Genomic DNA, 72,089 nt, shown 5'->3' on the forward strand with positions numbered 1-72,089 from the left:
TAGTGTGCATTTTATAAAACACGTGAAATTTTAATATATTACAAGACTAACAGAAAGGTTAAGAAAGTAAATAGTAGGTAGTATCACCCTACGTCACAAAGTGGCTGCGGGATATTTACCTCACTTCCTCCCCTGCGACGGCATTTCATCGTCTTACATCATGGGAAGAAGGGGAGGAGTCAAGATGGCGGAGAAGTAGCAGCCTGAGACTACATCAGGTAGCAGGAGATCAGCTCGATAGCTTATCTAAACATTGCAAACACCTACAAATCCAATGGGAGACCGAAGAGAAGAAGAACAGCAACTCTAGAAGCAGAAAATCAACCACTTTCTGAAAGGTAGGACTGGCGGAGAAGTGAATCTAAAACGACGGTAAGATAGACCACGGGGGGGGGGCAGCTCCCAACAAGCGGCAGAGCAACGGAGCACAAAATCAGGACTTTTAAAAGTCTGTTCCACTGAGGGACATTGCTCCAGAGGCTAAACCAGGGTGAAGCCCACGTGGGGTCAGTGTGGCCCAGGTCCTGCAGGTTCATAGAAAGATCGGGGTGTCAGAGTGTCACAGAGCTCGCAGGTATTAGAACGGAGAAGCCAGCTGCAGAGACAGAGCCAAGGACTGAACTCTCAGCTCGGGATTACCTTGAACTGGTCGCGGGCTGGATGAGCTCGGAGCGCGGCTAGGGGCTGGGGATACGGGAGTGATGGGGCGCACTGAGGAGTGGGGCCCCAGGCTCTCGGCTCCTCCGGGCCGGAGACTAGGAGGCCGCCATTTTCATTTCCGTCCTCCGGAATTCTACGGAAAGCGTTCAGGGAACAGAAGCTCCCAAAAGCGAACCTGAGCCGATTACTTAGTCTGGCCGCCGGTAAGGGCGGTGCAATCCCGCCTCGAGCAAAGACACTTGAGAGTCACTACAACAGGCCCCTCCCCCAGAAGATCAGCAAAATATCCAGCCAGGACAAAGTACATCTATCAAGGAAAGTAGGTTCAATTCCTAAGACAGCAGAGCAATTCCAGAGGAGGAGAAAACAAAGCACGGAACTCATGGCTTTCTCCCCATGATTCTTTAGTCTTGCGGCTACTTCAATTTTTTTCTTTTTTCAATTTTTTTTCTTTTTTATTTTTTCTTATTCTGCTAAATTTTTTAAAACTTTTACACTTTTCTTTTTTAACGTTTTTTGATTAGTTTATCTAAATATATATATATTCTTTTTTATAATTTTTCTTTATTTGTTTTATTTTTTAAACTTTTTTTCTTTTTTTTTTCAGAACCTGTTATTATCCCCTTTCTCCCCCCCACAATTATGGGTCTCTTCTGATTTGGTTACAGCGCATTTTTCTGGGGTCTTTGCCACCCTTTTAGTAGTTTATTTGCTCCTTCATATCCTCTTATCTGGACAAAATGACAAGGCGGAAAAAATCACCACAAACAAAAGAACAAGAGACAGTACCAAAGGCTAGGGACCTAATCAACACAGACATTGGTAATATGTCAGATCAAGAGCTCAGAATGACGATTCTGAACATCCTAGCCAGGCTCAAAAAAGGCATGGAAGATATTAGAGAAACCCTCTCTGGAGATATTAAAGCCCTTTCTGGAGAAATTAAAGAACTAAAATCTAACCAAGTTGAAATCAAAAAAGCTATTAATGAGGTGCAATCAAAAATGGAGGCTCTCACTGCTAGGATCAATGAGGCAGAAGAAAGAATTAGTGATATAGAAGACCAAATGACAGAGAATAAAGAAGCCGAACAAAAGAGGGACAAACAGCTACTGGACCATGAGGGGAGAATTCAAGAGATAAGTGACACGATAAGACGAAACAACATTAGAATAATTGGGATTCCAGAAGAAGAAGAAACAGAGAGGGGAGCAGAAGGTCTATTGGAGAGAATCATTGGAGAGAATTTCCCTAATATGGCAAAGGGAACAAGCATCAAAATCCAGGAGATGCAGAGAACCCCCTCAAAGTCAACAAGAATAGGTCGACACCCCGTCACCTAGTAGGAAAATTGACAAGTCTTAGTGACAAAGAGAAAATCCTGAAAGCAGCCCGAGAAAAGAAGTCTGTAACATACAATGGTAAAAATATTAGATTGGCAGCAGACTTATCCACAGAGACCTGGCAGGCCATGAAAAGCTGGCATGATATATTCAGAGCACTAAATGAGAAAAACATGCAGCCAAGAATACTCTATCCAGCTAGAATATCATTGAAAATAGAAGCAGAGATAAAAAGCTTCCAGGACAAACAAAAAGTGAAAGAATTTGCAAACACCAAACCAGCTCTACAGAAAATATTGAAAGGGGTCCTCTAAGCAAAGAGAGAGCCTAAAAGTAGTAGATCAGAAAGGTACAGAGACAATATACAGTAACAGTCACCTTACAGGCTAATAATGGCACTAAATTCATATCTCTCAATAGTTACCCTGAATGTTAATGGGCTAAATGCCCCAATCAAAAGACACAGGGTATCAGAATGGATAAAAAAACAAAACCCATCAGTATGTTGCCTACAAGAAACTCATTTTAGACGCGAAGACACCTCCAGATTTAAAGTGAGGGGGTGGAAAACAATTTACCATGCTAATGGGCATCAGAAGAAAGCTGGGGTGGCAATCCTTCTATCAGATCAATTAGATTTTAAGCCAAAGACTATAATAAGAGATGAGGAAGGACACTATATCCTACTCAAAGGGTCTGTCCAACAAGAAGATCTAACCATTTTAAATATCTATGCCCCTAACGTGGGAGCAGCCAACTATATCAACCAATTAATAACAAAATCAAAGAAACACATCAATAATAATACAATAATAGTAGGGGACTTGAACACTCCCCTCACTGAAATGGACAGATCATCCAAGCCAAAGATCAACAAGGAAATAAAGGCCTTAAATGACACACTGGACCAGATGGACATCACAGATATATCCAGAACATTTCATCCCAAAGCAACAGAATACACACGCTTCTCTAGTGCACATGGAACCTTCTCCAGAATAGATCACATCCTGGGTTACAAATCAGGTCTCAACCGGTATCAAAAGATTGGGATCATTCCCTGCATATTTTCAGACCACAATGCTCTGAAGCTAGAACTCAATCACGAGACGAAAGCTGGAAAGAACCCAAATACATGGAGACTAAACAGCATCCTTCTAAAGAATGAATGGGTTAACTGGGAAATTAAAGAAGAATTGAAAAAATTCATGGAAAGAAATGATAATGAAAACACAACGGTTCAAAATCTGTGGGACACAGCAAAGGCAGTCCTGAGAGGAAAATATATAGCGGTACAAGCCTTTCTCAAGAAACAAGAAAGGTCTCAAGTACACAACCTAACCCTACACATAACGGAGCTGGAGAAAGAACAAGAAAGAAACCCTAAACCCAGCAGGAGAAGAGAAATCGTAAAGATCAGAGCAGAAATCAATGAAATAGAAACCAAAAAAACAATAGAAAAAATCAATGAAACTAGGAGCTGGTTCTTTGAAAGAATCAATAAGATTGATAAACCCCTGGCCAGACTCATCAAAAAGAAAAGAGAAAGGACCCAAATCAATAAAACATGAATGAAAGAGGAGAGATAAAAACTAACACCAAAGAAATACAGATAATTATAAGAACATACTATGAGCAACTCTATGACAACAAATTTGACAATCTGGAAGAAATGGATGCATTCCTAGAGACATATAAACTACCACAACTGAACCAGGAAGTAATAGAAAACCTGAACAGGCCCATAACCAGTAAGGAAATTGAAACAGTCATCAAAAATCTCTAAACAGGTTTTGTGCAAAAAGAATGAATACTGTTACGCTGAAAAAATAAATAAAATGGGAAAAAAAAATCTCTAAAGAAACAAAAGCGCAGGGCCAGACGGCTTCCCAGGGGAATTTTACCAAACTTTTAAGAAGAACTAATTCCTAGTCTCCTGAAACTGTTCCAAAAAATAGAAATGGAAGGAAAACTTCCAAACTCATTTTATGAGGCCAGCATCACCTTGATCCCAAAACCAGACAAGGATCCCACAAAAAAGAGAACTACAGACCAATATCCTTGATGAACACAGACTCAAAAATTCTCGCCAAAATACTAGCCAATAGGATTCAACAGTACATTAAAAGGATTATTCACCACGATCAAGTGGGATTTATTCCAGGGCTGCAGGGTTGGTTCAACATCCGCAAATCAATCAATGTGATAGAACACATTAATAAAAGAAAGAACAAGAACCATATGATACTCTCCATAGATGCTGAAAAAGCATTTGACAAAGTACAGCATCCCTTCGTGATCAAAACTCTTCAAAGTGTAGGGATAGAGGGCACATACCTCAATATTATCAAAGCCATCTATGAAAAACCAACCGCAAATATCATTCTCAATGGAGAAAAACTGAAACCTTTTCCGCTAAGGTCAGGAACATGGCAGGGATGTCCATTATCACCACTGCTATTCAACATAGTACTAGAAGTCCTAGCCTCAGCAATCAGACAACAAAAAGAAATTAAAGGCATCCAAATTGGTAAAGAAGAAGTCAAACTATCACTCTTCGCAGATGATATGATACTATATGTGGAAAACCCAAAAGACTCCACTCCAAAACTGCTAGAACTTGTACAGGAATTCAGTAAAGTGTCAGGATATAAAATCATTGCACAGAAATCAGATGCATTTCTTTACACCAACTACAAGACAGAAGAAAGAGAAATTAAGGAGTCAATCCCATTTACAATTGTACCCAAAACTATAAGATACCTAGGAATAAACCTAAGCAAAGAGGCTAAGAATCTATACAGAGAAAATTATAAAGTACTCATGAAAGAAATTGAGGAAGACACAAAGAAATGGAAAAATGTTCCATGCTCCTGGATTGGAAGAATAAATATTGTGAAAATGTCCATGCTACCTAAGCAATCTACACATTTAATGCAATCCCTATCAAAATACCATCCATTTTTTTCAAAGAAATGGAACAAATAATCCTACAATTTATATGGAACCAGAAAAGACCTCGAATAGCCAAAGGAATATTGAAAAAGAAAGCCAAAGTTGGTGGCATCACAATTCCGGACTTCAAGCCCTATTACAAAGCCGTCATCATCACGACAGCATGGTACTGGCACAAAAACAGACACATAGATCAGTGGAACAGAATAAAGAGCCCAGAAATCGACCCTCAACTCTATGGTCAACTAATCTTCGACAAAGCAGGAAAGAATGTCCAATGGAAAAAATGACAGCCTCTTCAATAAATGGTGCTGGGAAAATTGGACAGCCACATGCAGAAAAATGAAATTGGACCACTTCCTTACACCACACACGAAAATAGACTCCAAATGGATGAAGGACCTCTATGTGAGAAAGGAATCCATTAAAAATCCTTGAGGAGAATGCAGGCAGCAACCTCTTCGACCTCAGCCATAGCAACATCTTCCTAGGAACAACGGCAAAGGCAAGGGAAGCAAGGGCAAAAATGAACTCTTGGGATTTCATCATGATCAAAAGCTTTTGCACAGCAAAGGAAAGAGTTAACAAAACCAAAAGACAACTGACAGAATGGGAGAAGATATTTGCAAACGACATATCAGATAAAGGGCTAGTGTCCAAAATCTATAAGGAACTTAGCAAACTCAACACCCAAAGAACAAATAATTCAATCAAGAAATGGGCAGAAGACATGAACAGATATTTCTGCAAAGAAGACATCCAGATGGCCAAAAGACAAATGAAAAATTGCTCCACGTCACTCGGCATCAGGGAAATACAATCAAAACCACAATGAGATATCACCTCACTCCAGTCAGAATGGCTAAAATTAACAAGTCAGGAAATGACAGATGCTGGCGAGGATGTGGAGAAAGGGGAACCCTCCTACACTGTTGGTGGGAATGCAAGCTGGTGCAACCACTCTGGAAAACAGCATGGAGGTTCCTCAAAATGTTGAAAATAGAGGGGGGCGCCTGGGTGGCTCAGTGGGTTAAGCCGCTGCCTTCAGCTCGGGTCAAGATCTCGGGGTCCTGGGATCGAGTCCCACATCGGGCTCTCTGCTCAGCGGAGAGCCTGCTTCCCTTCCTCTCTCTCTTCCTGCCTCTCTTGTGATTTCTCTCTGTCAAATAAATAAATCTTAAAAAAAAATGTTGAAAATAGAACTACCGTATGGCCCAGCAATTGCACTACTGGGTATTTACCCTAAAGATACAAACATAGTGTCCGAAGGGGCACGTGTACGCGAATGTTTATAGCAGCATTGTCTTCAATAGCCAAACTATGGAAAGAACTTAGATGTCCATCAACAGATGAATGGATAAAGAAGATGTGGTATATATACACAATGGAATACCATGCAGCCATCAAAAGAAATGAAATCTTGCCATTTGCGACGACGTGGATGGAACTTGAGCGTATCATGCTTAGTGAAATAAGTCAATCGGAGAAAGACAACTATCATATGATCTCCCTGATATGAGGACATGGAGAAGCAACTTAGGGGGTTAGGGGGATAGGAGAAGTATAAATGAAACAAGATGGGATTGGGAGGGAGACAAACCATAAATGACTTATAATCTCACAAAACAAACTAGGGGTTGCTGGCAGGAGGTGGGATTGGGAGAGGGGGAGGGGGCTATGGACATTGGGGAGGGTATGTGCTATCATGAGTGCTGTGAAGTGTGTAAACCTGGTGATTCACAGACTTGTACCCCTGGGGATTAAAATACATTATATGTTTATTAAAAAAAAAATTTGGAAGGGGAGGCGAACCATAAGAGACTATGGACTCTGAAAAACAACCTGAGGGTTTTGAAGGGTCAGGGGTGGGAGGTTGGGGGAACACTTGGTGGGTAATAGGGAGGGCATGTTTTGCATGGAGGACTGGGTGTTGTGGAAAAACAATGAATACTGTTACGCTGAAAAAATTAATAAAATGGAAAAAAAGAAAGTAAATAGTAACATATGTATTGCATTTGAAATAGTAATATTTATACACGGAGGTATAGATTAATAGGTTAAAACGTATTTAGAATTCTCTAGGGCTCCCAAAGGTGCCCTGGAGAATATATGAACATGGCAAATATATACAACAAATAAGATAAAAATGAGCATAAAATAAGATATTAAAAACATTTAATTAACCCAAGAGATATTTTCCATACTGGATGCACCAATTTACATTCCCAACTGTGCATGATATTCTCTGTTTTCCACACCCTTGCCAGCACTTATTATTTTTTCTTTAATAATAGCCAATCTGAGAGGTGTGAGGTGATTAAAATTTTCATTATAAGCTTATTTACTTAATATAAAATATTTTATAGTTCAGTTCACATTTTGTGCTTATTTCTCTATCTGTAAAATCCGCAACTTCTGTTTTTTTACTACTTTATTTATATTATTTCCCTCGTAATACTATCAATTTTATATATTTCATACCTGAAATTTTATGTGCATAAAAAATTAGAATTTATTTACTTGTCTCCCTGCTCTTCTTATCCACATTTAAGTTCACTCCTCAAACTCTATAATTATAATAATTAAAATTACTATTTTGTTTCTTATTAAATTCTGATACTCAAATTGCTACAGATGACAGATATATTATGAGGCTTTTGTGATTAGCCAATTTCTAGCACTGCAGGACTGGATTAATTTAAGAGCAGAACATTCTGATGTCAGCTTCTGAGGTACAAAGTAGTGTGTGTGTGTGTTTGTGTGTATGTGTGTGTGTAGTTGGGGGAAATTTTTGAACTCTTTTCATGGTGTTCCAGTCCATTTATGCTAAGCTTAAACACTGTGCAGTAAAATGAGAGTTCAGAAGAATTTTTTTCTACTACTGTTATACTTAATACATTTTATTCCAAAAGACATATTTTATTCTATATTTATACTGAAGCACAGTGTTAACATATTTGATATTCTTTATTCATGAAAACTTCTTGTCTGGAGCCAATCCCATCTACAATACCTTTCTTGTCTCTCAAAATTCTATACTATTTTTCTCTTCTTTTCTCACAGAGAGATGGAAAAGTCCCTGCTTGGCTAGTGTTTGACATGTGTTGATCAATGAATTTAGAGTTATATTCAAAGTTTTATTTTAAATTCCTGAAAAATAACAATATTTGTTGAAATTTGATATTATTTATTTCCTCTAGCCAGATAAGTTTATCTTTAGAATACACTTAAGTTTTTGTATATGTGGATATTTTTTCACACATGCAATTTTTACACACACATATAGATATATGTACATACATGTCATAAATTTTTTCACTGCTCATTTTCCCCTCTGACCAAATAATCAAATAGAGATCTATGGGATATTCTCCTCTAACAAGTCTTTCTCAATCAGCAAGATACAAACTCCAATTCTTTGGGATCTCATTTCTACTGAGAACTTTTTCATGATTAAAAAAAAAAGTTCTTCCTCAAGTTAATAAGGATTACCTGCAAACACCTATGTCTAAAATCATACTCAATAATATGAAATTTGATGTGTTCCAACTAAGATTAAAAAATGGCAAGAGTGGCCAGTCTCAAAATTGCTGGAAATGAGGAAGGAAGGAAGGAAGGGAAGAAGGAAGGAAGGAAGGAAGGAAGGAAGGAAGGATCTACAATCCCTAGGTTTATGATACCAGTTCTCTGGGAGCAGAACCATCAGACCCCAAGTTAGGGTTAGGGCTTAGGAGCATGACAGTTCTGATCTGCTGGATGTTTGGCAAATTTCCAGGACACTGAGTTGTGGGCATGGGTTAAGGAGAGTGTCATGCTCAAGGTTTGTGTCCAGAGTACCCCTGAAAGTGTGGGTTGGTTCAGATCATCTAAAATAGGCATTAAGATTTCTCCTGCTCTGAATCCTTTCTGGAGTTCTATATGGCATGGTTTCCTTAGGTCTTTTTTTTTATTTTATTTTTTTATTTGTTTATTTACAGCATAACAGTATTCATTGTTTTGGCATCACACCCAGTGCTCCATGCGGTACGTGCCCTCCCTATTACCCACCACCTGGTTCCTCAACCTCCCACACCCCCGCACCTTCAAAACCCTCTGGTTGTTTTTCAGAGTCCATAGTCTCTCATGGTTCATCTCCCCTTCCAGTTTCCCTCAACTCCCTCTCCTCTCCATCTCCCCATGTCCTCCATGTTATTTGTTATGCTCCACAAATAAGTGAGACCATATGATACTTGACTCTCTCTGCTTGACTTATTTCGCTCAGCATAATTTCTTCCAGTCCCGTCCATGTTGCTACAAAAGTTGGGTATTCATCCTTTCTGATGGAGACATGATACTCCATTGTGTATATGTACCACATCTACCTTATCCATTCATCCATTGAAGGGCATCTTGGTTCTTTCCACAGTTTGGCGACCGTAGCCATTGCTGCAATAAACATTGGGGTAGAGATGGCCCTTCTTTTCACTACATCTGTATCTTTGGGGTAAATACCCAGCAGTGAAATTGCAGGGTCATAGGGAAGCTCTATTCTTAATTTCTTGAGGAATCTCCACACTGTTCTCCAAAGTGGCTGCACTAACTTGCATTCCCACCAACAGTGTAAGAGGGTTCCCCTTTCTCCACATCCTCTCCAACACACGTTGTTTCCTGTCTTGCTAATTTTGGCCATTCTAACTGGTGTCTGGTTGTATCTCAATGTGGTTTTAATTTGAATCTCCCTGATGGCTAGTGATGATGAACATTTTTTCATGTGTCTGATAGCCATTTGTGTGTCTTCGTTGGAGAAGTGTCTGTTCATATTTTCTGGAGCAAATAATCCTAAAATTTGTATGGAATCAGAAGAGACCCTGAATTGCTAAGGAAATATTGAAAAACAAAAACAAAACTGGCGGCATCACGTTACCCGATTTCAAGCTTTACTAGAATGCTGTGATCACTAAGACAGCTGGCATAAAAACAGACACATAGACCAGGGGAACAGAGTGGAGAGCCCAGATATGGATCCTCAACTCTATGGTGAAATAATCTTCAACGAAACAGGAAAAAATATACAATGGAAAAAAGACAGTCTCTTCAATAAATTGTGCTGGGAAAACTGGACAGCGATATGTAGAAGAATGAAACTCGACCATTCTCTTACACCATACACCAAGATAAACTCGAAATGGATAAAAGACCTCAACATGAGACAGGAATCTATCAGAATCCTAGAGGAGAACATAGGCCGTAACCTCTTCGATATCAGCCACAGCAACTTCTTTCAAGATATGTCTCCAAAGGCCAAGGAAACAAAAGCGAAAATGAACTTTTGGGACTTCATGAAGATCAAAAGCTTCTGCACAGCAAAGGAAACAGTCAACAAAACAAAAAGGCAACCAATGGAATGGGAGAAGATATTTGCAAATGGCAGTACACACAAAAGGTTGATATCCAGGATCTATAAAGAACTTCTCAAACTCAACACACACAAAACAGATAATCATATGAAAAAAATGGGCAGAAGATATGAACAGACACTTCTCCTTAAGTCTTTCAGGGTGAGTCCTCTGGTATTGCTGAGGTATGCCCAATCCACTGAGATCTGGAGCCTGTCCTCTGGAAATGGACCTCTCAAACTTCCCCCAGCATTATGGTTAGGGACAAGGAGCATGGAAAGTCAGATCTGGTTGCTCTGTGGTGATATTCAAAGGGTCAGTTTGAGGGAGTAGGTTAGAGTCATTATTGGGCTCAGGATTTGTGTTCATGGGGCATTCAATTGTGTTAGTTGGCTGGGATGGTACCAGGGGGGCATTGAAATTTCTCCTTCTATGTATCCATTCTGGAGTCCCAAAAGCATGGTTTCCATCTGGATTGCAGTCTTAGTTTAGTCCTCTATTATTGCTACAATTGCTTTAGTGTCTTCAGTGTCTTTTCTACTAATGTTACTATTGCTTCAGTGCCAGCAGTTTCTGAGGCCATACCTGTGGAAATGGTCCACTCAGAGCCCAAACTAGGGTTAGGGTTAGGGCCTAGGAACATGGCAGTTCTTATCTGCTGGCTGTGCGGTGATGGTCTAGAAAGGGTGACTTTAGGAATTTGGGTTAGGGTGAATGCAATGCTTAGATTTTGTTTCCAGTGGGGTCCACAAATGTGTCAGTTGCCTGGAATTGTGGTGACTTTTCCAGAGGGATGGATTGAAGGTGGAGAGTAGGCCTATGATTAGGCTCAGGGATTGTGTCTTGACTGATGCCTAATGAGTGAGTTGGTTAATTTCTGCATAGGTGGGTGTTCAGATTTCTCCTGATATGAATCCATTCTGGAGTACCAAACGGCACAGTTTTCATCTGTATTGCAATCTGAGTCCTCTGGTATTGCTCAGGTGTCCCTGCTCCCTGGGCCTTTGGAGCAGGTCTCTAGGAATGGACCTCTCAGAAACCAACCTAGGATTTGGGATAGAGCAAAGGAGGATGGCAAGTCCAATTTGTCATCTGTGTGGTGACATTTTTCAGAGGGCTGAGTTGAGAGTGTGAGTTAGGGTCAATGCCATGCTGAGGGTTTGTGTCCAGGGAGCTCACAAATATCTTGACTGGTTGTAAAACATTGAGTTGAGCATTCAGATTTCTCCTTCTCTAAATCCTATCTGGAGTCCCATATGGCACAGGACTCTGTTGCAGGCTGAGTTCTCTGCTATTTCTGAGGTGTTCCCAAACCACTGAACTTTGAAGCCAGGCCTCTGGGAATGGACTTCTCAAAACCCACCCTAGAGTTAGGGTTAGGGACTAGAAGTATGGCAGGTCTGATCTGGTGTGTTGTGATGAGCCATGAGGCCTGAGTTGAGGGCAAAAGTTAGGGTGATTTGGGGGCTAAGGGTTTGTTTCACGGGGTCTTTGAATGTGTCGGTTGGCTGGGATCACCTCAGGTGGGCATTGAGATTTCTTCTCTGAATCCCCATTCTGGAGTCCCAAATGACACCATTTCCTTCTATATTTTAGCCTGCATCTTCTAGTATTGCTTTGGTGTCAAGAATATGTTGGGGCTTTGTACCAGGCCTATGGGCGTGATCTACTCAAATCCAAACCCAGGGGTGAGATTAGGGCCTAGGAACATGGGAGATCTCATGTGACAGGTGTGTGGTGACAATCTGAAAATGTTGAGTTCAGGACGTGGGTTAGGGTGAATGTGATGCTTAGGATTTGTTTCTAGCAAGCTCCCTAAAGCATTAGTTGGCTGGATTGGGTCAAGAGAGCATCATATTTCTTCTGCTCTGAATCTTATCTGGAGTCTTAAATGGCACACTTTCGTTTTGAGTGGCAGGCTGAGTCCTCTGGTATAGCTCAAGTGTCCCCAGTCCCCGGGGATTTGGAGCCAGGCTTCTGGGATAGGAACCATCAGAAACCAAATAACAGTAGGTGTTTGGAGCTAGGGCGATGTCAGGTCCAATATGCAGGCTGTGTGAAGACATTTTCAGAGGGCTGAGTTGAGGTCATGCATTAGAGTTAGGGACGCTCATGATTTGTGTTAAGGGGGCATCCTAATATGTGTGTTGGATGCTCAGGTGGACATTCAGATTTTCCTTTGTCAGAATCCTCTCTGGAGTCCCTTAAAGCAAGGTTTCCTTTGGTGTTGCAGGCTGAGTCCTCTGGTATTGTGGAGGCATTCCCAACCCATTGAACATTAGAGCAAGGCCTTTGGCAACGGAATCTCAAAACCCACCCTAGGGTTATGGCCAAGAAGCATGATAGGTCTGATATAGTAGCTTGCTGTGATGTTCCAAAAGGACTAAGTTGAGTGAGTCAGTTAGAGACATTATGAGGCTCAGGGTTTGAATCCAAGGGGCCTTCGAAAATACTGGTATGCTGGATTGCCACTGGGGGGTGGTGCATAGAGATTTCTCCTTCTATGTATCTGTTCTGGAGTACCAAAAGGCATGGTTTCCATCTGTATTGCTGCCTTAGTGCTCTAGTATTGCTCCAGAATAAACAATCTGTGGGCAAATGGATCCTGTACATGGGCCATTGGAGCTGGGCCTCTGGGAATGGACCCCTAAGAAATCAATCTAGGATTAGGGTTAAGGCTTAAGAGTATGGCATGTCCCATCTTCTTCTTGCATGGTGAACGTCCCAGAGCCCTGAGTTGAGGATGTGGGTTAGGGTGAGTGACATGCTCAGGCTTTGCATCCACAGTGCCCCCGAAAATGAGGTTTGATTCTGATTGTTTAAAAGAGGTTTTCAGATTTCTCCTTCTCTGAATCTTTTCTGGCATCCCACAGGGCATGGTTCCCTTCTGTGTTGCAGGCTGAGTCATCTTGTGTTGCAGAGGAGTCCCCAGTCTATTCAGTACTGGAGGCAGGCCTCTGGGAATGGACCTCCACAAAGCCAGTTTAGGGTCAGAGTTAGGGGCTAGGAGCCTGGCAGGTCCAATCTTGTAGCTATGCGGTGACTTTCCCGAGGGCTGAGTCGAGGGAGTGGGCTAGGCTGATTTTCCAGCTCAGGGTCTGTACACTGGGACTTTGAACATGTTGGTTGGCTAGGATCCACTCAACTGGGCATTCAAGCTTCTCTTGGACCAAATCCTTCATGAAGTCTCATTCGGCACAGTTTCCTTCTGTGTTGCAGGCTGAGTCATACGCAGTATTGCTCAGATGTCTCCAATCCCTGGGGCTTTGGAGCCAGGCCTCTGGGAACAGACCCCTCAGAATGCACCCTAGGGTTAGGGTTAGGACTTAGGAGCATGGCAGGCTTGATCTTCTTGTGGTGTGACAAAATTCCTGGACCCCTCGTTTGAGGACCTGAACTAGTCTAAGTATCAACCTCCGGGTTTGTGCCCAGTGAATCACAGAAAGTGGGATGGTTGGAGTCGACTCAAATAGGCATTCAGATTTCTCCTTTTCTGAGTCCCTCAGAGTGGGAGAAACCTGTATGCCACCCTGAGGACACCAGAACTTTCGGCGCCACCCCTGGCCACAAACCCAGAGGCTGACAAGCGGCCTGACCCCCACCATTCACTCAGACCCCCAGCAATCCCACCTCCAAGCCAGCAGATCAGGCCTGTCATGACCTTAGGCCCTAACCATAACCCTAGGATGCATTTTTAGGCTTCCATCCTCAAGGCCTGGCCTCCAAGCCCTTAAGATTGGAAACACCTGTGCCACACCCCAGACCTCTGCCTTTCACCCAGGAGGAAACCATACCATTTAGAGTGCACAGAACCCTCAGAGTGGGAGAAATCCTCATGCGCCCCCCCCCCCTGAGGACACCCTCACCATGCCTGGCCCCCTGGCCACAAACCTGTAGCCTAACATGCTGCCTTAACCCCCCACCCTAAATTCAGCCAAGGAGCCTGCCTCAGTGCCGGCAGATAGGGCCTACCATGCTCCTAGGATGTGTTTTCAAGCTTCTGTCCCCAGAGACCTGTCCCCCAAAGCCTTCAGATTGAGAAACCCTGAGCCACACCCCAGGATTCCAACTGCCATCCAGAAGAAACCATGCCATTTGGAGCTGCACAGAACCTTTAGAGTGGGAGAAACGTGCATGTCCCCTGAGGTGACCCCTACCTGTGGCAGCCCCCCCAGCCACACACCCAGAGCCTGACACACTGCATGATCCCCACCCTAAATTCAGCCCCCTGGGGACCCTGCCTCAGTGCCAGCAAATCAATCCTGCCATGCTTCTAGGCCCTAACCCTAAACATAGTTGGGGTTTTCAGGGGTCCACTCCCAGAGGCCTGTCTCCAAAGTCCCAGAAATTGGAGACATCTGAGCAATTCCAGAGGAATCAACCTGCAACACAGGAGGAAACTGCCAAATGGGATTTCATAAAGGATTCAGTTGGGAGAATTCTGAATGTCGATGAGCTGATCCTAGCTGACCAACATGTACAAAGGCCCCATGTACAGACACTGAGCCCAAAAATCAGCCTAGCCCACTCCCTCGACTCAGCCCTCGGGAACGTCACTGCACAGCCACAAGACTGAACCTGCCAGGCTCCTAACCCCTAACTCTAACCCTAATCTGGGTTTGTGGAGGTCCATTCCCAGAGGCCTGCCTCCAATACTGAATGGACGGGGGACTCCTCTGCAACACAAGGGGACTCAGCTTCCAACACAGAAGGAAATTGTGCCCTATGGGATGCCTATGGGACTTACACCACACAACATTATGATCAGACCTGCCAAGTTCCTAAGCCCTAAGCCTAACTCTAGGGAGGGATCTGAGGGGTCCATTCCCAGAAGCCTGGCTCCAAAGCCCCAAGGATTGGAGACATCTGAGCAATACCAGAGGACACAGCCTGAACACAGAAGAACACTGTGCCCTATGGGACCCCAGAAAGGATACAGTATAGGGGAATTATGAATTCCTATTTGAGTGGACTCCAACAAACCCCTCTTTCTGGGTGCCACTGGACATAAACCCAGGGGATGGCACTTACCCTAACCCATGTCCTCAACTCAGAGGTCCAGGAAGACCACCACATGACAAGAATATAACACCTATCATGCTCCTTAGCCCTAACCCTAACCCTAGGGTGGGTTCTGAGGCATCCACAGTCTCAAAGTCCTGATCCCAAAGCCCCAAGGCTTGGAGACATCTGAGCAATACCATAGGACACAGCCTGCAAAACAGAAGGAAACTGTGATGAATGAGACTTCATGAAGGAATCAGTCCAGGAGATCCTAGCCAACCAACATGTTCAAAGGCCCCGTGTACACAGACCCTGAGCCCGAAAATCAGCCTAGCCCACTCCCTCAACTCAGCCCTCAGGAAAGTCACTGCACAGCCACCAGATTGGACCTGCTAGGCTCCTAGGCCCTAACTCTAACCCTAGGCTGGGTTTGGAGAGGTTCATTCCCAGAGCCTGCCTCAAATACTGAATAGACTGGGGACTCCTCTGCAACACAAGATGACTCAGCCTGCAACACAGAAGGAAACCATGCCCTATGGGATGCCAGAAAGGATTCAGAACAGGAGAAATCTGAAAGCCTTTTAGACAATCAGAACCAAACCTCATTTTCAGGGGCACTGTGGATGCAAAGCCTGAGCATGTCACTCACCCTAACCCACATCCTCAACTCAGGGCTCTGGGACATTCACCATGCAACAAGGAGAAGGGAACTGCCATGCTCCTAAGCCTTAACTCTAACCCTAGGTTGGGTTCTTAGGGGTCCATTCACAGAGGCGTGCCTCCAAAGAACCCAGAAATCAGAGACATCTGAACAATCCCAGACTACTCAGCCTGCAACACAGAAGGAATGCTTGCTGTATCGGACTCTAGAGAATATTCTGAGTAGGAGAAAACACAGTGCCCACCTGAGTTCCTCCCAGCCAATACACCCATTCAGGGGATCCCTTGGACCTAATTCCTGAGATTGATAGTCTCTCAAATGCATGCCCTCACCTCAGTCCTCCAGGATGGTCTTTATACACCTGGCCTATAGGATCTGACTTGATCCTTTGCCCTAACCCTAACCCTCTGTTGGGTTCTATCTTTGCCAATCTCAGAAGCCTAGCTCCAAAGACTTAGGGACTGGGGACCCCTCAGCAACACCAGAGGACACAGCCTGCCACTCCAAGAGGTAATTTGCCATCTAGGACATCAGGTCGAATGCAGAACAGAAATCTCCATGCCTACCCTAGCTGATCCCAGTCAACCACCACATTCAGGGCCCTGCTGGGAACCAACCCTTATTACCACTTTAACCCTAACTCACATCCCGAGCTCAGTATTTCAAGAGGGTCACCAAAAAATTGACACATCAGACCTTCCCTTCTCCTGGGCTCTGATACTAACTTGTGCCTGGGTTCTGAGTGGACCATTTTCACAGGCCTGGCTCCAATCCCACAGAGAATGTTGAAAACAAAGCAATCCTAGACAACTAAGTCTTCAATAGGGATGGAAACAGTGCCGTTGGGGACCGAAGAATGGATATGGAGAAGGAGAAATCTCTATGCCTCTCAAAGGCTTCCCCAGTGAACCAACATATTTGAAGTCCCTGTGGACTCAAACTCCGAGCCTAACAATGTCTCTAACCCACTCCCTCAACTCACCCTTCTGAAAAGGTCACTGCAAGGCCACCAGATGGGACCTGCCATGCTTCTAGCCCCTAACACTAAACATAGGGTGGGTTCTGAAGGGTACATTCCCAGTGGACTGGATTCAAATCCTAGGGATTGTAGATGTCTGATCAACACCAGAGGACTCAGCCTGCAACTCAGAAGTACACCGTGCAGTGTGGGAATCCAGACAGGATTCAATGTCTAGGGCCATGGCAGGCCTGATCTGCCGGTGCAGAGGTGGGCTTCCCAGGAGGTTGAGTTCCGGGCGGGTGTAAGGCAGCACATCAGGCTCTGGGTTGCTCCTAGTCCCTAAACCTAACCCTAGTTGGGTGTTCTGCATTCTGTCCGCAGCAGCTTGGCCTCCAAGCCTTCCACATTGTGACCCATTCACTTACTCGCATGATTCTGACTCTCTCACCACGGAGGACACGGTGCTTTTAGGAGTTGTGCAGAATCCTCAGAACATGTAAAACCTCATGCTCCCCTGAGGACACCCCCACTTTATCTGCCCATGGGGAGAATGAACCAGGGTTCTGACGATGCTGAAGACATATGCCCTCAACTCAGGGATCTGGAGCAGTCAATTCAACACTGGCAGATAATATTTTCATACCCCTAGTCCCAATCCTTATCCTAGTTTGGGTGTTCAGACCCAAACAGTGGCTCCCAATTCCTCCAGATAAAGGAACCTGAGATTCACCCCAAGACTCTGCCTCTCACCCCAGAGGAAACCATGGCATTTGGTGCTATCTAAAACCCTCAGAGTGAGAGAAACCAGCATGCTCCCCTGAGGCCATTCCCACCATCTCATCCCCCCAGGCCAAAGACCCGGGTCTGGCGAACCTCCTGATTCCCACCCTCAACTTAACCATTGGGCTAGCCCATATCTGCGATGGCAGATCAGACCTGACTTGTCCTTAAGCATTAACCCTAACCCTACGCTTAACTCTAACCCTAACCCTAGGTTGGGTTTTCAGGCTTCCATACCCAGAGGCATGGCCCACAAGCCTTCCATATTGGGGACCCCTGATTCAAAACCCAGGACTCCAGTGGCCACCCACAAGGAAAACATACCATTTGGCTCTGTGCAGAACCTTCATGGCAAGAGAAACTGCATACCACCAGACTCCAATCCCACATTTGCCTGATCCTCTGGCAAAAATCCCAGAGCCTGCCACGAGTCTGAACTTGGCCCTCTGGGGAGCCTGAACTTGGCCCTCTGGGGAGCCTGACTCCCTACCGGCACATATGGCCTGCCGTGCTCTTAGTACCTAACAATAACCCTTGGATGGGCGTTCAGATGTCCAACCCCAGAGGACTGCCCCAATTCCTCCAGATAATGAAAGCATGATACTCACACCAGGACTCCAACCCTCACTCTGGAGGAAACTGTGACATTTGGTGCTACCTAAAACCCTTAGATCAGGAGAAACAAGCATGCTCCCCTCAGGCCAGACTCACCAATGGTGACCCTCCAAGGCAAAAATGCAGGGTCTGGCATGCCTCCTGAATCACGCCTTCAACTCAGCCATTGGGCGAGCCCATATCTTCACTGGCAGATCAGACCTGCCTTGTACAGATGCCCTAAGCCAAACCATAACCCTAACCCTATCCCCAGTTTATTTGTTCAGTCTTCCATCCTCAGAGGTCTGGCCCCAAACCCTCCAGATTGGGGACCTCTGAGATGCACCCTAGAATTGCACCTGTTCCCAGGAGAAAACTATGCCATTTAGACATGTGCTGAACCCTTAGAGTGGAAGAAGCCTGCATGATCCCCTCAGGCGAGCCCCACCAACGGTGATGCTCCAGGCCAAAAACTGGAGCGAGACGGGCCTCCTGACAAATGCACACCACTCAGCCTTTGTGGAAGCCCACTAATGCACTGGCACTCAGGCCTGCCTTATCCCTTGGCCCTGACCCTAACTGTATGTTGTGTTTTCAGGCTCGGTTCCAACAGGACAGGACCCTAAGCCCTCAAAATTGGGGAAGCCTGAGCCTCATCAAGAACTCCGGCTGCCACAAGGACACACCATGCTGTTTGGAGCTACACATGGAATGCAACTCTGAGTCCAACTCCACAAGCGCAGCCGCCTGGCCAGAAACCCATAGTCTAATATGCCATCTGTCCAGCAACCTCAGTTCTGCCCCTTAGACAGCCCATCTCAGTGCTGGCAGGTTGGGTCTGCAGTGCCCCTAGGCCCTAACCCTAACCATAGGTTGGGTTTTCAGCCTTCTGTCCTCAGAGCCCTGGCCTCCAAGCCCTCCGGACTGGGACATGTTTGCTATACACAGGATTCTGCCTCTCATCCTGGAGGACAGCGTGCGGTTTGGAGTTGTGCAGAACCGTCAGATTAGGGAAAACCTGCATGCTCCCTTGAGGCCACTCCCACTTTAGGTGCCACCAGGACCACGAACCAGGAGTCTGACAATCCTGCAGACACACACCCTCAACTCAGCCATTGGGAGACGGCACCTCAACACCAGACAGTTGGGGCTGTCATGCCCCTAGACTCTCAACCTAACCTATGCTGGGTTTTCAGGCTCTGTTCCCAGAGGCCTAACCCCTATGTCCTTCAGATTGGGGACTGCTGATTTGCAACAAATGACTCCAGCTTCCACCCACGAGAAAACTGCAATTTGGCCTGTGCTGAACCTTCATGGCAGGAGAAACCTGCATGCCACCTGTCACAACTCCACATTGGCAGACCTCTGGTCTCAATCTCAGAGTCTGATATGCCACCTGAACAATGCAATCCACGTGACCCTCTGGGGATACTGCCTCCTCACTGTCCCATCAGGCCTGCCATACTCCTAGGACCTAATCCTAACACTACGTTGGGTATTTTGGCTTCTGACTCCAGAAGCCTGGCCCCCAATTCTTCTATAATGGAAACATGAGACTCAACCCAGGACTCCGACTATCACCTAGGAGGAAACCACAGTGTTTGGTGCTGTCTAAAACCCTCAGAGCAGGTGAAACAAGCATGATCTCCTGAGGCCATCCCCACCATCATAATCTCTCCAGACGTAAAACCCAAGGACTGAGGAGCCTCCTGACCACCGCCCTCAACTCAGCCATTAGGCAAGCCCATATCTGCGCTGGCAGATCAGACCCGCCTTGTCCACATAACTCTAACCCAAACCCCAATTAGGGTGTGCAGGCTTCCCTCCTCAGAATTCCTGGCCCCCGAGGCCTCCAGTTTGGGGACCCTTGACTGCATCCATGGATTTAACCTGCCACCAGGAGGAACCATGCCATTTAGACCTGCACTGAATGCTCAAAGTAGGAGAAAACAGCATGACCCCCTGAGTCCAGCCCCACCATCGGCGACCTACAAAGCAAAAAACCCAGGGCCTGATGTGCCTACTGATGAATGCACTCCACTCAGCCATCATGGGAGCCCACCTCTGAACTGGAATATTGGGCCTCCTTGTCCCTTGTCCCTGAACCGAACCCTAGGTTGTGTTTTCAGGCTCTGTCCCCACAGGTCTGATCCAAAACAGTCCAGAATGGGAAGCCTGAGCCTTACCACAGAAATCAGATTGCCACAAGGGTAGGCACCATGCTGTTTGGAGCTATGAAGAACCCTCAGAGAGAGAAAGAAAACCACATGCAACCCTTAGGCCACCTCCAGAGTGGGCAGCCCCCTGGTGAGAAACTGGGAGTCTAATACACCATCTGTCCACTGACCTCAACTCTGCCCCTTAGGCAGCCCATCTCAGTGCTGGCAGATTGGGCCTGCAGTACCCCTAGGCCCCTAACCATAGGTTGGGTTTTCAGCCTTCTGTCCCCAGAGGCCTGGCCTCCAAGCCCTTCAGAATTGGGACCCATCGGATTCTGCCTTTCACCCTGGAGGACAGCGTGTGGTTTGGAGTTGTACAGAACCATCAGATTGGAGAAAACCTGCATGCCCCCCTGAGGCCATTCCCACTTTAGGTGCCACCAGGACCACGAACCAGGGGTCTGAAGATCCTGCAGACACATGCTCTGAACTCAGCAATTGGCAGATGGCACCTCAGCGCTGGCAGATTGTGGTTATCATGTCCCTAGACTCTAATCCTAACCCTACGTTGGGTTTTCAGGCTTTTGCCCCCAGGGGCCTGTCCCCTAAGCCCTTCAGATTGGGGATAGTTGATTCACAACCGATAACTCCGGCTGCCATCCATGAAGAAATCATGCAATTTGGCCCTGTGCTGAGACATCATGGTGGGAGAAATTTGCATGCCATCTGTCACAACCCCAATTTGGCGGACCAGCTGGAATCAATCCCGGAGCCTGATGTACCACCTGAACAATATAAACCACTCGGCCCTCTGGGGATCCTGCCTCCACATGGGCCCTTCAGGCCTGCCATGCTCCTAGGATCTAACCCTATCCCTAACGTGGGTGTTCAAGCTTCTGACCCCAGAGGCCTGGCCCCCAATTCCTGTGGATTAAGGAAACATGAGACTCACCCCAGGACTCTGCCTATCACTCAGGAGGAAACCATGGCATTTGGTGCTGTCTAAAACCCTCAGAGCGGGAGAAACAAGGATGCTCCCCTGAGGACATTCCCACCATCTTCTCCCCTCCAGGTCAAAAACCCAGGGCCTGACGAGCTTCTTGACTCCTGCTCTCAACTCTGCCTTTGGGGAGACCTGCCTCGTCCCTAAGCCTTAAACCTAGCCATAACCCATTTTGGGTGTTCAGGTGTCTGTCCACAGAAGCCTGGTCCCCATGCCCTCCAGATTGGGGACCCGTGAGCTGCATTCCAGAATTGTACCTGTTCCCAGGGAGAAACCATGCCACTTAGACCTGCATTGAACCCTCAGAATGGGAGAAACCTGCATGACCTATTGAGGGCAGCCCCAACACGGGCAACCCTCCAAACCAAAAACCTGTGGCCTGACCTGCCTCCTTACCAACACACTCCACTCAGCCATTGCGGGAGCCCACCTACATGCAGGCAGATAAGGCCTGCCTTGTCCCTTGGAGTGACTATAACCCTAGGTTGTGTTTTCAGGCTCGGTCCCCACAGCTCTGGTCCCCAAGCCCTCAAGATTGGGGAAGACTGAGCCTCACCCCAGGGCTTGGCCTGCCACAAGGGTAGGCACTATGCTGTTGGAGCTATTCAGAACCCTCAGAGTGAGAGAAAACCGCATGCACCCCTGAGGCCACCCCCACAGTGGGCAGACCCCTGGCCAGATATCTGGAGTCTAATACGCCATCTGTCCATGGCCCTCAACTCAGCCCTTTAGACAGCCCAACTCAGCACCAGCATATTGGGCCTGCAATGCCCCTAGGTCCTAATACTAACCCTAGGTTTGTTTTTCAGCCTTCTGTCCCCAGACTTCTGGTCTTCAAGCCATTCAGACATGGGACCCTTTTGCCTCCCCACAGATTCTGCCTCCCACCAGGAAGAAACTGTGTCATTTGGAGTCAGGCAGAACCCTCAGAGAAGGAATAACCTGCATGTTCCCTTGAGTCCACCCCTACATTAGGCACCCCCAGGACCATGAACCAGTGGCCTGATGATCCTGCAGACACATACTGTCAACTAGGCCATTGGGAGAGGCCATCTAGTGCCGGAAGATCAGGGCATGCATGCCCCTAGGCCCTAACCCTAACCCTAGGTTTTGTTTTTCAGGCTCTTGTCCCCAGAGACCTAACTCTGAAGACCTCCAGGTCTTCTTGAAGACCTTCCAGGACCCCTGATTCACAACCCACAACTCCGGCTGCCACCCCAGAGGAAGCCGTGCCATTTGGCTCTCTTCAGAACCTTCAGAACAGAAAAAACTGCATGTCCCCTCATGCCACCCCCATATTCGGAGGACCGCTGGCCACAATCTGCGATCCGGACATGGCACCAGAACAATGTCCTCTTCTTGGCCCTCTGGGGATCCAGCCTCAGCCCTGGCAGATCAGGCCTGCCATTCTCCTTGGACCTAACTATAATCCTAGATTGAGAGTTCAGACTTCTAACCCCAGAGGGCTGGACCCCAATTCCTCCTGTTTGGGGAAGCATAAGATCCACTCCAGGACTCTGCCTGTCACCCAAGAGGAAACCATGCCTTTAGCAGCTGTCCAATAACCTCAGCGTGGGAGAAAACTGCATGCTTCCCTGAATCCACCCTCACCATCCTATACTCCAGGCCAAAAACCTGGATCCTAACGTGCCTCCTGTATTCCACCCTTAACCTAGCCATTGGATGAGTCCAATCTGCTCTGGCAGGTCCGACCTTCCTTGTCCTTAGGTCCTAACCCTAACCCTAGGTTGGGTTTACAGGTTTCTGTCCCCAGAGGTCTGACCCCTGAAGCCCTCCTGATTCAGTACCCCTGAGCCACAGCCCAGAACTATGCCTTTTCCCAGGAGAAAACCCTGTCATTTAGATCTGCATAGAATCCTCAGAGCAGGAGAAATCTGCATGCCCCATTGAGGCCATCTATACCATCAGAGACCTTCAAAGCCAAAACCTTGTAGCTTGACATGCCTCCTGACACATACCCACCAGTCAGCCACTGGGGAGCCCACATCTGTCCTGGCAGGTCTGGGTTGCCTTATCTCTAGGCCCTAGTGCTAACTGTAGGTTGGGTTTTCAGGTTTCTTTCCCCAGAGGCCTGGCCCCCAAGTCCTCCTGATTCAGGAACATTGAGCCTCACCAGAGAACTGCGCCTGTTCCCAGGAGGAAACCCTGCCATGTAGATCTGCACAGAACCCTCAGAGCAGGACAAATCTTCATGGAACTTGAGCCAGGTGCACTATTAGAAACCCTCTAAACCAAATACCTGGAGTCTGACATGGATCCTAACCCTCGCTCTCCACTCAACCATTGGGGTACCCCGCATTTGCGCTGGCAGTTCCAGACTGCCTTGTCCCTAGGCCCTAACCCTAACCCTAGGTTGGGTTTAGGATTCCTTTCCAGAGACCTGGCCCCCAATAAATCCTGATTCGGGACCCCTGAGCCACACCCCAGAACTGCACCTGTTCCAGGAGGATACCATGCCATTTAGACCTGCGAAGAGAGCTCAGAGTGGGAGAAACCTCCCTTACACCATCCCCACCTTCGGCAGACCCGCTGGCCAAAATCCCAGAGTCTGACGCACTGCCTGAAAAATGCCCCGATCTTGGCCCTCGAGGGCGCCCACTACAGTGCTAGCAGAATGGGTCTGACATGCTCCAGAGGCCTAAACCTAACCCTAGATTGGGTTTTCAGGCTTCTCTCCGCAGAGGCCTGGTCCCCAAGCCCTCCAGTTTGGGGAAGCCTGGGTCTCACCCCAGGACTCTGTATGCCACAAGGGATGACACTGTGCTGTTTGGAGCTGTACAGAATGCTCAGAGTGGGAGAAACTAGCATGATCCCCTGAGGTCATCCCCAACATCTGCACTACCCCAGGTCCCAAATTCCGGGCCAGACATGCTTCATGAGACCCTCCCTCAACTCATTCATTGACGGTGTCCACTCCAGTATTGGCAGATAAGGCCTGCCATGCCCCTTGGCCGTAAACCTAACTCAGTTTGGGTTTTCATGCTTCTGACCCCAGGATCCTACACACCAAACCTTCCAGATTTGGGAGACCTGAGCCACACCCCAGAACTGTGCCTTTTCCAGGAGGAAATCATGCCATTTAGACCTGCACAGAACCCTCGGAGGGGGAGAAAGCTTTATGAACCCCTGAGGCCACCCCCACAATCATCACCCCTCCAGGCCAAAATCTCAGGGCCTGACATGCCTCCTGACTTCCACCCTCAACTCAGCCATTGGACAAGCTCACATTAGTGCTGGCAGATCAAGCCTACTTTGTCCCTCGGCTCTAACCCTAACCCTAGTTTGGGTTTTCAGGCTTCTGTCCCCAGTCGCCTGACCCCCACACCCTCCCGTTTCAGGACCCCTGAGACAAATCCCAGTGCTGGTCCTGTTCCATGGAGGAAACATTTCCATTTAGACCTGTGCAGGACCCTCAGATCAGGAGAAACCTGCATGCCCCACTGAGGCCACCCGCACTATCGCTGACCCACCTGGCCACATATCCAGAGCCTGATGCACTGCTTGCCATGCGCCCTCAGCTCAGCCCACCTGGAGCCCACCTCATTGCCAGTTGATTGGGCCAGCCATGACCCTAGGCCCTAACCCTAACCATAGCTTGGGTTTTCAGGCTTCCATCCCCAGAAGACCGGCTCCCAAAGCCCTCCAGTTTTGGGATAACTAAGTCAACCCCAGGTCTCAGACTTTTGCCTAGGAGGAATCCATGCCTTTGGGAGCTCTGTGGAATCCTCCGAATGGAAGAAATCAGCACGTCTCCCTGATTCCACCTCCATATTCGGTGGCCACGCTAGCACCTTACCCTTAGACAAATGTGCTTCCTGAACACCACCCTCACCTCACCCTCCTGGGAGTCTGCTTCAGTGCTGGCAGATCAGGCCTACCATATTCGTAGTCTCTAACCCTAAACCTGCACTGACTTTTCAGACTTCCATAGAGCACTTATACATATGTTTGAGGAGGTTCCTTTATTCCATCAAAATGTTCCCTGAAATGTGTATTGTACACAGATTTGTGGAATCAGTGTTACCCATATAGCACTTTCCTCACAGTGCTCTTTCTCAGAGTCAAGGTTATCACACATCCCTTATCACTTTCCTAACATTTTCAGACACTGTGGGAAATGCACTATAGTCAAGAGAGCAGATGTTCATTGAATGAAATTTTCTCCACAGTGTCCTGTGACAATAGAACGACATGTAGGGCTATTTCTGCAGGCATCCACATATTATTTGAGCCTGCAAAATGCTTCTAACTTCTAGAAAGAAGATAGTACAAATCTCTTGTCAGATCTGAAAGTGTGAATTCAGTGCATGACACTTTTTTGGGGCTTCTAATACATACATTTGGAGAACATGTTCCACAGGCATCCACACTGTCAGCAGCAGATGAAAATGCTTCTAACTTCAGGAAAGACATTAGTAGAAGGACGGTTCCTTGACCACTTTGAAACTGTAGAAACTCACACTGAAACTGTGGGAACTGACAGTTTTGAAATGGAAAGTACATGGCCCTTCCCTTAGGTGTCTCAAACACACATTTAGAAAACCTTACAATTAGGACACAAGGTGTTAGTTGAAGGTGGAGACCTAAACACTTTCTTTTTTTCTCTGTGCAAACTATATAGAACTTTCCATCAGCTTTCACACACACCTTTGAAAATGCTTCCATCTTCAGGGGAGAAGATGTTACTGTAAGACATTTTCTGCACTGTGTGGTATCTTAGTTATGAGCACATAGCACAGTCCTTTGGCTTTCACACATATATTTGAAAATGCTTCTACGCTCAGGGAACGAGATGGTAGTTGAAAGGTGGTGCCCACAAACTCATTACTCAGAGTCAAGTATAGGGCATCCTCCTTATGTTTTCACTTATACTTTCCTAAAGGCTTCATTCTTCAAGTGGGTTGTTAGTTGGAAGAAGGTTTCACAAAAGCTGTTTTCTTTAGAGTTATATGAGAAAATTTTTCTATCATCATCAAACAAGACATCAGTTGGAAGTTGCATTCTACCCACAGCCTTTTTCTCTCCAAGATCATGGAGAGAAATGGCTCCTTCTTTATGCATGGGAACACACTTTGAAAATGCTTGTGTCTTCCGAAAAGAAAATGTTGGTTGAAAGCAGACTCTCTGTCGTGTTCTTTCATTGTTCTTTCTAAATGTGTGAGTCTTAAGTTAGGATCTCTCGCCCATGTTTCAACATGCACCTATCATCTTAAAACAAGACGTTAGTAGGAAGATGCATTGTACACTGCATTGTTTCTCAGAGTTACATACAGGGCACTTTCTTTATGCTTTCCACGTTTATCTGAAATATACTCTGTCACCATGACATAATCTCTTAGTTGCAAGTTACTCTCTAAACCAACAGGTTTCTCGGAGTTAAGTACAGAGCAGTTTCCTTACACTTTCCCATACACTTTGGAAAGGGATTTTAGTTTTTGATTCAGGTTCTCTACAGTGATTGTAGAATGATTATTGCACTTTCCTCTGCATTCCCACCTACCTTTGGATTGTACTTCTATTGGTGAAGGAGTGTTCTGTCCCAGAGTCAAGGTTATCACCCATCCCTTGTGTTTTTGTACGTAACTTTTAGAACACTTACTGTTTTGTGGGGCACGATGTGAGTCGAAAAACTCTTGTTTCTCAGAATTAAGTATATGACACCCATAGGCATCCACACATAAGTTTGAGGAGGCTGTTTTCCTGCATCAAGACTTTCATTGAAAGTTGCGTTCTACTCAGAGTTCTATGATCAGGGTTACATATGGGGCACTTTCCTCACCTTGAAGAGCTCTATATGTAACCCTGATCATGCAACTCTGAGTAGACATGGTGGGAATCATCCTATTGTCAAGAGAGCAGATGTTGATTGAATGACATTTTGTCCACTTTGAGCTGAAACAATACAATGACGTGTAGGTCTCTTTCTGCAAAGGTGTCTACACCTTATTGGAAAATGTTTCTAACTTCAAGAAAGAAGATAATACAAAGACGGTCTCTCAACAGTTTTGAAGCTGTGAGTTCAGTGTGTGGCACCTTTCTTGGCTTCTAAAATATACATTTGGGAAGCACATTCTTTGGGCATCCACACTGTCAACATCAGTTGAAATGTTTCAAAAGACAGGAAGGAAGTTATAAGGACAGTCTACCATTGAAATTATTGATGCCGAAAATTTTAAAAGGGTAAGTACAACGAAAAAAACCTACCTTCAACTAAAGTTTAAGACACAACGTGTAAGTTGAAGGTGGATCTGGGATTTTGGTGTGGGTGCCCATGGACGGTGTGGAGATCTTTAGTGGGGAAAGGGTTTTCCCACCAGGAGGGTTCTGCACAGGACCAAATGGCACAGTTTCCATGTAGGTGGCACCCAGAGTACTGCGTTGTGAATAAGGAGTCCCCAAACTGGAGGGCTACCAGGCCAGGCCACTAGTGACAGAAGTCTGAAGAACCACCCTAGGGTTAGGGTTAGGCCAACAGGGCATGGCAGGCCCAATCTGCCCACACTGACGGGACAACTTCCTGTGGCTGAGTTGAGGGCTTGTGTCTGCAGGATCATCAGATTACTGCTTCCATGTCCTGGTGGGAGCCTAATGCAGAGGTGGCCCATAGAATGCATGCAGGTTTCTCCCGCTCTGGGGATTTAGGTCATTTCAAAGGGCATGGTTTCATCCAGGGACCAGGTGCAATTGTGGTGTGCAGCTCAGGACTTCCCCAGATGGAGAGTTTGAGAACCAGGACTCTGAGGACGGAAGCCTGAGAACCCAACATGGGCATCGGGTTAGGGTTAGGGTTAGCGTTAGGCTTAGGGTTAGGGTTAGGGCTTGGGTTAGGGTTATGTGATAGGGACAATGCATGTCGTATCTGGCAACACAGATATGGCCTCCATCATGGCCTCAGTTTAGGGCGGGACTCAGGAGGCCCCTCACGTGCTGGGATTGGGGGATGATGGGGCCAAGAGGGCTGGAATGGCCTCAGGAGACCATGCTGTTTCTATGGCTCTGAGGGTAGTAGAAAGCACCCAAAGAAACGGGTTCCTCCTGACTGAAAGGCTGAGTTCTGCCATCAGTCTGAGGCTCCCATCCATGAGAAGGATTGGGTGTCAGGCCTCTGGGGTCCAGAGCCTGAGCACACAACACCTAGTGTTAGGGTTCAGTCCTAGGAGAATGGCAGGCCTGGTCTGCCAGTGCCAAGTCAGGATCTATTGAAGGCTGACTTGAGGGCATTGAGCTGGCGGCCCGTCACTCTGTTATTTTGGTGTGGGTGTTCTCGGACGGTGTGGGTCTCTTGAGGGGGCATGGGATTTCTCCTGCCAGGAGGGTTCTGCACAAGGCCAAATGGCACAGTTTCCACGTGGGTGGCACCCAGAGTCCTGCGTTGTGAATAAGAAGTCCCCAGACTGGAGGGCTACCGGGCCAGTCCACTGGGGATGGAAGTCTGAAGAACCACCCTAGGGTTAGGGTTAGGCCAACAGGGCATGGCAGGCCCGATCTGCCCACACTGACGGGGACTCTTCATATTGCCTTGTTGAGGGCTTGTATCTGCAGGATCGTGAGATAATTGGTTCCAGATCCCGGTGGGCACCTACTCCCGATGTGGCCCATGGGATGCATGCAGGTTTCTCCCATTCTGCGGTTTCAGCACATTTCAAAGGGCATGGTTTCCTCCATTGACCAGGTGCAATTTTGGTTTGCAGCTCAGGAATTCCCCATCTGGAGAGTTTGAGAACAAGACCTCTGAGGATGGAAGCCTGAGCACTCAACATGGGCATCAGGTTAGGGTTATGTTTAGGGTTAGGGTTTTGTTAGGGTTAGTGTTGCGGTTAGGGTTATGGTTAGGGCAATGGTTAGGGCTAGGGTTAAGATTACGTTTTAGGGACAAGGCATGTCGTATCTGTCAACACAAACATGGCCTTCTCCAAAGCCTGAGTTGAGTTATGTACTCAGGACCTCCTCTGGCCCTGGGTTTTGTGGCCGTGGGGGCCAAGAGGGTTGGAATGGCTTCAGTTGAGCATGCTTTATTCTACGGCATTGAGGGTAGTAGAAAGCACCCAAGGAAAAGTGTTCCTCCTGGCTGAGAGGCTGAGTCCTGCCATCTGTCTGATGCTCCCATCCATGGGAAGAATTGGGTGTCAGGCCTCTGTGGTCCAGAGCCAAAACAAGCAACCTAGGGTTAGGGTTTGGTTCTAGGAGAATGGCAGGCCTGCTCCTAGTCAGGCTTCCACGGAGGGCTGCATTGAGGGAATTGGTCTGGCTGCCCGTTAGTCTCCGTGATTTCAGTGTGGGTGTTCTCAGATGGTGTGGGTCTCTTGAGGTGGCATGGGGGTTTCTCCCGCTAAGAGGGTTCTGCACAGGGCAAAATAGCACAGTTTCCACGTGGGTGAAACCCAGAGTCCTGCGTTGTGAATAAGGAGTCCTCAAACGAGGGCTACCAGGCCAGGCCACTGGGACGGAAGTCTGAAGAACCACCCTAGTGTTAGGGTTATGCCGACAGGGCATGGCAGGCCCGATTTGCCCACGCTGATGTGGCCTCTTACTATGGCTGAGTTGAGGGCCTGTGCGTGCAAGACTGTCAGATTACTGGATCCAGGTACTGGTGGGCGACTACTGTGGATGTGGCACATGGAATGCATTTAGGTTTCTCCCACTCTGGGGATTCAGCTCATTTCAAAGGGCATGGTTTCCTCCAGGGATCAGGTACAATAGTGGTGTGCAGCTCAGGACTTCCCCATTTGGAGATTTTGAGAACCAGGCCTCTGAGAATGGAAGCCTGAGCACCCAACATCGGCATCAGGTTAGGGATAGGGTTAGCGTAAAGGTTAGGGTTAGAGTTAGGGCTAGGTTTAGGATTGGTGTTATGTGTTAGGGACAGGCATGTTGGATCTGTCAACACAAATATGGCCTCCTCCAAGGCCTGAGTTGAGTTCTGTACTCAGGACCTCCTCAGGCCCTGGAGTTTGGGGCTGTGGGGGCTAAGTGGGTTGGAATGGCTTCAGTTGAGCTTGCTTTTTTCTACAGAACTGAGGGTAGTAGAAAGCACCCAAAGAAATGGTTTCCTCCTGGCTGAGAGGCTGAGTCCTGCTGTCAGTCTGATGCTCCCATCCTTGGGAAGAATTGGGTGTCAGGCCTCTGGGGTCCAGAGTCTGAACACGCAACCTAGGGTTATGGTTTGGTTCTAGGAGAATTGCAGGCCTGCTATGCCAGTGCCAAGTAAGGCTCTATGGAGGGCCGAGTTGAAGGCATTTGCCTGTAGGCCCATCAGGCTCCGGGATTTTGTGTGCGTGTTCTCGAGTGGTGTGGGGGTCTTGAGTGTGCATGGGTATTTCTCCCGCCAGGAGGGTTCTGCACAGGGCCAACTGGCACAGTTTCCACGTGGGTGGAACACAGAGTCCTGTGTTTTGAATAAGGAGTCCCCAAACTAGAGGGCTAATGGGCTAGGACACTGGGGATGGAAGTCTGAAGATACACCCTCCGGTTAGTGCTAGACTGACAGGGCATGGCAGACCCGATTGGCCCACGCTGACGTGGCCTCCTCCTATGGCTGAGTTTTGGGCTTGTGTCTGCAGGATCGTCAGATTACTTGTTCCAGGTCCTGGTTGGCATCTAACGCGTATGGGGCCCATGGGATGCTTGCAGGTTTCTCCCGCTCTGCGGATTCAGCTCATTTCAAAGGGCATTTTTTTCCTCCAGGGTCCATTGCAATTGTGGGGTGCAGCTCAGGACTTCCCCATCTGTAGAGTTTGAGAATCAGGACTCTGAGGATGGAAGCCTGAGCACCCAACCTGGGCGTCGGGTGAGGGTTAGGGTTAGGGTTAGTGTTAGGTTTAGGGTTATGAGTTAGGTACAAGGCATGTCTCATCTGGCAACACAGATATGGCCTCCACCATGTCCTCAGTTTAGGGCGGGACTCAGCAGGCTCCTCAGGCCCTGGGTTTTGGGGAAGCATGGTCCAAGAGGGCTGGAATGGCCTCAGGGGAGCATGCTGTTTTCTACGGTAGTAGAAAGCACCCAATGAAACGGGTTCCTCCTGGCTGAGAGGCTGAGTCCTGCCGTCAGTCTGATGCTACATTCCGTGCGAGGAATTGGGTATCAGACCTCTGGGGTCCAGAGCCTGCACAGGCAATCGAGGGTAAGGGTTTGGTCCTGGGTGAAGGGCAGGCCTGCAGTCCCAGTGCCAAGTCAGGCTCTTGGATGGGCTGAGTTGAGGGCATTGGTCGGGCGGCCCATCAGTCTTTGGTAATTTGGTGTGGGTGTTCTCAGAAGGTGTGGGGGTCTTGAGCGGGCATGGTTTTTCTCCCTCAAGGAAGGTTCTGCACAGGGCCAAGTTGCACAGTCTCCATGTCGGTGTCACCCAGAGTCCTGTGTTGTGAATAAGGAGTCCTCATACTGGAGGGCTACCTGGCCAGGCCACAGGGGACAGAAGTCTGAAGAACCACCCTAGGTTTAGGGTTAGGCCGACAGGGCATGGTAGGCCCGATCTGCCTGCACTGAACTGCCCTCTTCCTATGGCAGAGTTGAGGGCTTGTATCTGCAGGATGGTCAGATAACTGGTTCCAGATCCTGGTGGACACCTAATGTGGATGTGGCCCATGGGATGCATGCAGGTTTCTCCCCCTCTGTGGATTCAGCTCATTTCAAAGGGGATGGTTTCCTCCAGGGACCAGGTGCAATTGTGTGGTGCAGCTCAGGACTTCCCCATCTGGAGAGTTTGAGAACCAGGCCACTGGGGACAGAAGCATGAGGACCCAACATGGGCATTGGGTTATGGTTAGGGTTAGGGTTAGGGTTTGGTTTAGAGTTAGAGTTAGGTTTAGGGATAGGGCCAGGGTTAGGGTTCTGTGTAGGGACAAGGCGTGTCGGATCTGTCAACACAAATACGGCCTCCCCCAAGGCCCGAGTTGAGATCGGGACTTTGGAGGCTCCTCACGCCCAGAGTTTTGTGGCTATAGGGGCCAAGAGGGTGGGAATGGCCTCAGGGGACCATGTTATATTCTACACCTCTGAGGGTAGTAGATAGCACCCAATGAAATGGGTTCCTCCTGGCTGAGAGGTTGAGACCTGCCATCAGACTGATGCTCCAATCCATGGGAGGAATTGGGTGTCAATCCTCTGGTGTCCAGAGCCTGCACACATTATATAGGGTTATTTTTTGGTCCTGAGAGAATGGCAGGCCTGCTCTGCCAGTGCCAAGTCAGTCACTAGGGAGGGCTGTGTTTAGGGCAGTGGTCTGGCGTCCCGTCAGTCTCCGGTATTTTGGTGTGGGTGTTCTTGGATGGTGTGGGGGTCTTGAGGGGGCATGGGGTTTCTCCCTCCAGGAGGCTTCTGCACAGGGCCAAATAACACAGTTTCCACGTGGGTGGCACCCAGAGTCCTGCGTTTGAATAAGTAGTCCCCCAACTGGAGGGCTACCCTGCCTGGCAACTGGGGATGTAAGTCTTAAGAACCACCCTGGGGTTAGGGTTTGGCCCACAGAGCATGGCAGGCCCGATCTGCCCACTCTGACATGGCCTCTTCCTATGGCCTAGTTGAGGGCTTGTGTCTGCAGGATCGTCAGATGACTGGTTCCCTCCTTACAGATCCTGCTTCACTGCCCTCATGGTGCACAGATCGGCTTGCCATCACCTTGGCCAAACCTATCCCGAGTTTGTGTTTGCAGACCTTTGTCCCCAGAGCCCTGGAATAGAGGCCCTCCAGGATGGGGCCTCTGGAGCCACAATGCAGGACTCTGCCTACCCACCCGAAGGAAACTGCCCGTCACATTTGCACAAACCCTCCAGATTGGGAGACACCTGCAATGGCCCTGAGCCCACCACAAAGTCATTGGCCGCCTTGGAAAAAATGCGTATTTGGACACATGCCAGACACCTACCTCCGGCAGACACCCAGGTCAATGGCCCTGAGTCTGAAGATGGAACCTGACTTACCCCTAGGACCTCAACAGAACCCTAGTTTAGGGTTGAAAGCATCTGTCTCCAGAGGCAAACACTGGAATACCTACATATGATACAACACTTGATCCCTCAGCCTCAAAACAGAACACCTCCTGTCCCTAGAAGGCAAACTGCCTCTTGGGAGCTGCGTCCAATCCTCAGGTGAGGAGAATCCTGCATGGCGCCTGAGCCCCCGCCACATTCTAAGGTCTCCCTGGACACAAGCCAGCATTGTGAGGCATCAGAATAAGGCTCCCTGTCACCTCAGCCCCCTGGGCATTTTGACCCAGAGACACCAGATCAAAAGGCCTTGTTCTGGGGCTGGAAGCATAAGCTGAGCTGTGCTTTCCAGGCATCCATATGGTGACTTCATTTGGGGGGCCCTCGTGCCAACAAAATGGACTCCCCCTGTCCCACAGAAGGAATGCTTGCTATTCGGAGCAGCTCACAAGCCCCAACCTGGGAAGACCTCCATGGCCTCATGAGGTCACGCCCCCATTCGACGGCCATCATGGACACAAAGTCCAGCATGAGCGACCATCTGTCACGTGCCCTGACTCAGGTGCTGGAGATCTCGGGTCAGACACTGCACATTGGAAATGCCATGTCCTTGGCATTGAACTGAACCTGCGCTTGTGCTTTCAGAATTCTCTCCTCACCCTCCTGGGCCACAAGCCCTCCAGATCGTTCATTCGGGACCACAACGCCCTCCAGAAAGAAGAAGGGCCCTCGGGGTCTGCCCAGAATCCCCATGTGATTACAACTTGCACAGTCCTTGACAGCAACCCAATATGCTAGGCCGTCCTGTGCACTAATGCTCTGTCTGACACAGCCTGAGCCCTGACCTCCCATCAGCACCACAGGTATCTGACCCCATATCCTGCAGGTGGGACCTCCTATGGCCAGAGACTGTCATCTCTACCCAACCTGGGAATTCAGGCGTCTGTGCCCAGACCATAGCTCATATCCCGGACTATGGGGGAACCGCAAACATAGAAGAGCACTCATCCTGCCTGAAGAAGGGAAAATCTTGCTGTGGGGATGGGGGTCTAACCCTCAGATGGAGCCAGTTGCATGTCCCATGAGACCACACCCACCCAGGAGGGCTGCCCTGGCCACAAACAGGCATTGTGACCCTCAGCCTGAGCCCGCTTTCAAACCATCCCGCTCACTAACTGGACCAGGGTCCCGCATATCGGGCCTGACATATTTGGGCATAGGCCCAAATCACCACCCTCGGTCTGGTCCCCAGGTGACCGGACCCAGAAGCCCACTCTGGAATCCCTGCTATGGCGGGACCACTGAGACGGATAACAGCACTCTTCCCTTCCCCCTGAAAGACACCAAACCCTTGGGAGCCGGGCAGAATCTTCACAGAGGCAGAATCTCCCATGGCAGCATGAGGCTACCGCTACATTCCATGGCCAACTGAGGCACACCACCAGACAGAAAAGCTTGTGCTCCCGCCTCCCCGTCGCCCTCATTTCAGATCCCGCGGCACTGCCCTTCCAGTCTACAGAAAGGTCCTGCCATCACCTCTCCCCTAACCCTGTTACAAGTTTGAGTTTGCAGGCTTTTGTCCCCAAAGCCCTGGCCGACAGGCCCTCCAAGATGGGGCCTCCTCTGGAGCCACAGTGCAGGACTCTGCCTGCCCACCCAAAGGAAACTCTGCCCATCACATTGGCACAAACCCTCCAAATTGGGAGACACCTGCAATGCCCCTGTTCCCACCCCAAATTCGTTGGCCACCTTGGAAAAAAAAAGTGCATTCGGACACATGCCAGACACCTACCTCAAGGCAGACACCCAGGCCAATGGCCCTGAGTCAGAAGATGGAAAGTAACATACCCCTAGGACCTCAAAGGAACACTAGTGTAGGTTTGCAGGCATCTGTCTCCAGAGGCAAACTCTGGGATACCTACATGTGGACCAACACTTGATCCCTGAGCCACAAAACAGTACACCTCCTGTCCCCAGAAGGCACCATAGCTGTTTTGAGCTGCGTTCAACACTCAGGGGAGGAGAATCCTGCATGGCACCAGAACCCTGCCACATTTTAAGGTTTCCCTGGATACTAAACCAGCATTGTCACTCATCAGAATGAGGCTCCCTGTCACCTCAGCCTACTGGGTACTTGTGCCCAGAGCCACGAGAGTGAAATGGCCTTGTTCCTGGGCTTCCAGGCATCCATGAGGTGAATTTTGCTACCCCGTCTTTCCATATGGGGGACCCTGGTGCCATCAAAACGGAGTCCCCCTGTCCCACAGAAGGAAATCTTGCTGTTCATAGCAGCTCACAAGACCCAGCCCGAGAAAACCTCCATGGCCTCATGAGGCCACCCCTCCATTCGTCCGCCATCATGGACACAATCTCCAGTGTGAGTGACCATATGACACGAGCCCTGACTCAGGTGCTGGATATCTCGAGTCAGACGCTGCACATTGGAAATGCCATGTGCTCGGCACTGAACTGAACTGGCGCTTGTGAGTTCAGAATTCCGTCCTCACCCTCCTGGACTGCAAGCCTCCAGATTGTTCATTCTGGAGCCACAACGAATTCTTCTGCTGTCCCTCCAGAAATAAGAAGGGCCCTAGGGGTCTGCCCAGAATCCCCACGTGAGGATCAACCTGCACAGACATCGACAGTACCCTAATATCCTAGCACGACCTGTGTACTAATGCTATTTTGGACAAGCCTAAGCCCCTACCTCCCATCAGCCTGCCACGTAGCGGGCCCCATATCCTGCAGGTGGGACCTGCCATGACCAGAGACTGCCATTTCTAAACAACCTGGGTATTCAGGCATTTGTGCCCAGACCATAGCTCAAATCCCGGCCTATGAGGGAACCTAAGCATAAAAGAGCACTATTATTTCCCGATGACAGGACAAAATTGCTGTGGGTATGGGGGTCTAACCCTCAGAGTGGGAGTCAGCTGCATGGCCCATGAGACCACGCCCACCCAGGAGGGCTGCCCTGGCCACAAACAGGAATTGTGACCCCCAGCCTGAGCCCGATTCAAATCAGCCCCCTCGCTAGCTGGACCAGAGGCCCACATATCAGGCCTGACATGCCCCCAGACCAAAATCCTCACTCTCGGTTGGGTTCCCCAGGCTCACGGACCCACAGGACGACTCTATAATCCCTGTAATGGCAGGACCCCTGAGATGGAAAACAACACTTTTCCCTTCCCCCCGAAAAACACCTAAACCTTTGTAGCCGTGCAAATTCCCCACAGAGGCAGAATCACCCATGGACCCATGAGGCCATACCTCCATTCCGTGGCAAACCGAAAGACACAACGCAGACAGAAAAACCTGGACTCCTGTCTCCCCGTCGCCCTCATTTCACATCCCGAGGCACTGCATTCACGGTCTGCAGATCGGGCCTGCCATTACCTCGCCCCTCACCCTAACCCAAGTTTGTGTTTGCAGACTTTCATCCCCAAAACCCCGGCCAACAGGCCCTCCAGGATGGCACTTCTGGAGACAAAACGCAGGATTCTGCCGGCCCTCCAGTAGGAAACTCATCCCGTTACACTGGCAAAAACCCTCCAGACTGGGAGACAACTGCAAGGCCCCTGAGCCCACTGAATTTTGTTGGCCGCTCTGGAAAGAAATGCACAGTCTGACACATGCCAGACACCTACCTCCAGGCAGACACCCAGATCAAAGGCCCTGAGTCAGAAGATGGAATATAACATAACCCTAGGACTTCAAAGGAACGCTAGCATAGGTTTGCAGGCATCTGTCTCCAGAGGCAAACTTTGGAATACCTACATGTGGACCAACACATGATACTTGAGCCACAAAACAGTACACATTCTGTCCCCAGAAGGCACCATGCTCGTTCGAGCTGTGTCCAGCCTTCAGGGGAAGAGAATCCTCCATGGCGTCTGAGGCCCCGCCAAATTCTAAGGTCTCCCTGGACGCAAGCCAGCATTGTGACTAATCAGAATGAGGCTCCCTGTCACCTCAACCTCATGGAGACTTGTCCCAGAGCCACCAGATCGAAACGGCCTTGTTCCTGGGCTGGAAGGGTAAGCAGAGCTGGGCTTTCCAGGCATCTATGAGGTGACTTGTGCTACCCCATCTTTCCATATGAGGGACCCTGGTGCCATCAAAACGGACTCCCCTTGTCCCGCAGAAGGAAATCTTGCTGTTCGTAGCAGCTCACAAGCCCCAGCCTGGGAAAACCTCCATGGCCTCATGAGGCCACCCCTCCATTCGTCCGCCATCAAAGACACAAACTCCAGCTTGAGCGACCATCTGACATGAGCCTTGACTCAGGTGCTGGAGATCTCGACTCAGACACTGCACATTGGCAATGCTGTGTGCTCGGCACTGAACTGAACTGGCACTTGTGAGTTCAGAATTCCGTCCTCACACTCCTGGGCTGCAAGCCTCCAGATTTTTCATTCTGGAGCCACAACGCAGTCTTCTGCCTGTCCTCCAGAAATAAAAAGGGCCCTATGGGTCTTCCCAGAATCCCCACGTGAGGATCAATCTGCACGAACCTCAACGGCTCACCAATATCCTAGGTCGCCCTGTGCACTAATGCTCTGTCGGACACAGCATGAGCCCCGACTTCCCATCAGCACACCAGGGAGTGGGCCCCATATCCAGCAGGTGGGACCTGTCGTTTCCAGAGACTGTCATCTCTACCCAACCGGGGTATTCAGGCGTCGGTGCCCAGACCATAACTCAAATCCTGGCCTATGTGGGAACCTCAAGCATAAAAGAGCACTCCTCCTTCCCACGACGGGAAAAGCTTACTGTGGGGATGGAGTCTAACCCTCAGAGTGGGAGCCAGCTGCATGGCCCATGAGAACACGCCCACCCAGGAGGGCTGACCTGGCCATAAACAGGCATTGTGACCCTCAGCCTGAGCAAGCTTTCAAACGAGCCCCCTCGCTAGCTGGACTAGGAGCCCGCAAATCTGCCCTGACATTCCCCTAGGCCCAAATCCTCACCCTCGGTCTTGTTTGCCAGGCACCTGGACCCAGAAGCTGACTCTGGAATCCCTGCTATGGCAGGACCACTGAGACGGAAAACTGCACCCTTCCCCTTCCCTCGAAAGATACTAAACCCTTGGGAGCTGGGAAGAATCCTCAGAGTGGCCTCCATTGGAATCCTCCAATGGCCCCATGAGGCTACTGCTACATTCTGTGGCCAACCGAGACACATAACCCACACAGAAAAGCCTGTGCTCCCGCCTCCCCGTTGCCCTCATTTCAGATCCCATGGCACTGCCCTCACAGTCTGCAGGTCGGGCCTGCCATCACCTTGACCGAACCCTATCCCGAGTTTCGGTTTGCAGACTTTTGTCCTGGAACAACAGGCCCTCCAGGATGGGGCCTCTGGAGCCACAGTGCAGGACTCTGACTGCCCACCCAAAGGAAACTCTGCACATCACATTTGCACAAACCCTCCAGATTGGGAGACAGCTGCATTGCCCCTGAGCCCACCCCAAATTCGTTGGCCGCCTTGGAAAAAACGTACATTTGGACACATACCAGACACTTATTTCCAGGAAGACACCCAGATCAATGACCCTGAGTCAGAAGATGAAACCTGACATACCCCTAGGACCACAATGGAACCCTAGCTTAGGATTGCAGGCATCTGTCGCCAGAGGCAAAATCTGGAATTCCTACATGTGGTCCAACACTTGATCCCTGAGCCACAAAACAGAACACCTCCTGTCGCCAGAAGGCAACATTGCTCTTGCGAGCTGAGTCCAAACCTAAGGGGAGGAGAATCCTGCATGTTGCCTGATCCCCCGCCACATTCTAAGGTCTCCCTGGACACATGCAGCATTGTGACAAATCAGATTGAGGCTATCTGTCAGCTTAACCCCCTGGGAACTTTGCCCCAGAGCCATCAGATCGAAACGGCCTTGTTCCTCGTCTGGAATTGTAAGCAGAGCTGGGCTTTCCAGGCATCCATGCTGGGACTTCTGCTACGATGTCTTTCCATATGGGGGACCCTGGTGCCATCCAAACGGACTCCTCCTATCCTGCAGAAGGAAAGTTTGCTCTTCAGAGCAGCTCACAAGCCCCAGTCTGAGAAAAGCTCAATGGCTTCATGAGGCCACCCCTCCAATCGTCGGCCATCATGGACACAAACTCCAGCATGAGCGACCATCTGACACGTGCCCTGACTCAGGTGCTGGAGATCTCAAGTCAGACGCTGCACGATGGAACTGTCATGTGCTCGGCACTGAAATGAACTGGCGCTTGTGCGTTCAGAATTTCGGCCTCACCATCCTGGGCCACAAGCCCTCCAGATTGTTCATTCTGGAGCCACAACGCAGTCTTCTGCCTGCCCTCCAGATAGAGTAAGCTCCCTAGAGGTCTGTCCAGTATACCCAATGAGGATCAACCTGCACAGACCTCGATGGCACTCCAATATCCTAGGCCACCCTGTGCACTAATGCTCTGTCTGACACATCCTGAGACCCGACCTCCCATCAGCCCCACAGGAAGTGGGCCACATATTCTGCAGGTGGGACCTGCCATGGCCAGAGTCTGTCATATCTACCAAACCTGGGTATTCAGGCATCTGTGCCCAGATCATAGCTCAAATCCTGGCCTATGGGGGGGACCTCAAGCATAAAAGAGCACTCCTCCTTCCACACAATGGGAAAAGCTTGCTGTGGGGATGGGGGTCTAACCCTCACAGTCGGAGCCAGCTGCATGTCATATGAGACCATGCCCACCCAGAAGGGCTGCCCTGGCCACAACCAGGCATTGTGATGCTCAGCCTGAACCCACTTTAAAAGCACCCTCCTCGGTACCTGGACCAGGACCCCACAGATCAGGCCTGACAGGTCCCTAGCCAAAAATCCTCACACTGGGTCTGGTTCTCAGGGTGCCCAGACCCAGAAGCCCACTCTGGAATCCCTGCTATGGCAGGACCACTGAGACAGAAATCAGCACTCTTCCCTTCCCCCCGAAAGATACCACATCCTTGGGAGCCGGACGGAATCCTCACAGAGGCAGAATCTCCCTTCCCCCCATGAGGCTACTGCTACATTTCATGGCCAACTGAGACACACAACCCAGACAGAAAAGCCTGCACTCCCGCTCCCCCATCGCCCTTATTTCAGATCCTGCGGCACTGCCTTCACCGTCTGCAGATTGGGCCTGCCATCACCTCGCCACTTACCCTATCCCACGTTTTTGTTTGCAGACTTTTGTCCCCAAAGCCCTGGCTGACAGGCCCTCCAGGATGGGGCCTCTGGAGCCACCGCGAAGGATTCTGCCTGCCCACCAGAAGGAAACTCTGCACGTCACATTCGCACTAACCCTCCAGATTGAGAAGCACCAGCAATGCCCGTGAGCCCACCCCAAATTCGTTGGCCACCTTGGAAAAATTGCACCTTCGAACACATGCCAGACACCTACCTCCAGGCAGACACACAGGGCAATGGCCCTGAGTCAGAAGATGGTACTTGACATACCCCTAAGACCTCAACGGATCCCTAGGGTAGGTTTGCAGGCATCTACCTCCAGAGGTAAACTCTGGAATACATGCATATGGTCCAACACTTGATCCCAGAGGCACAAAACAGAACAAATCCTGCCCCCAGAAGGAAACCTGGCTCTTGCTAGCTGCATCCAACCCTCAGGGAAGGAGAATCTAGCATGGCGACTGAGTCCCCACCACATTCTAAGGTCTCCATGGACACAGGCCAGCATTGTGATTCATCAGATTGAGGCCCCCTGTCACCTCAGCCCCCTGGACACTTTGCCCCAGAGCCACCAAATCGAAATGGTCTTGTTACTGGGCTCGAAGTGTAAGCGGAACTGGGCTTTCCAGCCATCCATGCGGTGACTTCTGCTACAACGTCTTTGCATATAGTGGACCCTGTTGCAAAAACAAAAACAAAAACAAACAAACAAACAAACAAAAAATGTAGTCCGCCTGTCCCGAAGCGGAAAGCTTGCTGTTCGGAGCAGCTCACAAGCCCCAGCTTCATGATGGCTTCATGAGGCCACCCCTCCATCATCAGCCATCATGGACACAAACTCCAGCGTGAGCGACTATCTGACACGTGCCCTGACTCAGGTGCTGGAGATCTCGAGTCAGATGTTGCACATTGGAACTGTCATGTGCTTGGCCCTGAACGGAACTGGAGCTTGTGCGTTCAGACATCCATCCTCACCCTCCTAGCCTGAAAGCCTCCAGGTTGTTAATTCAGGAGCCAGAACACAGGCTTTTTCCTGCCCTCCAGAAATAAGAAGGGCCCTAGGGGTCTGCCCAGAATCCCCACGTGAGGATCCACCTGCACTGACCTCGAGGGCACATCAATATCCAAGGTCGCCCTGTGCACTAATGCTCTGTGTGACACAGCCTGAGCCCCGACCTCACGTCAGCCCGCCAGGTATCGGGCCCCATATCCACCAAGTGGGACCTGCCATTTCCAAACACTGTCATCTCTACGCAACCTGGGTACTCAGGCGTCTGTGCCCAGACCATTGCTCAAATCCTGGCCTATGTGGGAACCTCAAGCATATAAGAGCACTCCTCCTTCCACACGATGGCAAAAGCTTACTGTGGGGATGGAGTCTAACCCTCAGAGTGGGAGCCAGCTGCATGGCCCATGAGAACACGCCCACCCAGGAGGGCTGACCTGGCCACAAACAGGCATTGTGACCCTCAGCCTGAGCAAGCTTTCAAACGAGCCCCCTCGCTAGCTGGACTAGGAGCCTGCATATTGGGCCTGACATGACCCTAGGCCCAAATCCTCACCCTCGGTCTTGTTTGCCAGGCACCTGGACCCAGAAGCTGACTCTGGAATCCCTGCTATGGCAGGACCACTGAGACAGAAAACTGCACACTTCCCCTTCCCTCGAAAGATACTAAACCCTTGGGAGCTGGGAAGAATCCTCAGAATGGCAGAATCTCCAATGGCCCCATGAGGCTACTGCTACATTCTGTGGCCAACCGAGACACATAACCCACACAGAAAAGCCTGTGCTCCCGCCTCCCCGTTGCCCTCATTTCAGATCCCATGGCACTGCCCTCACAGTCTGCAGGTCGGGCCTGCCATCACCTCGCCCCAACCCTATCCCGAGTTTCTGTTAGCAGACTTTTGTCCCCAAAACTCTGACCAACACGCCCTCCAGTATGGGGCCTCTGGAGCCACAGCACAGGACTCTACCTGCCCACCCAAAGGAAACTCTGCCCGTCACATTTGTACAAACCCTCAAGATTGGGAGACTCCTTCAATGCCCCTGACCCAACCACAAATTCGTTGGCCACTTGGAAAAAATGCACGTTTGGACACATGCCAGACACTTATCTCCAGGCAGACACCCAGGTCAATGGCCTGAGTCAGAAGATGGAATCTGACATACACCTAGGACCTCAACAGAACCCTAGCTTAGGTTTTTAGGTATCTGTCTCCAGAGGTAAACTCTGGAATTCCTACATGCGGTCTAACACTTGATACCGAAGCCACAACACAGAACACCTCCTGTTGCCAGAAGGCAATCTGGCTCTTGGGAGCTGCGCCCAACCCTCAGGAGAGGAGAGTCCTACATGGCGCCTGAGCCCCCGCCATATTCTAAGGTCTCCCTGGAAACAAACCAGCATTGTGACCCATCAGAATGAGGCTCCCTGTCACATCATCCCCCTGGACACTTTGCCCAAGAGCCACCAGATCAAATCGGCCTTGTTCCTGGGCTGGCACGGGCGTTCTAGGCATCCATGCAGTGATTTCTGCTATGATGTCTTTCATACAGGGGACACTGGTGCCATCCAAAAGGACTCCCCCTGTCCCGCAGAAGGAAAGCTTGCTCTTCAGAGCAGCTCACAAGCCCCAGTCTGCGAAGACCTCCATTGCCTCATGAGGCCACCCCTCAATTCGTTGGCCATCATGGACACTCTTAGGGTCCATAATCAAAGGAACAAGACTGACACAAAGCAAAAATTAAGCAAAGCTTTGTTTCATGCCAAGCATCGAAAATCAAACTGACCAGTCGGGGCCATTTCTTACGTAGAGATGACGATGACAAGGATGCTGCTCCTGACGACAAAGAGGTGATGATGACAAGGACGACAACTCCAATAACACAGACTCTGCTCCCCATGACGCCACTCTGACAAATCTGTTCTCCAGATGAGGCTGCTCTGGACGAGGCCACTCAGGATGAGGCTGCTCCAGATGAGGCCGCTATTCGACAAGGCTGCTCCCCAGACGAGGCCACTCTGGACGAGGTCGCACTCCAACGAGGCCACTACCCGGAATGACGCCATGGCTCAGGGCAGTGAGGCGGGAAGCAGCTCTGGGTGGCGAGGCCGCTCGTGGCGGGGCTTGGGGCGGCACTGTGGCTTGGGGTGGCACTGCTCCCGATGACCCTGACGCTATCACTCCTATGACCACCCTAATGGCTCCCAAAGGCTACCCTAACAGCTACTCTAACGGCTCCCAAAGGCTACTTTAACAGCTACTCTAATGGCTATTCTAACTGCTGTTCTTTTTTTTTTTTTTAAGATTTATTTTAACAGAGAGATCACAAGCAGGCAGAGAGGCAGGCAGAGAGAGACGGGGAAGCAGACTCCCTGCTGAGCAGAGAGCCTGACATGGGGCTCGATCCCAGGACCCTGAGACCATGACCTGAGCCGAAGGCAGAGGCTTAACACACTGAGCCACCCAGGCGCCCTTCTAACTGCTATTCTAACTCCTCCTACTTATCCCCCCACCCCCAGCCTCACAGACTAACTTTATAGTGGTGGTTGAGCCCGGCCCACACACAGGTGGCCAATGAGATTTCAACTCACCACAGTTAATATATGTGCACACCATGGATTGGATACGGCTATTTGGCCTGGCCCGCCCCTATATCCGGGGTTTAAAGAAACTTCCTCTGGCTAACCAGGCCCCTACATTGACACAAAGTCCAGCGTGAGCGACCATCTGACACGTGCCCTGACTCAGGTGCTGGAGATCTGGAGTCAGAAGCTGCACATTGGAAATGCCAGGTTCTCGGGACTGAATTGAACCAGTGCTTGTGCATTCAGAATTTCGTCCTCACCCTTCTGGCCTGGAATCCCTCCACATTATTAATTCTGGATCCACAACACAGTCTTCTGCCTGCCCTCCAGAAAGAAGAAGGGCCCTAGGAGTCTGTCAGAATCACCACGTGAGGATCAACCTGCACGGACCTTGACAGCACCCCAATATCCTAGGCTGCCCTGTGCACTAATGCTCTGTCTGACAGAGCCTGAGCCCCGATCTCCTATCAGCCTCCAGGTAGTGGGCACATATCCTGCAGGTGGGACCTGCCATGGCCAGTGCCTCTCATCTCTACCCAACCTGGGTACTCAGGCATCTGTGCCCAGAACATAGCCCAAATCTTGGCCTATGGGCGAACCTCAAGAATAAATGAGTACTCCTCCTTCCCCATGACAGGAAAAGCTTGATGTGGGGATGGGGGTCTAACCCTCAGTGTGGGAGCTAGCTGCAAGGCCCATGAGACCATGCAGAACCAGGAGGGCCCACCTGGCCACAAATAGCCATTTTGACCCTTAGCCTGAGCCCACTTTCAAACCAGCCCCCTTGCTAGCTGGTCCAGGAGCCCGCATATCAGGCCTGAGAGGCGCCTAAGCCCTAATCCTCACCCTCGGTCGGGCTCTCCAGGTTCCGAGACCCAGAAGCCAATTCTGGAATCCCTGCTATGGTGGGACTCCTGATACAGAAAGCAGCACTCTTCCCTTCCCCCCAAAAGACACCTAAACCTTGGGATCTGGGCAGAATCCTCACAGAGGCAGAATCTCCCATGGCCCCATGAGGCTACTGCTACATTCTGTGGCCAGCTGAGACACACAAAAGACTGAAAAGCCTGCACTCCTGCCTCCCCATCGCCCTAATTTCAGATCCCACGGCACTGCCCTCATGGTCCGCAGATCAGGCCTGCCATCACCTCTCCCAGAACCCTATCCCGAGTTTGTATTTGCAGACTTTTTTCCCCAAAGCCCTGGAAAACAGGCCTTCGAGGATGGTGCCTCTGGAGCCACAGCTCAGGACTCTGTCTGCCCACCCAAAGGAAGCTCTGCCCATCACATTTGCACAAAACCTCAAGATTGGGAGACTCCTGCAATGCCCCTGAGCCCACCCTTATTTCATTGGCAGCCTTGGAAAAAAATGCGCATTTGGACACATGCCACACACCTACCTCCAGGCAGACACCCAGGCATCTGAGTCAGAAGATAGAAGTTGACATACCCCTAGGACCTCACTGGAACCCTAGCCTAGTTTTGCAGGCATCTGTTTAAAGAGGCAAACTCTGGAATACAAATATATTGTCCAACTCTTGATCCCTCAGCCACAAAACAGAACACCTCCTGTCCCCAGAAGGCAACCTGGCTCTTGGGAGCTGCATCCAACCCTCAGGGGAGGAGAACCCTGCATGGTGCCAGAACCCCGCCACATTCTAAAGTCTCCCTGGACACAGGCCAGCATTGTGACCCAACAGAATGAGGCTCTCTGTCACCTCAGCCCCCTGGGCACTTTGACCTAGAGCCACCAGATCAAAATGGCCTAGTTCCTGGCTGGAAGGATAAGTGGTGCTGGGCTTTCCAGACATTCATGCGGTGATTTCTGTTACGAAGTCTTTCCATACGGGGGACACTGGTTCCATCAAAACAGACTCCTCCTGTCCCGCAGAAGGAAAGCTTGCTGTTCAGAGCAGCTCACAAGCACCAGCCTGGGAAAACCTCCACGGCCTCATGAGGCCACCCCTTCATTCGTCAGCCATCATGGACACAAACTCCAGCGTGAGTGACCATCTGACACTTTCCCTGACTCATGTGTTGGAGATCTCGTGCCAGACGTTGCAAATTGGAAATGCCATGTGCTTGGCACTAAACTGAACCGGTGCTTGTGCTTTCAGAATTCTGTCCTCACCCGCCTGGGTCACAAACCCTACGTATTTTTCATTCTGGAGCCACAACGCAGTCTTCTGTCTGCCCTCCAGAAAGAAGAAGGGCCCTAGGGGTCTGCCCAGTATACCCACGTGAGGATCAACCTGCATGGACCTTGATGGCACCCCAATATCCTAGGCCCCCCTGTGCACTAATGCTCTGTCTGACACAGCCTGAGCCCCAACCTCCCATCTGCCCCCCAGGCAGCGGGTCCCATATCTTGCCGTTGGGACAGGACATGGACCATGGCTGTCATCTCTACCCAACCTGGGTGTTCAGGCATCTGTTCTCAGACCGTAGCTCAAATCCCGGACTAAGGGAGAACCTCAAGCACAAAAGGGCACTACTCCTTCCCCACAGCAGTAAAAGCTTTCTGTGGATAGTGTTAGGGTCCGTGATCAAAGGAACGAGACTGACACAAAGCAAAAATGAAGCAAAGCTTTATTTTGCGCCATGCATCAGAAATGAAAATGACCAGTAGGTGTCCAAGCCCAATGCATTAGAAATCAAACTGACCAGGAGGTGCCCAAGCCTTGCTGGGGGCCACCACCTCCTTGCCCTGGGGTCCCTCCTGGAGGCTCCCTGCCTCACCCTCACTTACCAAAGGCTGCTCCCCAGGACGTGGCCGCTCCCAGCGAGGCCACTCCCTGGACGAGGCCGCTGCCATCTAGACTCCCAGCAATGCCGCTCCTGACGAGGCCGCGCCGCCGGCTCCTGGGAGGCTGCTCCTGGCAGCGCCACTGCTCAGGGCGGCAAGGCTGCTCGCGGTGGCGCTGCTGCTCAGGGCAGCGAGGCTGCTAGCGGTGACGCTGCTGCTCAGGGCGGCGAGGCCCCTAGCGGTGACGCTGCTGCTCAGGGCGGCGAGGCCTCTCCTGATGAGCCCTCTCCGGATGAGGCCGCTCCCTGGGATGAAGCTGCTGCCAGCTACGACGGGGCTGCTCCTGACAAGGCCGCTCCGGATGAGGCCACTCCCAGGACTTGTAATAGCACCGCTGCTTGGGGCGGCGAGACTGCTCCTGATGGTGCTGCTGCTCGAGGCATCAAGGCCGCTCACAGCAGCGGTGCTGCTAACGAGGCCGCTCCGGATGAGGCCGCTCCCTGGACTTGTTACAGCGCCGCTGCTCAGGGCGGCGAGGCTGCTCGTGGCAGTGCTGCTGCTTGGGTCGGCGAGGCTGCTCCGGATGAGGCCACTCCCCAGGACGAGGCTGCTCAGGGCTGCGAGGCCACTCCCGGGATGAGGATCCCAGCAATGCTGCTCCCACTGCTCCCGATGATGAAAAGGGCGCTGTCACTCTCCACAACCCCAACACTACCACTCCTAATACTACCTTTATGGCTCCCAATGGCTCCCCTAATGGCTATTCTAATGTCTCCTGCTACTGGCTACTCTATGTCCTCCTGCTACATCCCCCCACCCTCCACCCTGCTACCTCACAGACAGATTTTATAGAGGTGGTTGAGGCCGGCCCAAACACAGGTGGCCAATGGGATTGCAACTCACCTCAGTAAATATATGCATGCCCCACTGATTGGCCATCTCCATCTAGCTGGCCTGGCCCGCCCCTACAGGTAGATGGTCGAACCCTCAGAGTGGGAGCAAGCTGCATGGCCATGAGATCACGCCCACCCAGGAGGTCCTCCCTGGCCACAAACAGGCATTGTGACCCTCAGCCTGAGCACTTTTTCAAATAAGCCCCCTTTCAAGCTGGACCAGGAGCCCCCATATCAGGCCTGCCATGCCCATAAGCCCAAATCCTCACCCTCGTTTGGGTTAACCAGGCGCCATGACCCAGAAGCTGTCTCTGGAATCCCTGCTATGCCTGGACCCCTGAGACGGAAAACAACCTCTTCCTTTGCCCCTAAAAGACATCAAACCCTTCGGAGCTGGGCAGGATGTCACAGAGGGAGAATCTCAAATGGGCCCACGAGGCTACCGCTACATTCCATGGCCAACTGAGACACACAACCCAGACAGAAAAGCCTGTGCTCCCGCCTCGCTGTCACCCTAACTTCAGATACTGAGGGACTGCCCTCGGTCCGCAGATCAGGCCTGCAATCATCTCGACCCTACCCCTAACCCGAGTTTGTGTTTGCAGGCTTTGTCCCCAAAGCCCTGGTTTACAGATCCTCCATGATGGGGCCTCTTGAGCCATAGCACAGGACTCTGCCTGCCTTCCCAAAGGAAATTCACCCCATCACAGTTGCACAAACCCTCCAGATTGTGAGAAACTGGCAAGGCCCCTGAGCACACCCCAATTTCGTTGGCCACTGTGGACAAATATGCACAGTCTGACACATGCCAGGCACCTACCTCCAGGCAGACATCCAGGTCAGTGGCCTAGAGTCAGAAGATGGAACCTGACATGCCCCTAGGACCTCAACGGAACACTAGCTTAGGTTTGCAGCCATCTGTCCCCAGAGGCAAGTGCTGGAATACCTACATATGGTCCAATACTTGATCCCTGAGCCACAAAACATAGCACCTCCTGTCCCCAGAAGGCAACCTGGCTCTTGGGACCTGAGTCCAATGGTCAGGGCAGGAGAATCCTGCATGGCACCTGAGCCCCCACCAAATTCTAAGGACTCCCTGGACACAAGCCAGCATTGTGACCCATCAGCATGAGGCACCTGGTCACACATCCCCTTGGGTACTTCGCCCCAGAGCTACCAGATCGAAACTGCCTTGTCCCTGGGCTGAAAAGGTAAGCTGAGATGGGCTTTCCTGGCATCAAGGCGGAGAGCTCTGTTACCAAGTCTTTCCATATGGGGGACACTGGAGATATCAAAACGGATTCCCCCTGTCCCGCAGAAGGAAAGCTTGCTGTTTGGAGCAGCTCGCACGCCCCAGCCTGGGAAAATCTCTATGGCCTCATGAGGCCACGGGCCATTCGTCAGCCATCATGGACACCAACTCCAGCGTGAGCGACCATCTGACATGTGCCCTGACTAAGGTGCTGGAGATCTCGAGTCAGATGCTGCACATTGGAATTTCCATGCATCCGCACTGAACTGAACCAGCTCTTGTGCATTCAGACTTCATTCCTCACCCTCCTGGCCTGCAAACCTTCCAGATGGAGAATTCTGGAGCCAAAACACAGCCTTCTGACCTGCCTTCAAGAAAGAAAAAGGGCCCTATAGGGCTGTCCACAATCCCCATGTGAGGATCAAGCTGCACGGCCCTAGATGGAACCCCAATATCCAGGCCGCACTCTGCACTAATGCTCTATCTGACAGAGCCTGAGCCCCGACCTCCAGTCAGTCCCCCAGGTAGCGGAGGCCATCTCCTTCAGGTGGGACCAGCCAAGGCCCGAGACTTTCACCTCTACCCAACCTGGGTGTTCAGGCATCTGTGCCCAAATGATAGCTCCAATCACGGCCTATGGGGGGAACTCAAGCATAAAAGAGCACTCCTCCTTCCCACAGCAGGAAAAGCTTACTGAGGGGATGGGGTAAAACCCTCAAAGTGGGAGCCAGCTGCATGGCCCATGAAACCACGCCCACCCGTGGTCCACCCTGGGCACAAACAGATATTGTGAACATCATCCTGAGCCTGCTTTAAACAAGCCCCCTCGCCAGCTCGATCAGGAGTCCGCATATCGGTCCTGCCATGCCACTAGGCCCAAGTCCTTCCTCTTGGTCGGGTTCTCCAGGCGCCCGGACCCAGATACCGCCACTGGAATCCCTGCTATGGTGGGACCCCTGAGACGGAAAACAGCTCTCTTCCCTTCATCCAGAAAGACACCAAAACCTTGGGAGCCATGTAAAATCCCCCCAGAGGCAGTATCTCTCATGGACTAAAGAGGCCACCCCTCTATTCCGTGGCCAACCGAGACACAAAACACAGACAGAAAAGCCTGTGCTCTCACCACCCCGTCGCCCTAATTTATCCCAAGTAACTGCCCTCATGGTCTTCAGATCAGGCCTGCCATCACCTCACCCCTCACCCTAACCCGAGTTTGTGTTTGTAGACTTTTGTCACCAATGCCATGGCTGACAGGCCTTCTAGGATGGGGCCTCTGGAGGCACAGCCCAGGACTCTGCCTGGCCTCACGAAGGAAACTTTGACCATCACAGTTGCACAAACCCTCCGCATCGGGAGACACCTACAAGACCCCTGAGCCCACACAATTTTGTTGGCAGTTCTGGACAAAATGTGCAGTCTGACACATGGCAGACACCTACCTCAAGGCAGACATCCAGGTCAATAGCCCTGACTCAGAAGATGGAAACTTACATGCCCCTAGGACCTCAACATATCCATAGCTTAGGTTTGCACGCATCTGTCCCCAGAGGCAGGTTCTGGAATACCTACACATGGTCCAACACCTGGTCCCTGAGCCATAAAACAGAATACCTCCTGTCCCCAGAAGGCAACCTGGCTCTTGGGACCTGTGATCAACCCTCAGGGCAGGAGAATCCTGCATGGCGCCTGAGCCCCCACCACATTCTAAGGTCTCCCAGGACACAACCCAGAATTGTGACCCATCGGCATGAGGCTCCCTGTCACCTCAGTCCCCTGGGCACGTCGCCCCAGAGCCACCAGATCGAAACTGCCTTGTTCCTGGGCTGAAAGGACAAGCTGAGCTGGGCTTTCCAGACATCTATGCAGTGAGATCGGCTACCATGTCTTTCCATATGGGCGACCCTGGAGCCATTAAAACAGACTCCCCCTGTCCCACAGAAGGAAAGCTCGCTGTTCGGAGGAGCTCATAGCCACAGCCTGGGAAAACCTCTCTGGCCTTATGAGGCCACCCCTGCATTTATCAGGCATTATGGACACAAAACCCAGCGTGAGCGACCATCCGACACTCGCCCTGACTCATGTGCTGGAGATCTCGAATCAGACACTGCACATTGGAACTTCCATGTGCTCGGCACTGAAATGATCTGGTGCTTATGCGTTCAGTCTTCCATCCTCACCCTTCTGGCCCACAAGCTCTCCAGATTGGGGATTCTTATGCCACAACACAGTCTTCTGCCTGCCCTCCAGAAAGAAGAAGGGCCCTAAGGGTATGCCCAGAATCCCCATGTGAGGATCAACCTGCATGGCCCAAGATGGAACCCCAATATCCAGGCCGAAATGTGCACTAATGCTGTGTCTGACACCGTCTAAGCCCCGACCTCCAGTCAACCCCACAGGTAGCTTTAGCTATCTACTGCAGGGGTGACTGGTCAGGGTCTGAGGCTGTCATCTCTACTCAACCTGGGTACTCAGGCATCTGTTTCCAGACCATAGCTCCAATCCTGGTCTATGGGGGAACATCACACACAAAAGAGCACTCCTCCTTCCCCACTGCAGAAAAAACTTGCTGTCGGGATGGGGGTTGAACTCTCAGAGTGGGAGCCAACTGCATGGCCCATGGTACCACGCCCACTCAGGAGGTCTGCCCTGAGCACAAACAGGCATTGTGACCATCAGCCTGAGCCTGCTTGCAAACAAGCAGCCTCGCTAGCTGGACCAGGAGCCCGCATATTGGTACTGCCATGCCCCTAGTCCCAAATCCTCACCCTCAGTCAGGTTCTACAGGTGCCCGGACCCAGAATCTGACTCTGGAATCATTGCTTTGGTGGGACCCCTGAGATGGAAAACAGCTCTCATCCCTTCATCCAGAAAGAAACCAATAACTTGGGAGACATGCAAAATCCCCACAGAGAAAGAATCTCCCATGGACCCATGAGGCCACCCCTCCATTCTGTGGCCAACCGAGACACACAACCCAGACAGAAAAGCTTGTGCTCCTGCCACCCCATCACCCTAAATTCAAATCCCGAGGCACTTCCCTCACGGTCTGCAGATCAGGCCTGCCATCAGCTCGCACCTCACCCTAACCAGTTTGCAGACTGTTGTCCTCAAAGCCGTGGCCAATAGGCCCTCCAGGATGCAGCCTCTGGAGCCACAGTGGAGGACTCTGCCTGGCCTCACGAAGGAAACTCTGCCTGTCACAGTTGCACAAACCCTCCAGATTAGGAGACACCTGCAAAGCCCCTGAGCCCACCCAATTTCGTTGGCCATTCTGGACAGAAATGCGCAGTCTGTCACATGCCAGACACCTACTTCCAGGCAGACATCCAGGTCAATGGCCCTGATTCAGAAGATGGAAACTGATATGCCCCTAGGACTTCAAATGAACCTAGCTTAGGTTTGGAGGCATCTGTCCCCAGAGGCAGGTTCTGGATTACCTACATATGGTCCAACGCTTGGTCGCTGAGCCACGAAACAGAACACCTCTTTTCCCTAGAAGGCAACCTAGCTCTTGTGACCTGTGTCCACCCCTCAGGGGAGGAGAATCCTGCATGGCGCCTGAGCCCCCACCACATTCTAAGGTCTCTCTGGACACAACCCAGCATTGTGACCCATCGGTATGAGGCTCCCTGTCAACTCAGCCCCTTGGGCACTTTGCCCCAGAGCCACCAGATCGAAACTGCCTTGTTCCTGGGCTATAAGGATAAGCTGAGCTCCTGCCACCCCGTTTCCCTAAATTCAAATCCCAAGGCATTGCCCTCACGGTCTGCAGATTGGGCCTGCCATCACCTCGTCCCTTACCCAAACCTGAGATTGTGTTTGCAGTCTTTTGTCCCCAAAGACCTGGCCTACAGGCCCTCCAGGATGGGGTCTCGGGAGCCACATCACAGGACTATGCCTGCCCGTCCTAGGAAAGTCTGCCCATCAAAGTTGCACAAATCCTCCAGATTGGGAGACACTTGCAAGGCCACAGATTCCACCCCAATTTCGTTGGCCTCTCTGGACAAAAATGAGCAGTCTGACACATGCCAGGCACCTACCTCCTGGCAGACACCCAGTTCAATTGCCCTGAGTCATATGATAGAACCTGACAGCGCCTAGGACCTCAACAGAACCCTAGCTTAGGTTTACAGGCATCCGTTCCCAGAGGCAAACTGGAATACCTACATATGGTCCAACACTTGATCCGTGAGCCACAAACAGAACATCTCCTGTCCCCAGAAGGCAATCTAGCTCTTGGGAGCTGCGTCCAGCTCTCAGGGGAGGAGAATCCTGCATGGCGCCTGAGCTCCTGCCACATTCTAAGGTCTCCCTGGACAAAAGCCAGCCTTCTGACCCATTACATTAGGCTCCCTTTCAAACTCAGCCCATGAGCAATTCGCCGCAGAGCAACCAGATCGAAACTGCCTTGTTCCTGGACTGCAAGGGTCAGCTGAGCTGGGCTTTCCAGGCATCCATGCAGAGAGCTGTGCTACCAAGTCTTTCCATATGGGGGACCCTGGAGACAGCAAATCAGACCTCCCCTCTCCCGCAGAAGGAAAGCTTGCTGTTCAGAGCAGCTCAGAAACCCCAGCCTGGGAAAACCTCTAAGGCCTCATGAGGCCACCCCGCCATTCGTCAGCCATCATGAACACAACTCCAGCGTGAGCGACCATCTGACACGTGCCCTGACTCAGGTGCTGGAGATCTCGAGTCAGATGCTGCACATTGGAAATGCCATGTGCTCGGCACTGAACTGAACCAGCGCTTGTGCTTTCAGAATTCCGTCCTCAACCACCTGGGCTGTAAGCCCTCCAGATTGTTCATTCTGGAGCCACAACACAGTCTTCTGCCTGCTCTCCAGATAGAGTAAGGGCCCTAGAGGTCTTTCCAGTATACCCAATGAGGATCAAACTGCACGGACCTCAATGGCACTCCAATATCCTAGGCCCCCCTGTGCACTAATGCTCTGTCTGGAACGGCCTGAGCACTGACCTCCCTTTAGGCCCCCAGGTAGCGGGGCACATATCCTGCAGGTGGGACCGACCATGGCCCAAGGCTGTCATCTCTACCCAACCTGGGTATTCAGGAATCTGTGCCCAGACCATAGCTCAAATCCCGACCTATGGGGGAACCTCAAGCACAAAGGAGGACTCCTCCTTCCCCATGGGAGGAAAACCTTGCTGTGGGGATGGGGGTCAAACCCTCAGAATGGGAGTCAGGTACATGGTCCGTGAGACCACGCCCACCCTGCAGGTCCATCCTGGGCACAACCAGGCCTTGAGACCCTCAGCCTGAGCCCACTTTCAAAAAAGCCCCCTCGCTAGCTTTACCACGAGCCCGCATTTTGGGCCTGCCATGCCCCTAGGACCAAATCCTCACCCTTGGTTGGGTTCTCCAGGCGCCTGGACCCAGAAGCCGACTCTGGAATCCTTGTTATGGCGGGGCCCCTGAGACGGAAAATAGAACTATTCCCTTACCCCTGAAAGACACCAAACCCTTGGGAGCTGGGCAGAATCCTCACAGAGGCAGAATCTCCCATGGCCCCATTAGGACACGCTTACATTCCGTGGCCAACCGAGACACACAACCCAGACAGAAAAGGCTAAACTCTGACCTCCCTGATGCCCTAATTTCAGATCACAAGGCACAGTCTTCACAGTTTACAGATCAGGCCTGCCATCACCGCGCCCTTAAACTCGAGTCTGTGTTTGCAGACTTTTGTCTCCAAAGCCCTGGCCGGCAGGCCCTTCTGGATGGGGCTTCTGGAGTCACAGCATAGGACTCTGCCTGCACTCCTGGAGGAATCACTGCCCATCACAGTTGCAACCTCTCCAGATTGGGAGACACTTGCAAGTCCCCTGAGCCCACTCCAATTTCGTTGGACACTCTGGACAAAAATGCACAGTTTGACACATGCCAGACACATACCTCTAGGCAGACACCCAGGTTAATGGCCCTGAGTCAGAAGATGGAACCTAACTGGCCCTAGGACCTCATCAGAACCCCAGTTTAGGTTTGCAGGCATCTGTCCCCAGAGGCAAGTTCTGGAATACCTACATATGGTCCAAAACTTGGTCTCTGAGACACAAACAGAACACCCCCTGTCCCAGAAGGCAATTTGGCTCTTGGAAGCTGCATCCAACCATCAGGGGAGGAGAATCCTGCCTTCACCTGAGCCCCTGCCTCATTCCAAGGTCTCCCTGGACACAAGCCAACATTGTGACCCATCAGCATGAGGCTCCCTGTCAACTCAGCCACCTGGGCAATTCGCCCCAGAGCCACCAGATCAAAACTGCCCTGTGCCTGGGCTGCAAGGGTAAGCTGAGCTGGGTTCTATACGCATCCATACAGAGAGCTCTGCTACCAAGTCTTGCCATATGGGGGGCCCTGGAGCCATCAAAACAGACTCCCCCTGTCCCGCTGAAGGAAAGCTTGCAGTTCGGAGCAGCTCACAAGCCCCAGCCTAGGATAACTTTCATGAACTGATGAGGCCGCCCCTCCATTCGTTGGCCATCATGGGCACAAATTCCAGTGTGAGGGATCATCTGACACGTGCCCTGACTCAGGTGCTGGAGATCTTGAGTCAGACGCTGCACATTGGAACTGCCATGCGCTCAGCTCTGAACTGCGTGTGTTCATACTTCCATCCTCACCCTCCTGGCCTGCAACCCCTCCAGACTGGGAATTCTGGAGCCACAACTCACCCTTCCGCCTGCCTCAAGAAAGTAGAGGGGACCTAGAGGTCTGCCCAGAATCCGCACCTGAGGATCAACATGCACGGCCCTTGATGACACCCCAATATCTTAGGCCGCTCTGTGCACTAATACTCTGTCTGACACAGACTATGCCCCGACATCCAGTCACCCTTCAAAGTAACAGGCCCCATAACCTGCAGGTGGCCTGGCCAAGGCCCGAGTCTGACATCTCTACACAACGTGGGTATTCAGGCATCTGTACCCTGACCTTTGCTCAAATCCTGGCCTATGTGGGAACCTCAAGCACAAAAGAGGACTCCTCCTTCCCCAAGGCAGGAAAAGCTTGCTGTGGGGATGGCGGTCAAACCGTCAGAATGGGAGACAGCTGCATGGCCCATGAGACCAAGCTCACCCATTAGGGCCGCCCAGGCCACAAACAGGCATTGTGACCCTCAGCATCAGCCCGATTTCAAACAAGCTCCCTCACTAGCTGGACCAGGAGCCCGCATATCGGGCCTGCCATGCCCTAAGCCCAAATACTCACACACGGTGGGGTTCTCCAGGCACCTGGACCCAGAAGCCGACTCTGGAATCCCTGCTATGGCAGGACCCCTAGGACGGAAAACAGCACACTTCCCTTACCCCTGAAAGACACCAAACCCTTAGGAGCTGGGCAGAATCCTCACAGAGGCTGAATCTGCCATGGCCCCATTAGGACACACCTACATTCCATGGCCAAGCGAGATACACAACCCATACAGAAAAGCCTGTGATCCCGCCTCCATGACCCCCTTATTTCAGACACCGAGGAACTGCCCTCACGGTCCGCTGATCGGGCCTGCGATCACCTTGCCCCTAACCTGAGTTTGTGTTTTCAGACTTTTGTCCCCAAAGCCCTGGTTGAGAGGCCCTCCATTATGGCGCCTCTAGAGCCACAGCGCAGGACACTGCCTGCTCTCCTGAAGGAAACTCTGCCCATCACAATTGCACAAACCCTCCAGATTGGTAGATACCTGCAAGGCCCCCGAGCCCACCCCAATTTCGTTGGACGCTCAGGACAAAAATGCACAGTCTGACACATGCCAGATACTTACATCCAGGCAGACACCCAGGTCAATGGCCCTGAGTCAGAAGATGGAACCTGACATGGCCCGAGGACTTCAACGGAACCCTAGCTTAGGCTTGCAGGCATCTGTCCCCAGAGGCAAGTTCTGGAATACCTACATATTGTCCAACACTTGGTCCCTGAGCCACAAAACAGAACGCCCCCTGTCCCCGGAAGGCAACCTGAATCTTGGAAGCTGCGTCCAACCATCAGGGAAGGAGAATCCTGCCTGCACCTGAGCCCCTGCCTCATTCTAAGGTCTCTCTGGACACAATCCAGCATTGTAACCCATCAGCATGAGGCTCCCTGTCAACAGAGTCCCCAGGGCACTTCACCCCAGAGCCACCAGATTGGAACTGCCTTGTGCCTGGGCTGCAAGGGTAAGCTGAACTGGGCTTTCCAGGCATCGATGCAGAGAGCTCTGCTACCAAGTCGTTCCATATAGGGAACTCTGGAGCCATCAAAACGGATTACCGCCGTCCCGCAGAAAGAGAGCTCACTGTTCTGAGTAGCTCACAAGCAACAGCCTTGGATAACTTCCATGACCTCATGAGGCCACCCCTCCATTCGTCAGCCATCATGGACACAAACTCCAGCGTGAGCGACCATCTGACACGTGCCCTGACTCAAGTGCTGGAGATCTCGAGTCAGATGCTGCACATTGGAACTGCCATACGCTCAGCACTGAACTAAACTGGCGCTTGTGTGATCATATTTCCGTCCGCACCCGTCTGGCCCACAAGCCCTTGAGATTGGAAATTCTGAAGCCACAACGCAGTCTTCTGCTTGCCCTCCAGAAAGAAGAAGGCCCTGAGGGGACTTCCCAGAATCCCCTCCTTAGGATCACCTGCACGGCCTTCAACGGCACCCCAATATCCTAGGCCACCCTGTGCACTAATTCTGTCTGACACAGCCTGAGCCCCGACCTCCTCAAAAGAGCACTCCTCTTTCTCCATGGCAGGAAAAGTGTGCTGTGGGGATGGGGGTCAAACCCTCAGAGTGGGAGGCAGCTGCATGGCCCATGACACCACTGCCACCCACTAGGGCCGCTCTGGCCACAAACAGGCATTGTGACCATCATCCTGAACCTGCTTTCAAACAAGCCCCCTCGCTTGCTGGACCAGGAGCACGCATATCGGACCTGCCATGCCCCTAGGCCCCAATCCTCACTGTCGTTCTGGTTCTCCAGGCACCCATCCCAGAAGCCGACTCTGGAATCCCTGCTAGGGCAGGACCCATGAGAGGAAAACAGCACTCTTCCCTTCCCCCGGAAAGACATCAAAATCTTGGGAGCCTGGCTGAATACCCACAGAGTCAGAATCTCCCATGGCCCCAAGAGGCCAGCCATACATTCCGTGGCCAACAGCGACATAAAAAACAGACAGGAAAGCCTGCACTCCCGCTCCCTGTCGCCCTAATTTCAGATCCCGAGGCACTGTCCTCACGGTTTGCAGATCGGGCCTGCCATCACCTCTCCCCTAACCCAGTACCGAGTTTGTGTTTGCAGACTTTTGTTCCCAAAGCCCTGGCTGACAGGCCCTCCAGGATGGGGCCTCTGAAGCCATGGTGCAGGACTCTGCCTGCCCTCACGGAGGAATCTCTGCCCATCACAGTTGCACACAAATACCAGATTGGGAGACATCCACAATGCCCCAGAGCCCACCCCAAAATCATTGGCTGCTCTGGACAAAAATTCACAGTCTGACACATGCCAGACACTTACATCCAGGCAGACACCCAGGTCAATGGCCTTGAGTCAGAAGATGGAACCTGACATGACCCTAGGACCTGGCATGCCTAAGTCCTAATGGAACCCTAGCTTAGGTTTGCAGGCATCTGTCCCCAGAGGCAAGTTCTGGAATACCTATATATGGTCCAACACTTGGTCACTGAGCCACAAAACAGAACACCTCCTGTCCCAAGAAGGCAACCTGGGTCTTAGTAGCTGCGCCCAATCATCAGGGGAAGAGAATCCTGCATGACGCCTGAGACCCTGCCACATTCTAAGGTCTCCTTGGAAACAAGCCAGTATTGTGACCTATCACCATGAGTCTCCCTGTCAACACACCTCCCTGGGCACTTCGCCCTAGAGTCACCAGATCAATACTGCCTTGTGCCTGGGTTGCAAGGGTAAGCAGAGTTAAGCATTTCAGGCATCCAAGCAGAGAGCTGTGCTACCAAGTCTTTCCATATGGGGGACTCTGGAGCCATCAAAATGGACTCTCAGTGTACCACAGAAGGAAAGCTTGCTGTTTGGAGCAGCTCACAATCCCCAGCCTGGGATAAATTCCATGGCCTCATGAGGCCATGCCTCCATTCGTAGGACATTACGGACACAAACTCCAGCGTGAACGGCCATCTGACACTTGCCCTGACTCAGGTGCTGGAGATCTCGAGTCAGACGCTGCACATTGGAACTGCCATGTGCTCGGCACTGAACGGAACCGGCGCTTGTGCATTCAGACATCCCTCCTCACCCTCCTGGCCCGAAAACTCTCTAGATTGGGAATTCTGGAGCCATAACGCAGCCTTCTGCCTCCCGTCCAGAAAGAAGAAGGGCCCTAGGGGCCTGCCCAGAATCCCCAACTGAGGATCAACCTGCACGGCCTTCGACAGCACCCCAATATCCTAGACCGCACTGTGCACTAATACCCTGTCTGACACATCCTGAGCCCTGAACTCCCATCACCAACCAAGGTAACAGGCCTCATAACCTGTATGTGGTACTGGCCATGGCCCGAGGTTGTCATCTCTACCCAACCAGGATATTCAGTCATCTGTGCCCTGACTTTAGATCAAATCCCGGCCTATGGGGGAATCTCAAGCATAAAGGAGCACTCCTCCTTCCCCACGGCAGGAAAAGCTTGCTGTGGGCATGGCGGTCAAACCCTCAGAGTGGGACCCAGCTGCATGGCCCATGAGACCATTCGCACCCAGGAGGGCCGCCCAGGCCACAAACAGGCATTGTGATCCTCAGCATGAGCTCGCTTTCAAACCAGGCCCCACGCTAGCCTGACCACGAGCCCGGTAATCGGGCCTGACATGCCCCTAGGCCCAAATCCTCATGCTCGGTCGTGTTCTCCAGGCGCCCAGATCCAGAAGCCAACTCTGGAATCCCTGCTATGGCGGGACCACTGTGATGGAAAACAGCATTCTTCCCTTCCCCCAGAAAGACAACAAACCCTAGGGAGCCAGGCAAAATCCCTATAGAGGCAGAATCTCACATGGCCCCATGAGGCCATCCCTACATTCCGTGGCCAACCGAGACACACAACACAGACAGAAAAGCCTGTGCTCCTGACTCCCCTTCGCCCTCATTTCAGATCCTGAGGCACTGCCCTCATGGTATGCAGTTCAGGCCTGCCATGGCCTCGCCCCTATCCCTATCCCGAGTTTGTATTTGCAGTTTTTGTCCCCAAAGCCCTGGTGGAGCACCCCTCCAGGGTAGGGCCTCTGGAGCCACAACACAGGACACTGCCTTCCCTCCTTAAAGAAGTCCTGACCGTCACAGTTGCACAAACCCTCCATATTATGAGACACCTGCAAGGCCCCTGAGCCCACCCCAATTCCGACGCCCGCTCTGGACAAAAATGCGCAGTCTGACATATGCCAGACACCTCCCTCCAGGCAGACATCCAGGTAAATGGCCTTGAGTCAGAAGAAGGAACCTGACATGCCCCAGGACCTCAACGGAGCCCTAGCGTAGGTTTGCAGGCATCTGTCCCCAGAGGCAAGTTCTGGAATACCTACATATGGTCCAAAACTTGTTCTCTGAACCACAAAACAGAACACTTCCTGTCCCCAGAAGGCAACCTGGCTCTTGGGAGCTGCATGCTACCCTCAGTGGAGGAGAATCCTGCATAGCGCCTGAGCCCGCTCCACATTCTAAGGTTTCCCTGGACACCAGCCAGCATTGTGACCCATCAGCATGAGGCTCTATGTCAACTCACCCCCTGGTCGCATCTCCCCAGAGCCACCTGATCGAAACTGCCTTGTGCCTAGACTGCAAGGGTAAGCTGAGCTGGGGTTTTCAGGCATCCATGCGGAGAGCTCTGCTACCAAGTCTTTACATATGGGAGACCTTGGAGCCATCAAAATGGACTCCCCCTGTCCCACAGAAGGAAAGTGTGCTGTTCAGTGCAGCTCACAAGCCACATCCTGGGAAAACCTCCATGGCCTCATGAGGCCACCGCTCCATTCGTCGGCCATCATGGACACAAACTCCACCGTAAGCAACCATCTGACTCTTTCTCTGACTCAGGTCCTGGAGATCTTGTGTCAGACGCTGCACATTGGAACTGCCATGTGCTGGGCACTGAACTGAATCAGTGCTTGTGCATTCAAAATTCTGTCCTGACCTTCCTGACCTGCAAGCCCTCTAGATTGGGAATTCTGGAGCCACAATGCAGCCTTCTGCCTGCCCTTCAGAAAGAAAAATGTCCTTAGTGGTCTGCCCAGAATCCCACGTGAGGATCAACCTTCATGACCCTTGTCAGCACTCCAGTAACCTAGGCGGACCTGTGCACTAGTGCTCTGTCTGACACAGCATGAGACCCGACCTCCAGTCACCCACCAAGGTAACAGGACCCTCAACCTGCATACGGGACTGACCATAGCCCTAGGTTGTCATCTCCACCCAACCTGGGTGTTCAGGCACCTATGCCCAGATCTTAGCTCAAATCCCAGCCTAAGGGGGAACCACAAACACAAAAGAGCACTCCTCCTTCCCCACGGCAGGAAAAGCTTGCTGTGGGCATGGGGGTCAAACCCTCAGAGTGGGAGCGAGCTGCATGGCCCATGAGCCCATGCCACCCAGGAGTGCTGCCCTAGACACAAACAGGCATTGTGACCCTCAGAATGAGCCCACTTTCAATGGAACTAGAAGGTATCATGCTTAGTGAAATAAGTCAATCGGAGAAAGACAACTATCATATGATCTCCCTGATATGAGGACATTGAGATGCAACATGAGGGGTTGGGGGATAAGAGAAGAATAAATGAAACAAGATGGGATTGGGAGGGAGACAAACCATAAATTACTCTTAGTCTCACAAAACAAACTGGGGGTTGCTGGGGGGAGGTGGGGTTGGGAAAGGGAGAGGGGGTTATGTACATTGGGTAGGGTATGTGCTATCGTGAGTGCTGTGAAGTGTGTAAACCAGGTGATTCACCGACCTGTACCCCTGGGGATAAAAATAAATTATATGTTTATAAAAAAAAAAAAAAGAAAGGATGAATACCCAACATTTGTAACAACATGGACGGGACTGGAAGTGATTATGCTGAGTGAAATAAGTCAAGCAGAGAGAGTCAAGTATCATATGGTTTCACTTATTTGTGGAGCAAAACAAATGACATGGAGGACATGGGGAGATGTAGAGGAGAAGGAAGTTGAGGGAAATTGGAAGGGGAGGTGAACCATAAGAGAGTATGGACTCTGAAAAACAACCTGAGGGTTTTGAAGGGGCAGGGGTGGGAGGTTGGGGGAATCAGGTGGTAGGTAATAGGGAGGGCACGTATTGCATGAAGCACTGGGTATTATGCAAAAACAATGAATACTGTTATGCTGAAAAAATGAATTAATTAATTAAAATTTAGAAAAAAAAAAAGAATGAGCCCACTTTCAGACACGCCACTGTGCTAGCTGGAACAGGAGCCCACATATCAGTCCTGTCATGCCCCTAGGCCCAAATCCTCACCCTCAGTTTTGTTCACCAGGTGCCCAGACCCAGAAGATGACTCTGGAATCTCTGCGATGGCAGAACCCCTGAGACGGAAAACAGCACTTTTCCCTTCCCACGAAAGACACCAAACCCTTGGCAGCCGGGCAGAATCCTCACAGAGGCAGAATCTCCCATTGCCCCATGAGGCTACAGCTACATTCTGCGGGCAACCGATACACATAACCTGGACAGAAAAGACTGGGCTCCCACCTCCCCAATGCCCTCATTTCATATCCTGACACACTGCCCTCACGGTCTGTAGATCGGACTTGCCATCATCTCGCCCCAAAGCCTACCCTGAGTTTGTGTTTGCAAACGTTTGTCCCCAAAACCCTGGCAGACAGGCCCTCCAGGGTAGGGCCTCTGGCACCTCAGCGCAGGACTCTGCCTGCCCTCCCGACAGAAGCTCTTCCCATCACAGTGGCACAATCCCTCCAGATTGTTAGAGAACCGCAAGGCCCCTGAACACACCCCAATTTTGTTGGCCTCTCTGGACAAAAATGCGGAGTCTGACACATGCTACAAACCTACCTCCTGGCAGAAACCAAGGTCAATGGCCCTGAGTCAGATGATCGAACCTGACATGCCCCTAGGACCACAACCGAACCCTAGCTTCAGTTTGCAGGCATCTGTCTCCAGAAGCAAGTTCTGGAATAGCACATATGGTCCTACACTTGGTCTCTGAGCCACCAAACAGAATACCTCCTGTCCTCAGAAGGCAAGATGGCTCTTGGGAGCTGTGTCCAACCCTCAGGTGAGGACAATCCTGCATGGCACCTGAGCCTCCACCACATTCTAAGGTCTCCCTGGACACAAGTCATCATTGTGACCCATCAACATGAGGCTCCCTGTCAACTCATTCTCCTGGACACTTTGCGGCAGAGCCACCAGATTGGAACTGCCTTGTGCCTGGGCTACAAGGGTTACCTGAGCTGGGCTTTCCAGGCATCCATGCGGAGAGCTCTGCTACCAAGTCTTTCCATATGGAGGACCATGGAGCCATCAAAATGGACTCTCCCTGTCCAGCAGATGGAAAGCTTGCTGTTTGGAGCAGCTCACCACCCTCAGCCTAGCATAACTTTGATAGCCTCATGAGGCCACACCTCTATTCTCCAGCCATCATGGACACAAAGTCCAGTGTGATCGACCATCTGACACTCGCCCTGACTCAGGTGCTGGATATCTTGAGTCAGACGCTGCACATTGGAAATACCATGTGCTTGGCACTGAACTGAACCAGCACTTGTGCGTTCAGAATTCCGTCCTCACCCTCCTGGCCGGGAAGCCCTCCAGACTGCGAATTCTCGAGCCATAATGCAGCCTTCTGCCTGCCCTCCAGAAAGAAGATGTGCCCTAGGCGTCTGCCAAGATTCCCCACCTGAGGATCAATCTGAATGGCCCTCCACGGCACCTCAATACACTAGGCAGCCCTGTGCATTAATGCTCTGTCTGACACAGACTGAGTCCCAACCTATCATCACCCACCGAGGTAACAGGCCCCATAACCTGCAGGTGGGACCGGCCATTGCCTGTGGCTGTCATCTCTACCCAACCTGGGTATTCAGGCATCTGTGCCCAAACCTTAGCTCAAATTCCAGCCTATGGGGGAACCTCAAGCACGAAGGAGCACTCCTCCTTCCCCACGACAGGAAAAGCTTGTTGTGGGGTTGGGGATGAAACCCTCAGAGTGGGAGCAAGCTGCATGGCCCATGAGTCCAAGCCGACCCAGGAGGGCCGCTCTGGCCACAAACAGGAATTGTGGCCTAAAGCGGCCTGATTAGCCAGAGAAACTGTAAACCCCTGATATATGGGCGGGCCAGGCCAGATAGCCATATCCAATCTGTGGGGCGTGCATATATTAACTGTGGCAAGTTGAAATCTCATTGGCCACCTGTGTGTGGGCCAGGCTCAACCACCTCTATAAAGGTTAGTCTGTGAGACTGGGGTGGGGGAGAAGATGGAGGAGTTAGAATAGCCATTGGAATAGCAGGAGGAGTTAAAATAGCCATTAGAGTAGCCATTAGAGTAGCCATTAGAGTAGCCGTTGGGAGCCGTTAGGGTAGTCGTAGGAGTGATAGTGTCAGGGTCGTCAAGAGTGTTCAATCTTCACGATCTTCGGGAGCTTCTGGAGCGGCATTGCTGGGAGCCTTATTGCCCCGAGCAGCGGTGCCGCCTGAGCAGCCTTCCCGCCCTGAGCACCAGCGCAACCCAGAGTGGCTCGCTGCCCTGAGTGGTGGCACTGCTGGAAGCAGCCCCACCGCCCCGAGCAGTGGCGCTGCAGTGAGTCCGTGGAGTGACCTCATTCCAGTGAGTGGCCTCATCCCAGTGAGCAGCCTTGTCCCAGTGAGCGGCCTCATCCAGAGTGGCCTCTTTCTGATGCAACCTTGTCCAGAGCAGCCTCATCAGGATCGGCCTTGTCCTGGGAAGCAGCCTCATTCCGGGGAGCGGCCTCGTCCGGAGGTGCCTCCTTGGGAGCGGCCTCGTCCCGGTGGCAGCCTTGTCCGGGGAGCGGACTCGTCTGGAGTCACCTCGTTCGGGGAGTGGCTTCGTCCAGAGTAGTCTCATCAGCGTGTGGCCTCATCGGGAGCAGCCTTGTTGGGAGCGGCCTTATCAGATCGTCCTTGTCGCCTTTTCGTGAGAGACAGCCCCTACCTATCAGTTTGATTTCAGATGCGTGGCACGAAATAAAGCTTAGCTTGATTTTCACTTTCTTTCAGTCTCGTTCCTTTGATCATGGACCCTAACATTGGGGGCTCATCTGGGATCAAAGAACGAGAACTGAGCCAGCATTGGAATTTATGGGAAAAGCATCCAGAGGTGTTGGGATCTTGTTGTCTGTCTGGTTGGAGCTCCAGGGTATGGCCCACTGGGGAGAAGCAGGACACAGCCATGCTCCCCAGGGCTGGAGTGGATGCAGGGATGCCCCATCCCTCTGCTGGTAGATCAACAGGGGATTCGAGTACCCCTGGGCGGACGCGGGGGAGAGGTTCGAGTCCCCTAGATGGTCAGGTGTTTGAGTCTGCCTGGACAGTCATGGGGTTTGAGACCCCTAGATGGTCACCAGGGAGTTCGAATACCCCTAGGCAGTCACCAGGGGTTTCAAGTCCCCCTAGGCAGTCAGGGGTTCAAGTCCCCATAGGCGGTCATCAAGGGTTGGTGTCCCCCGAGGCAGTCACTGGGGGTTCGAGTCCCCCTAGGCAGTCAGGGGGGTTGAGTCCCCCTAGGAAAACCCCACCAGTGGCAGGACCGCTGGGCCTGCAGTTGTCTTTGTTTTTTTGTTGTCTGCTCTGTTGTTTGTTGTGTTTGAACGAATGGGGCAATCAGAGAGTAAGGGGACTCTGACTTTCATCTCTCCGTTCCTCATAATAGATGTGGGGCTTCTTCCTCACTCATTTTGTGTGTTAAAGGCTATAACTGGAGCCAACTGGGGTTAGTCTAACTCAGGACAGAGACTTTAAGGAATATTCCCAAGCAGCTGCCAAAACTCACTTCATTTCAGGGAATTCCTTGCCTTCTCTGGCCCAATGTGGACTGCCTATCCCCTCCCCATTGCTGGCGGGAAAGCATGGCATCTGAAGTGGAATGGGCCCAGGTGGAACATGAAATCTGTTAGCAAAGAGATGACTGAATTGATGGTTAATTGTCTGTCTCAGGGTTTTAATGGGTAATTGTTAAAGTAGCTTTCAGAGTCTTTGGTAACCTGAAGCTTTGAAATTTTGCTTGGATGACAAATGGGATGAAGTGCTAGGGCGCTGGTTGCTGGAACTAGGTTTGTGCTTTTGAAATCTGTGGTAAACATGTTTTGTGCTTAACTGCTATTGCAACAGTTCACAATTGGTTAATATTAAGTCTTCACTAGAGATTGAGATTTTTCTAAGAAAATGTAAATTGTTTTCTGTGCCCACCCAGAATTGTAAATGAGATCTCTTTGACTCATAAGATTTTTCCCTGATATGCTAAGTTACTCAGGAAGTACTGCTAAATTAATGATAAACCTTGGGTTACATTGGGGTAAATGGTGTAACTACTCCAGATGTTCTATACATTTCCTAAAATTTTAATGTTTTGATAAGCGTCATCATTTGATATCTAACCATATCTATTCTGAGTTTTTTGTCATTTGTAATTGTTTTCATTCTCTTGTAAGATGAATTCCGCCTTAAAGGAAATTCATATGAGACACTTTCAGAGCAAATGCAGGTCTTTGATATGTTGAAACCCTGGAACTGAATTTCCAGAAGTAAAAGTTGAACTCAGACAAAACCAGAATAAGTACGGTGACTCAAGGTAAGAATGATTCTCCAGGAGCTTTCCTAGAAAGGCTTATTGAAGCCTATAAAATGTATAGCCCAATCAACCCTGATTGGGCACCCAAAAATCAGGGGGCAGTGAATCTTGCTTTTGCCAGTTAGTTAGCCTCAGATATAAGGAGGAAACCAGTTGGGAATAGTAAATGGAAGGAAAAGACTAAGCACAGAGAAGGCAGGAGGGAAGACTTAGATTCAGATCGTGCACTTACTGTAAGGGAAAAGGGCATTGGGCCAGGGAATGCCCCCAAAAGAAGACAGCAATGCTTGCCACCAGAGACTGAAGGGGCCATGGTTCAGAGCCCCTCCCCGAACCTCGGGTAAAAATTGAAGTGGAGGGGAAATCAGTTGATTTTTTGGTGACCAAGGGAGCCCAATTTTCATCATTACTTAAACCTATGGGGAAACTATCTGGAGAAGAAGTCTGGGTACAAGGAGCAAATGGCACAGAGAGACATAAATGGACAACAGAAAGGGCTTTAAATTTGGCCTCGGGAGTAGTTAAACATCAATTTTGGTCCTCCCTAATGCCCCATATGACTTGATGGGAAGAGATCTCCTCCATAAGTTAAGAGCTGGCATTCAGTTCTTGGAAGGAGACATGACTGTAACCTTGAGACAACCCGCTGCACAGGTGTTAATGGCAGCAGTAGATGAATACCTCCTTTATAAGCCAGCCTCAAATCCAGAGGAGACAAAAGGCGGGAGCCTTCTCCAAATCCTACAAGATGAGTTTCTCGAGGTCTGGGCAGAAGGGAAGCCCCCTGGCTTGGCCAAGGAACAACCTCCAGTGGTGGTACAATTACAGGCGATGGCTATGGCTATTCACATTCAGCAGTACCCCCTTCCCCGGGAAGCAAAGGAAGGGATCAGAAAGCATATTAACTGCCTCCGAGGAGAAGGGATCCTCATTTCTTGAAAATCTCCATGGAACACACATTTGCTGTCCGTCAAAAAGACTGAGACTGGGGAGTACCAACCCGTTCAGGACTTGTGGGAAGTTAATAAATGGATTGAAGATATCCACCCGACAGTGCCTAACCCCTATACCCTACTCTCCCTCCTGGGCCACAAAAGAACTGTGTATACCATCTTAGATTTCAAGGATGCATTTTTCTGCATATCTTTAGCAAGGGAATCTCAACCCACTTTTGCTTTTGAGTGGTCCGACCGACAGGAAGGGTTCCATGGGCAGCTCACCTGGACAAGACTTCCCCAAGGATTCAAGAATTCACCCACCATTTTTTTTTGATGAGGCGCTACATGAGGATTTACATGAGTACAGAACCTCCAACCCGGGAGTCACTCTCTCTGTTAAAGCATGTTGATGGCTTGCTAATAGCCACTGAGGACTATGAGTCATGTTTGTGGGGGACAAGATTTCTCTTACAGGCTCTGCAGGAAAAAGGGTATTGGGTGTCAGCAAAGAAAGCACAGCTGTGTCAGAGCCATGCCACATATCTAGGCGTTGATCTCCACAAGGGAGTGCGTTCACTGTCTCAGTCCAGGAAACAGGTGATCACCAGATATCCCCGCCCCACCACGTCCCGACAATTGAGGGAGTTTCTTGTATGGTGGGCTACTGTAGGCTGTGGATAATGTGGTTTTCAGAGATTGCCAAACCTCCCTACGAACTGGAGAAAGGGGGGGCTCACTATGTTAGAGTGGACAGCTGAGGCAGAAGGAGAATTTCGGGAATTACAAACAGCCTTATTGCATGCCCCAGCATTGGCCATTGCAGATGTTACCAAGCCCTTCCACTTGTATGTGGATGAAAAAGCAGCAGTAGCCAAAGGGGTTTTAAATCAGAACCTGGGACTTGGAAAAGGCCAGTAGCTTATCTTAGCAAGAAACTAGATCCAGTAGCAACTGGGTCCCCCCCCTTGCCTCTGCATAATTGCTGCCATGGCCCTCCTGGTCAAGGATGCAAGTAAATTGACTTTGGGTCAAAATCTCATCATAACCACCACACACGCTATCGAGGGCCTTTTCCGGACTCCACCAGACTGATGGATGACAAACGCCCTAGTGACGGCATATCAGGCCCTCTTCCTCAGTGAACCAAGAGTGACCTTCCAGCCCCCGGCAGTGCTAAATCCAGCCACACTGCTTCCAGTGGAGCTGGCTGACTACCCACATGACTGCGGGGAGGTCGTAACCCAAGTTGCAGGAATAAGGCTGGATCTCAGAGACATTCCCCTCCTGGATGCCGAGATGACTTTGTTCACAGATGGGAGTAGCTACATGGTCAATGGAAGGAGGTATGCGGGGGCTGCGGTAGTTTCTCCTGGGCAGAGACTCTGGACAGCAGCCCTGCCACATGGAACTTCAGCACAAAAAGCGGAGCTGATTGCACTGACTAAGGCACTGCAGATGGCCAAAGGTAAAACCGCCAACATCTATACAGACAGCAGGTATGCCTTTGCTACTCTCCATATACATGGGGCTATTTATAAAGAAAGGGGCCTATTAACAGCAGAAGGAAAAGGAATTAAAAACAGAGGATAAATATTGGCTCTCCTACAGGCTATCTGGGACCCAAAAGAGGTGGCTGTTAAGCATTGCCCAGGACACCAAAAGGGGACTGATCTGATCTCAAAAGGCAACCAATGAGCAGATCAAGCCACTAAACAAGCAGCCTGAGAAACAGTGCAAGAACTGGTTACACTCCCGGCTCCAGCCCTACCAGAAAAACCGAATTATTAAGAAGAAGATTTAAAGTATTTACAGAAATGGGTTAAATTGGACTATGAAGGGAACTGAGCTAAGACTGAAGCAGGAAAAATAATTCTTCCTCGAAGACTAGGTAAGAAGTTAGTAGACCAGATACATCAGGGTACTCATTTGGGGATACGCAAACTCAAGGAGCTTATAGTCAAGCAGTTCCAGGTTTCTTTAAAGATTTTTTTTTAAATTTTATTTGACAGAGAGAGATCACAAGTAGGCAAAGAGGCAGGCAGAGAGAGTGAGAGGGAAGCAGGCTCCCTGCTGAGCAGAGAGCCCGATGCGGGACTCGATCCCAGGACCCTGAGGTCATGACCTGAGCCGAAGGCAGCGGCTTAAACCACTGAGCCACCCAGGCGCCCCCAGTTCCAGGTTTCTAAATTAGCGCATATCGTACAGGATGTAGTCGATAGATGTGCTGAATGCCAGGCAGTTAATGTGGGAAGAACGAAAATGGGAAGAGGGAAAAGAGAAAGAGGTAAGGAACCAGGAATTTATTGGGAAATAGATTTTACAGAAATGAAACCTGGAAAATAGGGGCACAAGTTCATGTTAGTTTTTGCAGATACCTTTTCAGACTGGGTAGAGGCTTTTCCCACCAAACATGAGATGGCAGGAATGGTAGCCAAAAAGATACTAGAAGAAATATTTCCTAGGTTTGGGCTGCCTCTCGCAATCGGGTCAGACAATGGCCCTACATTTGTGAGTTCAGTCTCACAGGCATTGGCCAAGGCTGTGGGCACTAATTGGAAATTACATTGTGCCTACCGGCCTCAGAGTTCCAGGCAAGTAGAGAGAATGAACCGGACTCTTAAAGAGACCTTGACAAAACTAATTCTGGAGACTGGCGGTGGATGGGTGCATCTTCTTCCCTTCGCCCTCCTCAGGGCATGATGTACACCCTATTTAAGCAAGATGACCCCGTTTGAAATAATGTTTGGAAGACCCCCCCCCCACCTGTCCTCGACTACAAGAGGTTGCCTTAGCGGAAATGACTGACCAATCTGTACTCCAGTCACTGCAGGCATTACAGTCTGTCTTAAAATAAGCCCACTCAGGGATCTGGACTGCCCACACTGGGATGGAGACAGAGGTTGGAACCACATCCTTAGCAATCTGGGAACTAGGTTTGGATACGTTGCTATCAAGGGGGAAACTTGGAGCCTCGCTGGAGGGGACAATTTACTGTTATCTTGACCACCCCCACGGCAGTAAAAGTAGAAAGCATTAGGGCCTGGATTCATGTGTGTCATGTAAAACGAGCCGAGGACGAGGACACTCCCCAGAGACGGAAGATGCAGGTGACAGATCCCACTGACCATGGACTAAAGCTAAGACTAAAATAACTGTGAGTTTTTTGTTGCTCCTATTGTTACCTGTTTATGAAATGTATAGGTGGGAAATTAGATGAACGGAAATAGGAAAAAAATGGAAAAGGTTATACAAAATGTTGAATGGCTAACTCATCAGCCGACTGTGCACTACTGTTACTTTTTGACCCCAATATTACATGCTCAATATAACCCCCTTACAACAGGAGAACATAGAAGTGGCTGAAAAGTCAAGGATTTGACTAATCTCCAAAGAAAAGGGGGGAATGTAAGGGCCTGGTTGGCCAGAGGGAGTCATTTTGTGTTTATGTAGTGTACTTAGATTGACCCCACCCCTTCCAGAGGAACTTACTTGCAAAGCCTAGATACAAGGGCGGGTCAGGCCGGGTGAAGACATCTAATCAGTGGGGAGCACATATATCTACTAGGGCAAATAGAAATTCAATTGGCCACCTCTGTGTTACCTATCAGTTTTTTTTTTTTTTTTTCTGTGTGGCAGACCTAGCGTGACTGTGCAGTTTTCTCTGTGTGTTGCAATCCCATTGGCCACCTGTGTGTGGGCGGGGCTCAATCACCTCTATAAAAGCTGGTCTGTGAGGCTGCAGTGGGATATAGCAAGAGGAGTCAGCAGTGTGCCGGGAGTGGGAGCAGGAGCAGCAGCAGCAGCAACAGCAGCAGCAACAGCAGCAGCAGCAGCGCCGAAGCGAGCAGCTTTGACAGGAGCCGCATTTGCAACGATGCCCGTGGGAGCAGTAACAGCCCAGCACCGCCCGGAGCGACCTTGCCACCTCGAGCTGTAACACCAGCAGCACTGCCACGAGCGGCTTTGACAGGAGCGGCCTGTGGTACAGTGAGGGTAGGGAAGGGTGCGCCTGGAGGGACCCTAGGGCAGGGAGGCTGTGGCCCCCAGCAAGGCTTGGGCACCTACCGGTCAGTTTGATTTCTAATGCATGGGGCTAGGGCACCTACCGGTCAGTTTCATTTCTGATGCATGGCACGAAATAAAGCTTTCCTTGATTTTCGCTTATGTGTCAGTCTCATTCCTTTGATCACGGACCCTAACAATATGTACCTAGGAACTCACCCGAACCCTTGCGTAGGTTTGCAGG

The sequence above is a fragment of the Meles meles genome, chromosome 16 (assembly GCF_922984935.1).
Source record: "Meles meles chromosome 16, mMelMel3.1 paternal haplotype, whole genome shotgun sequence".
Taxonomy (NCBI): domain Eukaryota; kingdom Metazoa; phylum Chordata; class Mammalia; order Carnivora; family Mustelidae; genus Meles; species Meles meles.